This window comes from Protopterus annectens, chromosome 4.part0 (genome assembly GCF_019279795.1).
Source record: "Protopterus annectens isolate FY-2018-M chromosome 4.part0, PAN1.0, whole genome shotgun sequence".
NCBI lineage: Eukaryota > Metazoa > Chordata > Ceratodontiformes > Protopteridae > Protopterus > Protopterus annectens.
This window is the reverse complement of record NC_056733.1, coordinates 1,046,047,331-1,046,119,419: the sequence shown is the minus strand read 5'-3', so window position 1 is coordinate 1,046,119,419 and position 72,089 is coordinate 1,046,047,331.

Sequence of the window (72,089 nt, the reverse complement as noted above, 5' to 3'; positions counted from 1 at the left end):
TGAAGGAGAACAGGTGTTAATTTATTAGAGTGGTTGATTGAGTAGAGAAAAAGGAAGGTGAGTGGTGTGGAGAGTATAAATGTAGTGAAAGAGGGGGTGGGTGGGAATAGGGGTAGAGTAGGGGAGTGGAGTGATCCCCAGTGTAGGAAGGATGAATGAAGCTGTCTGGACCCGACCTGGAGATGCGGGACTACAAAATAATCAGTCTGCAAGTTGAATTCTTGTCCATTGTTGGTGTAAATAAAGTTTTCTAATTGTAAACTCACAACTTTTAAAAACTATCACTGTAACAGCAAATCCAGGACCATAAGCTATGGAATAACAGTTTTGGATAGGTGACCAATTTGTTGTGCAATATAATAGAGAGGCAGAGAGAGGCAGAACAGTTTCTAAGTAAGAGAGGATGTCTGTATAATATAATAGTTAGGGGAAGATTATTTGGGGTGGCTGGTGTTTGCTCCTGTGATGTATGACTGCTGCTAAATTATGTTACATAAAAAGTAAAATATTCCACATACAAAAGTTTGCACACTTATAGAATGTAGAATTATGTTTTCTCATGAATTGCAGGTGTTGCGCTTACTTAGACTGTGCGCTTTTTGGTTTTGAAGCATTTGAAAATGCGCTTAACACTGTGCAAACATGGTGCGCAAGGATGTGCACTACCAGGAAATGTGTCTGATCAATGGTCAGTACTATTAATTGAATGCATCCGGTGCATGTTTGTGGCTGTCTGTGCCCTGTCTGCTACCTGGGTGGTACATTCATCCAGTCTGTGCCCTGCTACGCACAAACAAGATGAGCTTAACCAAAACTATTTGTGCTAAGTGATGCATTGCACAAACAGTGGTCCCCAAAAGAAAAAAAATAATTAAAAAATGGAAAAATAGTCAAAATGAGGAAAAAGCAATCTATGACATACACGATAGAGAATGTCAGTACACATGAGATATTACTACATTGGTCTGGATCCCAACTCTTACTCCAATGTACCATCAGAGAACAGGATGGGGTACTTATCCATCTGTGTCACACAAACAGCTTTGTAGCAAAGAAATGGAGTAATTCCTCACACAACCAAGTGCAACTGAATGTACACTGATATCAAGGCATAACATGTTATTTGTAAATGTATTATATTTAATATAATCGGATGTAGTATAATTAGTTATCATACATGTTACGATTATTCCTTGCAAATATACAGCTCTGCCTTACCTGTGTTTCTTTATCATTCATCAGTTATCTGACCAGTACTCAGAGATATGTAGCATGTAAGCTAGTCTGTATCATTTACCTTAAAATTTGTAAGGATATTAATTAGAAATACTATGATATGCAGTTAACTTCAAATGAAGAGCAGGTTGGATGGCACAAACAAACACAGACTGTGTTTTTTGAGGGAGGGAGCAAAGGTGGGTTCCTGTTATGACACATGCAAGTGTACACTGCTCATTTGATGGGGGTGAACCCAGGCTGAAATACTGTTATGGCACAAACAAAGATATGTTGCTATTGTTACTCTCCTTGTTTTGTACCCTGCCTGCTTCACCTTGGTTGTGAAGTCAGAAACTGCAATGTGTCTCATTACTTTCTAACTTCTCTCTGTTTTGATTTCCCATTACAAATATATGGAGCTAAACTGAGTGCATGCAGTGATCATCAGTACTTTGGGGAGGTATCAATGTCTGAATCTTTGAGGCCTGAGGCCTACCACTTGCTAATTGACACATACAAGTCAAATAACTCTGCTGTCACATGTTACATTAATTTGTGTACAAATCTCCAACCTTTTACTTGCTTACTGTATCAAGTGATGAAATACAAAGACATAGCAGAATATTATTATACAATACAGTACATGTTCAGGACTTACCTTGTAAATGCAGCAGTTACCACAGTGTTAGTTTAGGGCTAACTGTGATGCAAACAGTATACAGCCAATACATAGGGAGGTGAAGGGTCTGGCTCTGAGTTGAGGCTAGCAGAGGTCACAGAGTGCCTGTATTGTGTCCCTGTCCACCCTATAAGCACTCTACAATGTCCATGTTGTGTATGTTGTGATAAGTTAAATGTGACCTGAAAAACTCTTCTCTGTCTTGGCGTAGGCCTGTTGGCAGCAGCAGGAGCATTGCCTGCAGCCTGTAGCACATACAAATGGAGTTAAGCAGCAGCAGCTACTAACATTCTGCCTGTGCAGACTTTCTTTGTCTGTACTCCACTACTTTTGAAATCCACAGGAAATACCAGCATGGAGTCTACATGGCTGCTTTATAACTTGTTGAATAGTTCCACCAGATTTCAGATTGGTTGATTAGTATGCAGTTCAGCTGCTTATGCTATAATTAGCATCTCTGAAACAGAGGCTAAGACAGATGAAATCCATTAATAATCTACTCCATTATAAAAAGGTAGCCAAACTGATGGTGAGAACACTTGCTACATGTCTGCAGAACTTCGGGAAAAAAAATCCAAAGATATCTTTCCAGAGGAGTATTGAATTCCAGCAGGTATGCTCCCATTCTTTACCTACATAATGCATATGCTGTAATATATTAATGAATACTGTGAAGCAAAGCATTTACACTGTTATCTATATGTATTAGTTACATGTGTGCTGATGGCATGGCCATGTTTGTCAAGCCATTTCAGAGATTTCAGATGATTGACAATACATGAAAATAGATTGCTGTGTGATACATATTTACAAATGTTTCAAGGACAGCTGCTTTGAAAGCATGTTTAGCATTTCAAAGATGTTTTATTAGCAAAATGGTTCATGTGCCTGTTCTTTTGTGGGTGGGGGAGCAAAGAAAATGTACTGTTAGGTCACTAACTAGAATGGACTGCTCTTTTGGGGGGAGCACAATTGAGTTACTGCTGTGGCACATACAAGGATACGTTTCTCTTGTTATTCTCCTTGTTTTGGGGGGCACAGTTGAGTTACTGCTATGACACATACAAGGATACGTTGCTCTTGTTACTCTCCTTGTTTTGGGGGGGCACAATTGAGTTACTGCTATGGCACATACAAGATACATTGCTCTTGTTACTCTCCTTGTTTTGGGGGGCACAGTTGAGTTATTGCTATGGCACATACAAGGATACATTGCTCTTGTTACTCTCCTTGTTTTGGGGGGGCACAGTTGAGTTACTGCTGTGGCACATACAAGGATACATTGCTCTTGTTACTCTCCTTGTTTTGGGGGTAGCACAGTTGAGTTACTGCTGTGGCACATACAAGGATACATTGCTCTTGTTACTCTCCTTGTTTTTGGGGGGGCACAGTTGAGTTACTGCTATGACACATACAAGGATACGTTGCTCTTGTTACTCTCCTTGTTTTGGGGGGCACAGTTGAGTTACTGCTGTGGCACATACAAGATACGTTGCTCTTGTTACTCTCCTTGTTTTGGGGGTAGCACAGTTGTGTTTGTGCTGTGGCACATACAAGGATGCATTGCTCTTGTTACTATCCTTGTTTTGGGGGGAGCACAGTTGAGTTACTGCTGTGGCACATACAAGATACGTTGCTCTTGTTACTCTCCTTGTTTTGGGAGGAGCATAGTTGAGTTACTGCTATGACACATCAAAGGATACGTTGTTCTTGTTACTATCCTTGTTTTGGGGGGAGCACAGTTGAGTTACTGCTGTGGCACATACAAGGATACGTTGCTCTTGTTACTCTCCATATTTTGGGGGGGCACAGTTGAGTTACTGCTGTGACACATACAAGGGTATGTTGCTCTTGTTACTCTCCATGTTTTGGGGGGGGCACAATTGAGTTACTGCTATGGCACATACAAGATACGTTGCTCTTGTTATTCTCCTTGTTTTGGGGGGCACAGTTGAGTTACTGCTATGACACATACAAGGGTATGTTGCTCTTGTTATTCTCCTTGTTTTGGGGGGCACAGTTGATTTACTGCTGTGGCACATACAAGGATACATTGCTCTTGTTTCTCTCCATGTTTTGGGGGGGCACAGTTGAGTTACTGCTGTGACACATACAAGGATACGTTTGTCTTGTTACTCTCCATGTTTTGGGGGGCACAGTTGAGTTACTGCTGTGGCGCATACAAGGATACGTTGCTCTTGTTACTCTCCATGTTTTTGGGGGGGCACAGTTGAGTTACTGCTATGACACATACAAGGATACGTTGCTCTAGTTACTCTCCTTGTTTTGGGGGGGCACAGTTGAGTTACTGCTGTGGCACATACAAGATACGTTGCTCTTGTCATTCTCCTTGTTATGGGGGGCACAGTTGAGTTACTGCTGTGGCACATACAAGGATACATTACTCTTGTTACTCTCCTTGTTTTGGGGGGCACAGTTGTGTTTCTGCTGTGGCACATACAAGGATATGTTGCTCTTGTTACTGTCCTTGTTTTGGGGGGGGGCACAGTTCAGTTACTGCTGTGACACATACAAGGATACATTGCTCTTGTTACTCTCCTTGTTTTGGGGGGCACAGTTGAGTTACTGCTGTGGCACATACAAGGTGCATTGCTCTTGTTACTCTCCTTGTTTTGGGGAGCACAGTTGAGTTACTGCTGTGACACATACAAGGATACGTTGCTCTTGTTACTCTCCTTGTTTTGGGGAGGCACAGTTGAGTTACTGCTGTGGCACTTACAAGATATGTTGCTCTTGTTACTCTCCTTGTTTTGGGGGGGCACAGTTGAGTTACTGCTGTGGCACATACAAGATGCATTGCTCTTGTTACTCTCCTTGTTTTGGGGGGGCACAGTTGAGTTACTGCTGTGACACATACAAGGATACGTTGCTCTTGTTACTCTCCTTGTTTTGGGAGGGCACAGTTGAGTTAATGCTGTGGCACATACAAGATATGTTGCTCTTGTTACTCTCCATGTTTTGCATCCTGCTTATCATTAGTATTTCACATCAGTAGAATGGTTCATGTTTTTCCAGTAGGTACTGCTGACTGCCTAACTTTACTGTTTTATCCAGTAACAGTTACTTTGTTGTTATGTGACATTTATGTATATTATCATTCTGTTGACTTTTAAGACAAAGAATGTCATTGAGGTGGAGACCACCCATCATTGAAGCTGAAAATAATATCATCATTGACATGCTTCATCAACATGAGGCATTTCTTCTGGGAAGGGGTCATCCCAGTATGCCAGAAAGGCTCAGTGTATAACATCAGACTGTTGCCTACATCAATTCTGTGCATGGCCACAGGTCGACATATGAGCAGGTGCACCACAGGGCCACTGACATGATTACCTCTGCACAGAGGCATACAGCTGCTGTTGCCCAAGACTAGAGGGTAACCGAGGGTGGGCCTGCTGCAGAACCACTTCTCACCCCCAATGAGGAATTCCTGGCAAATATCCTCCAACAATACAACTCATAACAGAGTGAATCACAGCACGTCATTGAATTAGGTGCCACTCCTTCTGAGTCCCAGGAGGAGCTTCCAGATAGGCTTTGTTATATGACCAGTTGAATACTGTTATATTGTAAAACAATTGAAATAAAAGTTACTTCTGTGTCACCTGTCTTTTTTTTTGGGGGGGGGGGATTGAAAATTGGTACAGTGATAAGCTCAGTTTGGAGTTGTCAGCCATGTTCTTGTTGAACGTACACTTAATGCAGATATAGAGAAGTACATGTGGTACCTCCTATCTGACTGTTAAATCTGATGATCTTGCCCTTACCTCTTACTTAACATATTTCAGGACCACCAGGTATCCAGCGATATATGCCTCCTACAGATGGTAAGCCAAACAAAGTTATTTCAGTACTGCAAATCAGTTTAAAGAAATATCATAATGTCTCATTTTTGGCCTGTTGTGTGCATTGCTGTACTGTTTGTAATAGTGGCAGCACTGTTAGTTGTTTACCATATATTGCACCATAGTAGTGCAGAGATTAATGTATGCCTCTATTTCTCCCTTTTTATCACAGGTGATCATGACAGTGGAAGTGTGGGCCCTGTGCCAGCTGATGTCATCATCTCATCAGACACTGATGATGATGGTGGCAAAACTGAGGCACAGTTGGGGGGGTGCAGAGGTTTAATCTGATGCAGAATTTGACATCCAGGTACCCCCTTAATTTTCACTGAACACAGCCAGTAGGGCTACGCCGACCCAGCCCACTGATCCCACAGATATTGAACAGGTGGAGGGCGAGGGCATTGAGCAGGGAAGTGTGGCTACTGCATCTTCACTGCCTGTTGAGTTTGGCTGTAGCCAAAGTGTTGGTGAGCTTCCACACAGGAAGGTTGATAAGGGTGCTCAGAGGGTGCCTGCTGTCCCACCCCACCTGTGCAGTTGTCTCTTCCTGGGCCACTCATCATATTTTTATGACCATAAGTAAAAAGAAAATCACACAAAACTGATAAAACAAATAAAAAGGAGGTTCATGGCCAATAAAGACCCCAAACGTTTAATGAATTGAATGTTTTCGTCAGTAATAAACCATTGACTTAATCAGAATAGAATCATAGTTTTACAAGCTTCTTTTTATATGAAAATAAAGTCACATGATCTACTTCAAATTATGTCAGTTAACTTCATTAATCATTTTGCACCATATTAAAATAAAATGCATCCCAAAGAAAGACAACAACACCTCTAGCCTACCGAAGTGGATGACACCATAACCATGTTCTGTCTCTAACACAAAACACGTTAGCCCATAGAAGTAATCAGTGCAAACAAAATACAACTGTAAATAATTATATTTACATTCACTTATACCCTCACATATTTTAATTAACAATGCAAATCAAGACTAAAGAATTAAAAATAATTGAATCAAATTTTTTTTTCTGTAATAAAGAAAATGCTTGTGCAAACTATATGTGAATATGTGTGCATGCATGTATAGACACACACACACACACACACACACACACACACACACACACACACACACACACACACACACATACACCCACACATGCATGCACTCCTCCCTCTCTCTCTCTCTATATATATATATATATATATATATATATATATATATATATATATATATATATATATATAAATTAAAAATAGGCACACACATATATTATATATATATATATATATATATATATATATATATATATATATATATATATATATATACATGTAAATATATAAATATACATGTAACTAAACATTTGATGTAGTTGTCACCACATGTAACTGTGTGAACCACTATGAATCCTAAACTCCCTTCTCTATTAAGAACAAACCCTTCAGTAAATATGTAAATTAATAATTACAGATTAATTTTAATTAATCCCTACCTGAGCACTAAAGGTGAAAATCAGCTTTTAACTTAACGACACTAGAAATATAAGTCACTTTATTGAGTCCGGGGAGGGGGGGGGGGTAGCATTGCATCTCAGTTGTCAAATTAATTCTTTATATTCTAGAAATAAATCAATGGGTCCACCTCTCGGCCTATTCTCAACTTGATCTATAGCTGTAAATTTAAAGCTATGACTAGGAAAGTCATTAATGTGTTTTGCCAGAGCATGATTCGTATTGCCTTTCTGTATATCATATGTGTGTTGGTAAATATGTTTCCTAAAACAATTAATGGTCTTACCAATATAATAGTGAAAACAGGCTTAGCAAATAGTTACATAAACTAAAGTCTTACTATGGTGGTCGAATTTGTGTTTTAAAAAAATTTTCCCAAACCCTTTGACATACACGGTCTCACCCTCAAGAATATAATGGCACTGTGGGCAATGCCCACATTTTTTCATTCTACTTTTTGAATTTACTTCTATATTTCTTTCCACCAAATTTTTGAAGCATAGGTCCTTTTTACAGACCAGCACTGTTTTTTCTCCCACCTTCTTTAGATGTTCATTGTCCACCCCACATATTGCCCAGTTCTTAGTGACAATATCCTTAATGTCATGGACCTGTAAATTGTAAGGTAGCACCATAGCATTGCTGAAATGTTTTGGGGAATTGCCCTCCGGGATGTTTATGTCATGTCCCGATCCAAGTTTCTGATCAGTTGATCCCAATAATGGGAAGAAGTGTCCTTCTTGTCTCTTCCTGGTTACCACCTCTAAAATTAGGTCAATAAAGGTGAATGGGTAACCTCTACTAACCAACATACCCCTCAAAATTTCACTTTTCTCCAAAAATACACTAATGTGACCCACCATAAGTGCCAAATGGACACATTGGCCTTAACAAGAGATCTTTGTTGGTATGTAGGGTGACAACTTTTAAAGTGTAACAAGGCATTGGAGTATGTCAGTTTCCTGTATAATGAAGACGTAAAAAGCTGATTGACTCTGTCCTTTTGTATGGAAATATCCAAAAAGTGAACTACATCATCATTAATCTTCATACTAAGTCTGAGGAATTGGGTACTGGAGTTTAGAAATATAAAGAACTCACTAAGCTGTTCTCGGGTACCCTCCCAAAAAATCAGGATGTCATTCAGGTAACACCCATAAAATCTACAAAACTGAAACAATTCAGAGTGAAAAATGGTGGTAATGTCCCATTGAGTCAAAACAATGTTTGCAAAAGTGGGGGCACAAACGGCCCCCATTGCCACACCCTTTCTTTGCCTAAACAACTGGTTATCAAAGGTTATGAAGTTATTTTCTAAGATAATCTCCATTAACACCCTAAACATTAAAATTCTCGAATGATCTAAACTGGAATGTTTGCAGAGAAAATCATAGAATATTTCCAAACCTTCAACATGGGGTGTCACTGTAAACAAGTCCTTGACATCAGTGGTGACAAAAATCAGTTAATCTGAATAAAATTCCCTCTTAATCTTCTTTAGACAATCCCATGAATCTTTTAGAATGTTTAAATTTAATCAAGGAGCCTTTTAGGTGGTAATCAACAAATTTTGCCATAGAAAATATTTTTGAGGCCTTGGTGTCAACAATGGGGCTGGGAGGGTGGTGTCGGTGATATTCTTATGAATGTTTGGTATGTCGAAAATTGTAGGTATCCGGGGACAAGCCTGACTGAGAAACTAAAATTCACTCATAGTGATCTGGTTATCTAATAACACGTCATTCAAAATGATGTCAATATGTCTATAGGCAATGTTTAGCTCATTAATAGAAACCTCCTCATAGGTGTCACTAAACAGCAAGAGTAGCATTTTACTAACATACAACTGATAATCCATAACAACAAGTCCACCACCCTTGTCGGGTTTCATTACCCTAATGGACTTGTTGTTGGCTATTTCAAACAATAATCTAGTTTCCTCCCCTGTCAAGTTCGATACATATTCCGCTCGCTTAACGAGCAACTGTCTGATGTCATTCATGCACATTGTTTCAAATAGATGCAAAACTGGATGTAGAGGTGGATTAAAAACACTGGGTTTTTTACATCCTACAACCTGACCCATTTGATCATCCCCATCAAAATACTAGGGAAAGTTCAGTTTTCTAACAAACAGTTTAAGGTCTAACAAAACCCTCTTAACATTTGCTGTTCGTGCTGGAACAAAAGTCAGGCAAAAAGGAAATAAATTAGCCCATCGTGAAGTAACACCATGACTACTTAAGTCGTATATTTTAAAATCCCTGTATTCTTTTCTCACAATTTGACACACATCAGCATCAAAGTCAATCACCATCTCGGCCCTCTGCCCTCCCTCTCCCTGCCCTCTCCCCTGGAATGCTCTCTTCTGAGTGGGGTAAAAATCCATATAAGTCCTATTGTTCATCAGGGCCATATTCAGATCCTGCTATCTCTGATTTATTAGTCTCTCTGATCTTCTCAGGGGTACCACTAAAGGGGCAGCATCACCATTGTTGTCATTGTATCGATCATCTGTAACATTAGGACCCCTCACATAAAACTCACGTTTAACTCTTCATTTTGTCTATTAAAGTCATTAACCTTTGGTATTTGATAAGCATTACCAGACTCATAGTCTACCCGGTCTATTTCAAGCTTTTACTTTTTTTGTTTTTAATATTGTCTATAGTTTTGTCAACATTAACAAAAACAGCTCTCTATTCATTAAGTTTGGAATTGAAACAAAGATCATTCTTAATGCAATCATTTAGTAAGTCAGTAGTTTCTTTTAAAGCATTCAATCTTTTGTCATTGTCTCTTACCAGTGCTTCGATAAGTTCACATCCATGGCAGTTAAATATAACCACTAGTTCCCTGTGCAAATCAGATCCATTGACCAATCCAGTGGGAAATTTCCAAGTACCTAATCCCTTCAAAATTGCTCTCTTTAAAGACATTCCCTTAAAATAACAATTTTCAACCTGCGATTTGCAAAGTTTTAATATTTCACTCTCCAAGGTTTTAAGTTGTTGATCTAAAGTACCATAATGGACACGGTCATTGGTAACCCTAAATTCACACTCATAGCCCTCAAAAAACCCATTCTGTAAAGGAGAAGTTATGATGAGGAACCGCCTCATTGGCGGACTTGATGTTGTCGTCTCCCCTTGCTGAGCCCCGAGCAATCGGCGACCTCACCTGTGTCTGGTTCAAATAAGATGGGGTCCACTGCCCTGGATTAATCAAAGAAAACTGTGTTTCCTGGGTAGAATGTAAAACCAGAGCTCTACTGGTTTCAAATCCCGTGGGTAATGGGTTCAAATTCCTCACAAAACTAGCCAATTGTTGTGTCAGCACTTCGATAAGAGCTGAAAGGTTCGCAATACACATAACTAGTTCCTGTGTGGAACCCGAAGTCAAAGCATCGGTCCGAGTGCCTTCCTCAATACTGCACATACTTAAAAGTAAAAAAAACACAAAACTAATAAACAAATAAAAAGGAGGCTCACGGATGATAAAGACTCCAAACGTTTAATGCATTTAGAGCTTTCGCCAGTAATAAACCATTGACTTCATCAGAATAAAATCAGTGTTATAAGCTTCCTTTTATATTAAAACAAAGTCACATGATCTACTTCAAATGATGTCAGTTAACTTCATTAATCATTTTGTACCTCATTAAAATAAAATGCATCCCAATGAAAGACAACACCACCACTAGCCTACCAAAGTGGATGACACACCATAACCATGTTTGGTCTCTTAACACACAATACATTAATCCATAGAAGTAATCAGTGTAAACAAAATACAACTGTAAATAATTATATTTACGTTCACTTTTACCCCCACATATTTTAATTAACAATGCAAATCAAGATTAAAGAATTAAAAATAATTGGTGGTTAAGAGAGGTTACCCTTTCACCTTTATTGACCCAATTTTAGAGGAGGTAACCAGGAAGAGACAAGAAGGACACCTCTTCCCATTATTGGGATCAACTGATCAGGAACTTGGATCGGGACATAATATAAACATCCCGGAGGGCAATTCCCCAAAACATTTCAACAATGCTATGATGCAACCTTACAATTTACAGGTCCATGACATTAAGGATATTGTCACTAAGAACTGGGCCATACATGGGGTCGACAATGAACATCTAAAGAAGGTGGGAGAAAAAAACAGTGCTAGTCCATAAAAAGGACCCATACTTCAAGAATTTGGTGGAAAGAAATATAGAAGTAAATTCAAAAGATAGAATGAAAAAATGTGGGCATTGCCCACAGTGCCATTATATTCTGGAGGGTGATACTGTGACCATGTAAGTCATAGGGTTTAGGAAATGTTTTTTAAAACACAAATTCAGCTGCCATAGTAAGGCTTTAGTTTATGTAGCTATTTGCCAAGTCTGTTGTCATTTTTATATTGGTAAGACCATTAATAGTTTTAGGAAACATATTTACTAACACACATATGATATAAAGAAAGGCAATACGAATATTGCTCTGGCAAAACACATTAATGACTTTCCTAGTCATAGCTTTAAATTTACAGCTATAGATCAAGTTGAGAATAGGCTGAGAGGTGGACCCATTGATTTATTTCTAGAATATAAGGAATTAATTTGGCAACTGAGATGCAACACTACCCACCACCCCTGGACTCAATTAAGTGACTTCTATTTCTAGTGTCTGTAAGTTAAAAGCTGATTTTAAGCTTTAGTGCCCAGGTGGGGATTAATTAAAATCAATATGTAGATAGGGTTCCTATCACGTCATTGAACTTTTACAAGTTTGAACCGCATATGGTCGAGACCATATGTTCAAATTAGTAAAAGTTTGAACGTGTGAATGGAAATCTCCATAGGCGGAGGTTTCCATTCACTTCAGTGTGGTGCAATCTCGGAGTTGATTTATTTAAGTAGCGGGGGGTGTCAGGGGTGCAGGGAGGCTTGCCCTTGATTACAACAGTTTATTTTGTTGTTCATTGTGTTTTTTTTTATTTTTAGGTAGTCGAAGTTATGTAACTTCGAAAATAATGGTTCAACCATTAGGTGTTCAAAGTTACGTAACTTCTAGTATGTGATATAGACCCTGTAAATATTCATTTACATATTTACTTATTTACTGAAGGGTTTGTTCTTAATAGAAAAGGGAGTTTAGGATTTATAGTGGTTCACACGGTTACATATGGTGACAACTACATCAAACTTTTAGTTACATGTATATATATATATTTATATATTTACGTGTGTGTGTGTGTGTGTGTGTATATATATATATATATATATATATGGTTCCTTGATGACTGATCGACATGCCACCGGCTCAGAAAGACTTGAAAGAAGACGACACAACAGAGAACATCGACAGGTGAAATCCGACCGACAAACAAACGACATGGAGCCGAAACAGGTAGCGTGTCGGTGTGTGTGTGTGTGAAGTAGATTTAGCATTAGGCGCAGATTTAGGAGTGTTGAGGTTTGAGGGATTTAGGGTTAGGGTGCAGAAGGTGAGTGTGTGTGGGTGTGCGAGTTGGTGTAGTGTAAGGGAAAAGGGTGCGATAGTAAAAGACCAAGTTGAAGCAGGCGGTTAAGTGAATTAGGGTTAGGGTGCAGGTAGGGTAAGTGTGCGATAGTATTGGACTGTAGGTTTAGTGGCGGGTTAGAGAGTGAGTTAGGGTTTAGGGTCTGGGTAGGGTAGTGTCAGGTAGTGCAGAGTATAGGGGTTTAGGTTTGTTTGTTTGATGTGTGGCATGTAGTTTGTGTATAATGTGTAGTAATTTTTGTGTTGTGTGTGTTTTGGTGTCGTGTTGTGAGTTGTCGGTTTTGTGGGTTTTTTCGGTTTGGTGTTTTTCGGTGTTGTCGTGTGTTGGTGTTTTGTGTGTCGTTTGTGTGTGTTTGTGTGTTGTCGGTGTTGTGTGTATATATATATATATGTGTGTGTGTGTGTGTGGTGTGTGTGTGTGTGTGTGTGTGTGTGTGTGTGTGTGTATATATATATATATATATATATATATATATATATATATATAGGGGTGTGTGTGTGTGAGTGTGTGTGTGTGTGTGTGTGTGTGTGTGTGTGTGTGTGTGTGTGTGTGTGTGTGTGTGTGTGTGTGTGTGTATACATGCACACATTCACATATAGTTTGCACAACGATTTTCTTTATTCCAGAAAAAAAAATAATTTGATTCAATTATTTTTAATCCTTTAGTCTTGATTTGCATTGTTAATTAAAATATGTGGGGGTATAAGTGAATGTAAATATAATTATTTACAGCTGTATTTTGTTTGCACTGATTACTTCTATGGGTTAATGTAGTTTATGTTTGAGACAGAACATGGTTATGGTGCGTCATCCACTTCGGTAGGCTAGTAGTGCTGTTGTCTTTCATTGGGATGCATTTTATTTTAATGAGGTGCAAAATCATTGACATCATTTGAAGTAAATCATGTGACTTCATTTAAATATAAATGGAAGCTTGTAACACCGTGATTTTATTCTAATGAAGTCAATGGTTTATTACCAATGAAAGTGCAAAATTCATTAAATGTTTGGAGTCTTTATCGGTCGTGAGCCTCCTTTTTATTTGTGTTTATTTGTTTTATATGTTTATGACCATCATGGAGGCACAGGCATGTTCAGAAAGGTGCACCAGACAAATGGTCAGGGTTGTGGATGTGACAAAAGCTGACATGTGTGATTGCCTCTACTGTGTCACCAATTCACTGGATTGGATGAATGATACATTGTAACGAGGGGTGTCTGTGACAGTCCGAGGGGTGTCTGTCATGGAATGAGCAGTGTCTGTGACCGATCTGCTGGGATGGAAACAAAGTCCTTGTGGCGTAGATCAACCATAACATTTGCTGATAGCCAACATGGCCATGTCTGATCACACTCCCATTGTGGTAGCACTTCCGCTGGTCCGTTGGTGAATGTGCGGTCCACACTCAGATGTGGCAAGATATGGAGTCATGGTCCTGGGTGTTCCCATGAATGGGAGCATGTCCAGCAGACATCAGTTACTTTCAGGTAGCAGCACTATATCTGAACTTGGGCATGGAGTTGCCACTGCAGCTACTAGCAGAGACAGTTCTCATGGTCAGGGGTGACAATGATGAACTGCTACCCCCACCATGCATGGCACACACCTGTCCAACATACCAGGACATAGATCTAGCACTGAGCCTGGCTGAGTTCATGCAGACTCTCACACACTGCTTTCACATGGAGGACCCGTGCAGACACACACACAACATTTACATTGGCTCAGCCTGCCTGCTTCCCTTTCTTACTCACACACTCACCAAACTTTTGTGTCAATCTAGGCCTCCTGCCCCCAACACAATACCCTGTGCAAGTAATGACAAATGTGCCATATCCCTGTTTACTCTTTTTTGGATTCAGGGATACAAAAACTTTGTGTATGATGCACATGGTGCATAGCTAGATTAGTGCCTAGTATATCTGCATTTGTGTTGTTGAACTGATAATTGTACCCGTCACTTATATTTGCCTTGCCAAATTATACAGTGGATAGCATCATCATGTCAGTACTTTCTAGTGTATTTTCTTGTAAGGGTTGTGAAGTCAGGAACTGCAATGTGTCTAATTACTTTCAAACTTTTCTCTTTAAAGTTTTCCATCACATGCATACGGTGCACATCATAAGACACTCCATCACATGCTGATCTCAGGATTGTATGACATCACTGAAGTCAAACTCATCAGAACAGTAATATGGTATAATTCTCTCATTTGCATGAACCTCACCAGATACATGCAGCAGCTTGACAGACCACAGGACTTTCTCATCAAGATAACACAGGGCCTACTAACCATGACATGATGTATGTGGCCAGATTACAAGACATGTCACTGTCATCTGTCTGGTATCGCATTAAATTGCAACTGTTATTCTAATTCTTTTACATTTGGTTTAAGCGCATGGGCTTCAGGCCAGTTGTTTTACATTAAGAAGGTTTGTAGTCTTCACTCTTGTGGGAGGAGATGGTAGCCTCTGCCTTTCTGAGCTGGGAATTGCTGGTTGAATGCTTATTGTGCCTGTTGTTATAATTGTCTTTGTTATGGTTTAAGCACTTGGGCTCCAAACCAGCTATTTTAGATTAGGAAGGTTTGTGGTCTAGATTCTTGTGGTAGAAAAGGACCCTTCTAAGTTGGGAATTGCTGGTTGAAGGCTTATTGTGTCTGTTATTCTGAAAGTTTCTCAGTTCTGGTTTAAGCATTTGGATTCCAGACCACTTATTTCAAACTAGGAAGGTTTGTGGTCTGCACTCTTGTTGGAGTATTCTACTGCACTGCTGATTGAGTTAAACATTTTTTTTCTTTGTTTGTTTTGTTTTTTGTTTTTCTTTTTTTTGCTGTTGTGATTGTGATTTTCAGCACTTTGAATTTCTAGTACTTCTGCATTTTTATAGCATGGGCTAGATTCAGGCTTGTTGAATCTAGACAGTTTGGTATCATTTGAGCACTAAAACCAGCCATCTTACATTAAAAACACCTCCCCACATACACACCGTTGAGGCAGAAGTGTGCAGCCAAGGACCCATCTGAGTTAGGAATTGCTGGAATAAGTCTCAGTTTTAGCATTTCCCTTTGTTTACTTTTTTTTAAATAATTTAACTTTGCTTGTATTCTAGTGTCATGTTTGGGCAGGTTTGCACTCAGTTTACGAAAGCTGCTCAGATTGCACTGCTGCTCTGTGAGCAACTCAGTCGTGCATTGTGAAGCATTGACACAGTTTTCTATCCCTAGCCCTCCATAGAATAGCCACTTTTTGTTAGTCTTACAGCAAAACCTGGTCCATCTAGCTCATTTCCCACTAATTACTACAGTAAATAGCTGCCATAATGGACAGAGAGTTTCCCACCATTTGTCCAGCTAGCCTGATTGACATGGGCATCCTGAGGCAAAGTAGTAATTGCCTCATGTATACTGACAACCAGTTACTTCTAAAACAAACAAATACAACATAAGAGTTGTATCTATACTATGAATTTGGAATCAATTATCTCACAAAACAACAAACCAGATATCAAACAAGTTGTCAGCACACACACTTCACCTCTTGCACATAAGCTCACAACACATAAAACCTCATTTTTTATTTTTATTTATTTTATTTTTATTTTACATTTGTTGACCGGGATAGTCTGACTGAATCCATATCCATTTTCAGAGGAGGCCTGGGGAGAAAAGCTCCAAGGTAAACAGATACAATAAAAACAATGAAGTCATAATTACAGATATGGTGTTTACAAAGAATATATAGGCAAACATGAATAGACAAGTTCACAGGTTAAAAGTTACCCTTGGTTACAGTCAGGGGAAAATTATCAGTAGCTAGATTAATAGATTATTCACATTCATGATGATATTTAGCCAGGCTTGTTGCAGTGGCAAAGTCAGTTCAGTGCCAGATGTTGTTTGAGTTTGGTTTTATGGTTGGTTTTGTGCGGAGGTACTCACTAGAAGCCTACCTAAAGATCAGAACCCCCTAAGCGCAAACCTACTCCACACACACTGCAGACCCAACAGAATTCACTACACATAATAATGCACACAACAGTGTCTCAGCCAATAAGCCCCTAAGGCAAAACATCTCAAAACAAAATGTCTTGGTCATAAATGGCAACAACTAAATCTTAAGTTGAGTTTCGACCACATGTGGCTAATGAATGATTTCTTTTTCGAGCATGAAGCTTTTCTTGCTTTTGAAATTGAGCAGCTTGAAGATAAATTGACAAATTCCTCAGACTTCCCATCAGTAAGCACTAAATATAATGTTTTGCTTGAGAAGATGAAGAGTATGGAAGAGAAACTTATTTTACAAAAACAAACAAAAGATAATAAGGGACTGTAATGATTTAAGATGAATAACATCTTTCATTGGCCAAGAACGAATGTTCAGGCAATGACATCTGTATGAGCTGGTGGTTCAGCTGGTAATGTAACAGTTGAATGTGTACCATGGCTTTTATTGCTAGTGCTAACTCCGAATCTAACAGTGAATTAAATGTTATAAATGCATCTACATTACAAAATTTACCTAGATGTAGCAATGCTGTCTTGGAGTTAGATAGCTTTATAAGAGAACAACCAGGTTCATCTGTCGAAGCTCAAAGAACGCCATAAACAATTGAATTAAATGTTGGCAATGATGTAGTAGAAACATTAAATACTAATGAGCAGAAAGTTGTACTTTTTTAGTAGCTCCATACTTCCAACTACAGCAGCCTGTTCATGGCAGGCAGTATTCAAGGGGACGGAGCAAGGTTCAGAATCTGGAAGCAGGCAGGGGAACCTCGAAGTCAGCGTCCTGCAACAAGGTAGGACCGATTACGTGGAGCAGGAAGCAGCTAAGGACTTAATGTATATGGACAGTAACATAGTAAATTTATCAAGTTATGTTTTGAATAATGCTAAAATTGCAGTTTTAAGTAAAGGTATGTCCTTTGTACTGTATTGGCATGTCAATATAACAGACCTACTTACAGAATTATGTCTGTTTACTAGAAATATTGATCTAAAATTATTCTATAAAAATGCTTGTGAGAATGAAACAAATATTTTGAAGTGTTCATGTACATTTGTTACTATTAGTTCACCTACTGTTAAAGCTTTCTATTCTATGTGTGAATAGGAAATCTATGATCTATATTTTAAAAATGATGAAAATTGTAGATATGTTAATATATCTCCTAATGAAAGGGAAGTCTTATGCAATCTTATGCAAAATTAAACGTTTGTTATAAAACAAGCTGATAAGGGTGGGAAAATTGTATTAATTGATGTCGATAAATATGATGAGTTGATGTTTAAATTATTGTCGCAAGATGAAACTTTTAAGAAAGTTGATAAGGTTTTTACGATGAATGTGATCTCTAAGGTTAAGTCATTTCTGTATGATTTGTTGATGGATGGTTCAATCTTACCAGAAGTATATAACTATTTGTATATGTCAGATCCAGCGGTACCCATAATTTATGGTTTACCTAAGATCCATAAGGATCTATGTAATCCTCCCATGAGGCCCATAGTGTCAGGCAGTAAATGGATAACTGCTGCCCTGTCAAAATATTTGTAACAACAATTGGCACCTTTATTGCCTATGAGAATAAGTTATATTAAGGACACAAATGCATTTCTTAAGAATTTAAAGTTGTGGTTAGATGTTCATAATAATAATGGGATATTCATGGTGACTATGGACATTAAGTCCCTATTCACCGTTATACCCAATGAATTTGGCTTAGAAGCACTTAAGGAATTTTACATAAGCATACGTCCTTTATTGGTAATAAAATAGAACTTTTATGCTCTATGATGGATGTAGTATTGAATAACAATGTCTTTATGTACAATGGAACTTATTATCATCAGTGTATGGGAGTGGCCATGGGGACACCTGTGGCTAATACTTATGCAAATTTAGCATTGGCTAACTGAGAAGAGCATACTATGTATGACTCCAATGGTACTTATATGAATGAAAATCTAGAAGTGTTTTGTAGATGATGTGTTTTTGCTATGGAGGAATGATGTTCACTCACCACAAGTTTTCACTGATTATTTACAGACTAGTACCGATTTTTTTAAATTTGATATTAATCATTCTTATAAATCCATCCATTTTTTTTTGGATATGGAAGTATGGTTGTTTTGAGACAAGGATATATAAAGAAGATGTGCAGGCCACAAGGTATGTACATTACAGTAGTATACATCCTAGGCATATGTATAAAGGGGTATTGAAAAGCCAGTTTAAAAGGGCAAGTCGTTTAAATACTGATGAAAATAATTTTCTTAAAGAAATGGACGGTATGGCTAATGATTCTAAGAGCAGAGAGTATACTGATAATATTATTAATACTGCTAAAAACTTAGTTATTGATAAGAGGTGACATTCAGCCAAATCTTTCATGCATTCATCTAGTGTTAGACAGAGAATGTAACCCATGTTACAAATAGATATAATATGGGATATTGTTTGAAATATAATGGTTATACTACTATGGTTAAGAAGACAGTAGGTAAGAATCTGTCCATACTCCATTCTAATCCAGAAGTTGCTAGTCTTGTGGGTGACAGACCTAAATTTAGTTATAAGAATGAAAAGAATTCAAAGCAGATGCTTTGTAATAAGGATGTAAGGAAAAATAGTAAATTAAGGATAACATTTCATAAAATTGGAACTGTCCCATTAAAATTGTGCATTTTGTAGTGACATCAATGTAGATACTAAGTTTACGCATCCTATCACAAAGAAAAAAATTATTATAAAGGCTTCAGGTACATGTTATACTACAAATCTTGTTTATATTGCTAACTGTGTAGAATGCGATAGCTTCTACATAGGCACACATCTATCGGAAATACATAGATGCGTGGAAACAAATGTATTGTATAAGCATATATCAGATAAAGGTAATTCTCATAAGTTTAAGTTTAGAATTTTACAGATTGTATATGTAAGTGAAAGGGGTTGTAGGATTGCTAATGTCACTGAAACAGCTGAATATAAATGGATCAATTTTTTTTAGATCTGATGTTTTACCTGCTTTGAATTCTATGAATAGTATCAAACCAATTTTGAAAGCTAAACGTGACATTTTGTAAAATAATTGTATTATGTTTTATACATTTAAAAAAAAAAAGTGTTTTTACTTGTTGCTGAGGTTAGTGTCACGAGTTGCTTGTTACTGTTTATTGGCAGGCTTTATATTTAAAAATGGTAGTTTGTAAAGTGTTTTTATGCATTGAAAAAAAGCCTGTGTCTTGAAAGCTTTGCTTATTATTAAAACCTTGGGAACGTTGAAGTTTGGTCTTATTTTACTGTTCTTGGATTTGTGTTGGACCATTGAGTTTTTAAGCTGTAAGAAGAAGTGTTATTTCTGCCTTGGTCATAAGTTACTCAATAGTGAGACACACAGATGTCCCACTCACTAGGGTGGACAAGGAGAAGGTCACGGTCAGCTGTCTGTCAGGTGCCAGCATCCATCAGATCATGCACACACTGAAGTCTCTCAACAACAAGTACTGTTATGACTCTGTCATAGTCCATGCTGGAGTGAATGACTTGAGATGTACCTCACTGAAGTATATGAAGAGGGAGGCACAATTGATCTCTCAGATTATGTGTCCCAGGCAGGTATGTCCGTAGCCCTAAGCGATATATCATCTTCACCCAGGATGATGCCTCAATATAAATAAAACATGATTGACTTCAACAATTGGCTTAGCTTCTGGTATCAATCAAGGGGATCCAGTATCTGTCAGCCTGGGAAGATATTGTCGACAGACTACACTGCTTTGCCAGAGATGGTCTTCACCTGTTGCCTCCTGGCTTTCAGTTACTGGCAAACATACTTGCCTCCCCCATAGTGTCTTTTTCGACAATGTCAGAACAGTAACCCGACATTAAAAACATCCACTAGAGGCAAACTCAAGGTTATGCTGCTTAAGGCAAGGAGTCTAAACCAGAAACTGTATTTGCTGGAGGCACTCCTTATCTTTAAAGATGCCCATGCCTGTGCAGTCACAAAGTCATGGTTCAAGACCGCAGGCAGCACCCCCTGCCATGCAAGGCTACAATGCCTTGCACATGTTCAGACCTCAAAAGGAGCATGAAAGAACCAAAGGCAGAAGTGTACATATCTTCATTAAAGACAAATACACTTCAAGACTGGTCAAACAGTACGACTCCCTAGAGCTACTCCATGTCCAACTGACTGTAGATAAAACCCCCTTCCATATCATTGTTAGCTACAGGTCCCCCACCATGAACCATGAGAACCATTCTGCCTACTCACTATACAGCCAAACATCTTGGCCACGTGTGATTTCAACTATCCTCTTATTGATTGAGGGTCATATAAGCACAAACATGCTTGCCCTAAGGTTCCTGGACTTTGTTAATATAAATGCTCTGTAACAGATAGTCTGCACCCCCACAAGAGGCTCAGATATCCTAGACTTAGTACACACCATCATAGGAGGTCTGTGCGCTAAACCCTGTGTGTTGCCCTCCCTAGTAAGGTCTGATCAGAATTCAGTCTTGTTCGAATTAACAATCATCCCTGTCCCCCAAGAGCAAAAAGGATAAAACGTTTCTCCAAAGCCATGTATAGCCTCCTAAGTGATGCCATAAATAGTTGCAAACCCCCTGCTACCACTCTCAATGACTGCTATACAGAGATGCACACAAATGGCCTGTATAAATGCCTATACAAATGTATAGACTCAGCTGAACCTGAACAGAGAAAAAAACAGGTCCTCACAGAAAAGCAAGCCACCCTGGTGATCGTGAAGCATAAATAGATTATACAACAAGTGGAAGAAACTAATGTCTAAGAAGAAGAGGGAACTGACTCAGCAGTGGAAGGACACCCTCCACAGCTTGAACAAGCACATTAGCTATCTTGTAAAGTTCTCTAAAGCCAATTATAAAACTAAACTACCATCCCAAGCTTGAGATAATCAGAAACTATTCTTTAGCTATGTCAGAAAGCTACAAGGGAAGGGCCAGCTTTGTGCCAAACTAGTAATGGATGGTACAACTCATACTGACCCTGAGGACATTGCCAACCTGCCAGCAGACAGATTTGGGGCAAACTTCACCCCCCTATCCCCATCAGACATACCCCAAAGCATACCTGTCAGCAGTCTTCTACCTAGTATCTCAAAAAAGTGAGTCAGAGCTGCACTCTCTGTTGTCAAAAAGCACAGCATCTATTTGCCAGACAACATCCCAGGCTACCTACTAAATGGCCTAAAACAGGACCTAGTGGAACTACTTGCCACTTTCTTCAACCACATTCTAAGTTTGTCCCAGTAGAGTGGAAAACAGCAACAATAATTCCCTTACACAAAAGGGGTCTATCAACCGACTCAGGAAACTAAAGGCCCATAAGCTTAAACAGCCTTATCTGTAAGGCCATGGAGAAAATCATCATGGACCTTATCAGCAAAGACATAAGTGACCTTCAAACTGTTAACTCTACACAATTTAGACTCATTAAAGGTAGGTAATGCTTATTAAACCTGGTGGACTTCTTTGAGAATGTTATCAAAGCCCTGGATGAAGGCAAAACAATACATAAAGCCTATCTTGACTTAGTCAAGGCTTTTGACACAATTGCCCACTCAGGCATCACTGAGAAACTCACACAGCTGGGTATAAAAAAGAAATATGGACATGGGAAAGAAAGAGAGATTTGATATGGTGCAATATTTATGCAAAAGAGAATGATAAGAAGGCAGCCTCAAAGATATTTGAAGAGAAATACAGGCAAAGGCATCCGGATATGGGAAATTTCACAATAAAAAAAAAATAATATCACAAAGATGAAATGTAGAAAAGAAGATCAGTAAAGTAGAAATTAAAAAAAAACAGAAGTTGAAGTTATGGAGTGCCTGCAAGGTGAAGGAATTGATGTAAAAGGTCTAACACAGGTTACATCACAGCAGGATGACGTGCGTCTCCAAAGCAGGGAGAAACAGGAAGATCAGGAAACATTTGAAAAAGAAATATGGACACGGGAAAGAAAAACAGATTTAATATGGTGTAATATTTATGCAAAGGAGAAAGAGCTAACCAATACAAAAAGAGCAGCACCAAAGTTATATGAAGAGAAATACAGGCAAAGGAATCTGGATATGCAAAACTTTACAATACAAAAATAAGAAGACAGAGAAAAAGTAAAAGAAAGAAGATTAATAAAGGAGAAGTTGAAGAAATAGAAACTGAGGTCATGGAGTACCTGCAAAGTGAGGGATTTAGTGTAGAAAATCTAATTCAGAAAGCACCATAACAGGATAGAGTAATGGATATCCAAATTAAGGGGAAGCCAGTGGAACAGGAAGTAACTGGTCAGGTGCCATATCAAGATATTTTGGAACCTTCCACAGGAAACCAGTATAAACATTCACTTGAAGCTAGACAGCAAGGGAAGGAACAGGAAACTGTGGAAACTCTGATGCAGTCAATGCTGAGAACTGATAGGCCAGTGAGTTCCCATATGACAGAGCAACAGATGACACCGGATGAAATTGAAGAGAATATGCCACAGGAAGATGCTATATAATTTTCTATAGAATGACCACAGGAAATGGAAAACAAGGGATGTGTCCTCAGTTTGGAAGAAAATGAGCTAAGAGAAGAATTGCTTGATTTAATAGACATGGACAGATATATCATGATCAATGAAAGAAATAGACTGCAGAAGGTCAATAAAATCCAGAAAGTCAGAAGTCTAATAAAACAAATGAACACAGTAATTAGGACTGTTCATAGAGATCCATGTGATATAATGGAAGAAAACAGGATATATTACTGTGCAGCAAAATTAATAACTGATTAAGTTCTACCACAAGAACACAGGGCAGTGAGGGAAAGGAAAGGGAGAAATTGAATACCATCATGGAAGTATTGAATAGAGAAAACTACAAAGCAATTAAGATAAGAAGTGTCACTGTTAGAAGACTGTAGAAGAGGGAATAGATCAACTAAAATATTAAGAAAGATAGATGTGATAAAAGCAATGCACAATATTAGAACAGACCAGGATCTGTCATGCGCTATTGCAAATAAACTAAAAATCTCAGCACAGGTGGAAAATCTTCGAAGATACAAAGATAAATATAAAGGAAAAGTGCAAAATAAGCAATTTATTGATGACCCAAAAAGGTTTTATAAAGAACTGGGAAACAAGGTAAAAGGAATTGAAAGACCACCAAAAAAAGAATAAATAGTTACATTTTTGGAGAAATATCTATGAAGATCCTGTGGAACTTAACAAAGATGCTAAATGGATAGAAGAAGTAAAAGAAAGAATAATAAGTTTAAGGGTACAGGATATGAAATGGGATGAAGTAACAGCCAAAGAGATTGAAATAAAGTTAAGAAAAGCCTCTAATTGGAAAACCGCAGGCCCAGATGCAGTACCTAACTTCTGGTTAAAAGTATTAACATCTTTGGACAAAGATTTAGCCATGAGTAAGAACTATTTATATGCACACCCAGAACAGACACTAACCTGGCTAACAACAGGAAAAACAATGCTCCTACTTAAGAGTGAACCCGCAAGCTACCCTAAAAATTATAGACCAATAACTTGCCTTTCGACAACGTATGAACTATACATGGGAATTGATGCCAACAGAGTTTATAGTCATTTAGAAGAAAACTCAATTATGGAAGTAGAACAAAAGGGCAATAAAAGAAAGTCATATGGAACAAAAGATCATTTGTTGTTAAATAAAGTTATAGTGGAGAACTGTAAAAGGGAAAGAATGTAAGTATGGCATGGATTAACTACAAAAAAGCATTTGATAGTATCCCTTATTCATGGATAAAAGAGTGCTTAAAAATGTATAAGATACACCCCACACTGATTGACTACATTACAGTAGCCATGAAACATGGCAGACCACTTTGCAATTAAACCATGATAAAGGAAAATTGTTATACCAGGAATAAAAATTTAAAGGGGGGTATTTCAAGGTGACTCTTTGTCACTGTTACTATTCTGCCTTGCCCTTAATCCATTAAGCTGTTTACTCAACAGCCTGGGCCATGGCTATAATTTGGCTCCTAGAAAACAACAAAGTGTAAAGACTTTTCACCTTCTCTTTGCCAATGATTTAAAACTGTACAGCTCATCAGATGAGGAACTGAAAGCACAACTGCAAGTTCTCAAACCTTTTTCAGATGATATAAGAATGTGAGTTGGTCTTGATAAATGTGCAAAAGCAACCTTTAAAGCAGGAAAACTGCAATGCCAGGGAAATATCAGTTTGGGACAAGACTGTGATATAAAAGAACTTGAGCAAGAAGGAGTGTATAAATATTTGGGAACTGATGAAGGATCAACAGTAAAACACAAACAAATATGAATAAAACTTAGCAAGGAATACTTCAGAAGACTTAATCCTGAAAACAGCACTGACATCTAGGAACAACAACCAAGCTATAAACCAATTTTCCCTTCCTGTTCTCACTTACAGTTTTGGAGTGACTGACTAGCCCCAAAACGTGTTAGATAGAGTAGATAGGAAAACAAGAAGGATGTTTCATGCTTACCAAATGATTTATAAAAATCAGTGCATACCAAGATTATATATTCCTCATTCCGAAGGAGGGATGGGCCTCTTTGAAATTGATTATATGTATAGATATGCAATAGTGGGACTCCACACATATCTGCTGACCTCACAAGACCCAAACGTAGTGAATGTTTTGAAACATGAGGAGAATAAATCCAAGATGACTTCTCTGCTTAATCTAGCAGAAGCTTATCGGCGTCAAGCAGGAATGAAAATCAAACCAGAAGTAGATAAAAATCAGGCAGCAAGTGAATGTGCCAAAAAACAAAAGAAAGAATATAAGGTGAACAATCAGATGGGAAGGCAAGAAATGTGGAAAAAGCATAAATATATTTGCGAGTATAGAAAACTTCTGGAAGAACCTCATGTTGATCAGGAGTGAACACAGGAATGGTTAAGGAGAGGTGAATTCAAACTAAGAGATGAAAGGTTAATATTGGTGGCCCAGGATAGTGGGCTACATACACGTTGGTTTATAAAGTCCATTGAACATGTGGGAGAAACAGACAAATGTAGGTTTTGTAAAACCAAATTGGAAACAGTTGCACACCTCGTTGCTGGTTGTGACATATTAATGACAGAAGAACTGTATACTGAAAGGCATAATAATATGGCGAGACTGTTGCACTGGGGATTGTGCAAACATTATGGTACTGAAGTGGCAAAAAATACTGGAAAGATGAGCCACAAAGCAACATAGAAAATGAAGAAGTCTATATCACATGGGATCATCCATTACCAACAGTTCAAAAGATAGATGGTAGGAAACCAAATATAGTGATCCAAGAAAAGAAGACAAGAGTAGCATTGATCATTGAAATCGCCACACCCATTGACTACAGTGTCCTGCACACAGAGACACACAAAGTTATAAAATATCAGGCTCTGCAAGCAGAAATGACAGCAATGTGGAATAAAGTTACCCAGACAGTTCCAATAGTAGTAGGAGCAATGGGTCTTATAAAAAAATTACAATCATATTTAGATATGTTACCAATACATGTAACTCCATATGAACTGCAGAAGGAGTCATTACTGGGCACATTGTGGGTGCTGAAGAGCACTACTGGCTGACATTAAAGATTGAAATAATACTCATTTCATGAACTTTAATCGTACTTTAACTTAGGAATGGGGTCCATTCCTGTCATGATATTAGAAACCCAAAAGGCTTGGAGAAATAAAAAAAACTGGGAATTAACCCATAAGTCACTAGATGGGTAGCCAACTATATTACCAACAGAACACATACAGTCTAAAAATGGAAATTCTGCCAATACCAGCAGACCAGTTACCACTGGTATACCACAAGGGGGATCACTACTAAATCCCGAATGTTCACAATCTCGAAGACCGGAATCCCGAGACGAGAATCCCGAATGCCGGTAATATCGAACGTTCACAATCCCGAATATGGTAATACCGACTGCCTGAAATACTGAAAATCAGTACATTGACATCATCACCATAAAAACGTTATGAAATACTTTTGCTGCCATTAAAATTCAGCATCCCAGACAACAAAATGTGTAAATTTAAACATAAACACACACCAGACTTGCGGTTTTCAGTATATGTAACACCAGCAGTAGAAAGCATATAAATCCAGCATTTTAGAACATATAAATTAAGAATTTGACACTTCCAGAAGTAGGCATCACATGACTCTACCATATTTTAATAAATACAGTTTCTACTTTGACAAACGTAATCCCATTCATAACTTAAGATCCCTAATTTTAAAAACCCATTAACGTTGCAAGTGCTCATTAAAACATGTTAAACACTGTTTGACTTTGTAAATGATTTTCAGCACCCACACTATTGCATGGACAAATACCATGCACGTATACTCCTTTTGATCATGTAGCAGCAAGTGAAAATGATTGTCTAGCAATACGTTTACGGTGCTTAGGAGTTGAAGGATACTCAGTGGCCAGTCTGTCATGCAATACATCCACACAGTAATATTTCCTAGCCAAAGCTGAAATCTAATTAAATGTGTACCACTTTTTTATAGTAGGGAGCTATCACAGGTAGTTCGTATGGATTATGTTTTGTGGATGTGTGAAGTAATTGACAGTATACTACTCCTTTTATATCAGGGGACTGTTACAGATTACTTCCTGTGTGTTTAACTTTCTGGATGTTTTACATCGAGATTATGAGTTTCGGGAATGTGTATTTTCGGTATTGCCAGCATTCGAGATTCTCGTCTCGGGATGCCGGTCTTCGAGATTGTGAACATTCAGGATTTAGTAGTGATCCCACCACAAGGATCTGTCCTGGACCCCTTACTGTTTAGAATCTATTTCTCAGAAGTCCAGGAAAAAAATAAATGGACTGTGGCTTACCATGTTCACTGATGACTGCAAACTGAGTGCAATCACTGAGTCCCCCAACAATGCTGACATGCTACAAAAAGGGCTTACATGGGTAAATGATTGGTGACAAAGTCACAGACTCAAACTAAATGCAAAATAATGTATCATCTCTTTTGGCAAAGGCAAATGGGGGAAGTCCCTGCAAATTACAATATTAACAGTACCCACTTTAGCTCAAACCATGCGGTGAGAGATTTGGAAAAACAGGTTGATAGCAACACAATGTATCCACAGTGGTAAGGAAGTCCTTCTATGTTGCACATCTCATAAGTAAGGGCATTACATCCATAGCTAAGGATGTTATAACTCTGCTGTACTCATCCCTCATCAGAAAACTAATACAGTGCAATGCTCCCTTCAGTATGTACCTCACCAGACACCTACAGCAGCTGGAGAGACCTCAGAGATTTCTCACCAAGGAAATTCAGGACCTGCAACACATGACTTCCATAGCCAGACTGAAGATTCTCTCATTGTACTCTGTATCTTATAGGCTGCTGAAAGGTGACTTGTGCCTGACCTACAGAGCAGTCTCAGACCTTGCACTTTTGGAAATGCTGCACATCCACAAGTCACATGGGACACGATTCACTCACTCTAGATATTTTAACCTAACCTATGACATTAACAGGACATGCTGGAGAGACAAATTTGTCTGTCAGAGATTGCCACTACTCTGGAACAAACTCCCACGTCACGTAAAACAGAGCTTCTTAATGACACTATTTAAGCATAACTGAGACAGCTGGATGGGCCATCATAAATTTACTTCCGATTTGTCACCTATGTCCCTCTTAGATATGAGTAGTCAGTGCTAATCATAGACTCATGCTGCAAATATAGTCCATACAACTTGGTCAATTAGGAAACAAGGGTATAACATGGCTAGGCTCTAGGGCCAATAGCCTAGTAACCCCCTATGGACCTTTGAACCTAATGTGATGTCTGCCGAGCTCCAGGCCAGTTTCTGAGCCTGCCCTGGTGAGATGACTGCATATACAATAATCTGAGCTAGCCGATGACATCAGCATTGTCTGTTGAGCATATGATGATAACAGTGTCCCCCATGCTGGTGTAAGAGGCTCTCTGGAATGTCAAGTGACAGCTCACACACACACACACACACACACACACACACACACACACACACACACACACACACACACACACACAGCTGACTGCAGTGAGAATAGAACCCCTACATATCTAAGTACACAGACTACAAAATACAGTACTGTACACAAGCACCACAGCACAAGTCTGACTTTTACATATTGCAGGTCAATTTATTATGGATGATATCAGCAGTGCATGTTGAAGAGAAGAAGGTGGGAGGCCTGCCTGATATTTATGTGTAGACAGCTGCAGGTATCAAGATACTGGCAAGCCATGCCATTGGGGACGTAACTGTACGATAGCAAGTTAACTCTGCTGAGTAGAGAGAAATGCACACACCAGGTTGACTGTAGTAAGAAAATAACCCCTACCTACATATGTACACAGACTAGAACATAATATTCTTACACAAGTACCATAGCACAAGACTGACTTTGACATGTCTGCAGGTCAACTTATAGTGGATGGCATCAGCAGTGCATGTTGGAAGAAGAAGGTAGGAGGCCTGCCTGATATGCATGTGTAGGCAGGTGCAAGTATTAAAATACTGTCAGTTTATGCAATTGAGGTGGTAACTGCAGGATACACACTTGCTCTTCTGGCTAGACACACACACACACACACACACACACACACACACACACACACTGGCTTCAGGTCAACTTATATTACATGACATCAGCAGGCCATGAGGGAGACAAGGAGCTTAGAGGCCTGCATAGCTACATAGATTCATAAGTTCATATGATGCCAGTAGCCTAACAGCACTAGGGAGTGTGAAGAAGCCTAGCTGTGTAGAAACACAAGTACCCTTATTGAGCATAGTTGGATGTTTGAGTTTAGCAGAGGAAGGTTGTCAGCACCACCGAGTGGCCCTGTCCATGAGGGAGCACGCAATATTATATATTATACTTAGTAATGTGGCTGATACATGTGAGTAAAAAAATACTCAGCCCCCAGGGATGTATTGCTTGGGGGAGGGGGGCAACACATGTATGTATTGTGAATATATTATGTATACTTAGAATGTGCCTTGAATTTGCAATGTTTCCTTATGTACTTTTATGTCATACAAAGGAAATGGACAATAAATATACAGAAATATAATATAATAGAAAAAAGGAATAATTAATAGATCATATAAAATATTTGATGATAACTATAAGAATCAGTCAGAGGACGTTACAAAGGACTGGGAAGAAAGTTTGAAATTCAGAAGGAAATTATGGGAGAATATATGTATGTATCCCAAATATGCAACAAAATCTAGAAGATTTAGGATTTTTGCCTGGAAATGTTTACATAGATATTTTTATACCCCAAGTAGACTCCAGAGAATTTTTCCTCATGCAGACAGCAAATATTGGAGGTGTGAAGGGGAAGAAAGAGGTAATTGGGAGCATATTTTCTGGGACTGTGGTGACTTGGCGGACTTTAAGGATTCCCTGCAGGATGCACTGTTGGAGATGCTGGGTGGACAGATTGGTCTGATGAGGAATATAATTTTTCCGAGCTATGAGACAGAGTCAGAATTGCCTAGACATGGTAAGGCTTTGTTTTGTCTAATAATGGCAGCTACAAAAAAAGCAATTACTAGAAAATCGAAATCAAAATCTAAACCAACTATACTGGAAGTAGTGAATACAGTAACAGAGACAAAACAACTAGAACTGTGTAGGAAGAAACTATATATGAAAAAAGGATATTGTGGGAACAATACATACAAGGGAGGAATGAGGTTTAAAAGGCAACAGGACTTAAATGAGCTATGTAATGTCTGAGTGAGTAAGATTGAGTAGATTATAAGTGATGTATAATGTATGCAACTGGGAGTGTGTCAGTATGGTTTGATGTAAAATGCTTGCACCTAGGATTGTGTTGGTGTGGTTTGTTTTAATTTATATAAATGTATGCTTGCCTATATAGTAAGTGATGGTTTAAAAAAATGTCTCTTGTTTAAAAAGGCAGGAATTAAATGATTTAAATTATATTGCTTAGGTTATATGATATATAGCAATATAAGTGAAGTACTATGTTTATGTTAATATAGTTTGATTACATTTATATGAAAGTAAATGTGCCTTTGTCACAAGTGATAATTCAATAAAGGGGTTTGAAAAAAAAATAACAAATAGCAAGCGTGATATATACAGTTCCATAGACCAGTGAGCAGTGGATTTCTGCAATTTCTTGTATAGGCAGTTGTATATGTCCTTTTTGCAAGGACTATAGTACTCAGTATACCCACAGTCATACATTCGATCATAAATGTCATAATACATACTATACTGAATATAGTGCACTTGAACCCAGGACTGTGTGTATGTCAGTAGTACACTTACACCTGTTGCCACAAGAATTTTGAGGAAATAGTTGTGTTACACTTCATTGTTGTAAACAAAGTTTGCACACTCTGTCCTAGAACCCAGTTCTATCTGTCCTCCAGGCCAGGTTTTCATGATGGCCAAGGGCATTCATTGAATCTATCTGGTTACTATTTTTAACCATTTGCTTCATGGGTGTTCTGGCGGTTCGCGAAAACTAGAGAAGCACAGGCATTACCTGCTTCCGCTGTATGCAATATGTGGTGCATCACACAACAAGTGCAATGAAAAAACTGAGGAATAAGAAAGAAAACCTTAATAATGGGCACATATAAGTAAAATAAGTGTACACTGTCACATGTTAAGATAATTGTTGTACAAATCCACCACTATTTACTTCATTACTGACCAAGTTAAGGTATACAAGGCTATGCCATAATATGGTTAAAGAATACATTCTAGGTTCAGGACTTACCTTGCAAATGCAGCAGTTGAGACAATTTTATTTCAAGCATAGAATCTCTTTGTCTCTACTCCCATGATATTGAAGTATGCAGGAAGAAGCAGAATGTAGGCTACATGGCTGATTTATAGCTTGTTAAATCACTCCACCATACTGAAAATCACCTGCTTATGCTGTAAGTTGCACCTATGAAAAACATCTGCTGCTGCTTTACTGAATATATCAACTCCATTGGTGCTCATTAGTGCACGATGCGCACCTACGAGCTACTGCGTGCACCGACACCTAAATAAGGTAAACAAGGATAATCTTGTTATTACTTTTATCTGTTCCTGTGATATTGTGCAAACATGCAGCTCCAAAAGTGGAGGAAAGGCTGTAGACCTTGTACTAGAGCATAGGTTCATAGAGGTTTATAGGTTCATAGATTAGTACTAGGCTAACTGCCTTTGTGGGCCATTTTAAGCCTAGCCAGTTATCCCATGTGAGAATCAAATCCCGTACCTTGTGTCTGCAAGGTAAACACCTTAACCATTACACCAACCTCCCAGGACATTCTATACTCTAGACCTCCACACAGATGCAGCCATAAGAATAGTCATGTGACATACCTGTCATTCATTCCTCCATTTCCCGTGGCTGTGCTAAGTGATGCATTGCACAAACAAGAATGAAAATTAAAAAATAAATTCGAACTTAAAGTTGACAGAGACGATACAGCTTAACAAACAATAAAGAGGATGAAACAGGACTTGTGACTCGTGCACTGCTTATATGCACTTTTACACTTCACAGACCTACATGTACCCCTCTGAAGTGTAACCTGACACACACCCCGATGCCATAATTCACTCTTGCCATACATTCAATGCAAACACTGTGGGAAGTGCCTACATGAAGTGAACATCCCTACATGGTTACAAGTTTTTGGGATTCAGCAATTCTAATGAGCTGACCTCATTTGCATATTCTCCATGCTGACAGCCTTGAAGCTACATGGGTGGTAACCATGTAGGCAGGAAAACTGAAGGGGAGCCCAATGTTGTACACTCAAGGAAGGGGAATTACTGAGGTATATATCTGCAGTGAGGAATGCAGGTTTTGAATACTATGTCTCATGGGGTTTACACTTTTAGGTGTCTACATTAGTTCCGAGCACATTGTTAATTTCAGGGTGGGGTGTAAAGCTGCATTTATGTCATGCCACCTAAAAATGAATTGTTAGTATTGTTTTCTAGCATCCAACATGTCTAATAATGTTATAATGTGTGTGGGGTTACATGTTAGGGTCTGTTCTGTATAAATCTATTGACATTTACTTGTTCTTGTTTCTGTTTAGACTCCTTTCCGTGGCTGTTTACGGAAAACTTCCAAATACATGGCCAACACAAGCATGGAGTCTACACGGTTGCTTTACTGCTTGTTGAGTTGCTCCACTGTGTTGATTTGCTTCATTAGCATACAATTAAGCTACTTATGCTGTAATTTGCATGCCATGGAGGTTTCTGTGTTTGCATGTCAGTGCCCCACTAAGCAGAGTTTATTGAATCTAAAACTCTTCACAGCTGTGTGCGTATTACACCGCAATGTGAACATGGTCAAAAATGATCATGTAGGCTTTATTGAATCCCCCCAAATATCTTTATTATATAGGATGGTGGAGAATTGGCATTTAAAGATTATGTAAAATATTTGAATTAAACAAGTGGATTTTTGGAATTCACATTTCAATGGGCAAACATTTTTAGATATAACTTTAAAACTGAATAATAATAATAATCAGAAAATTATAAATTATAAAAGATTTAATAAACCACAGTCTGATACTATGTATCTGCATAGATGTTCAACATTTATATCACTGCTGCAGTAGTCTAAGCTATTTGAGTTACATCCTTGACTAGGATATCACCACTTTAGGACATATTCCATGTATCCAAACTGTCAGTGGCTTGAACAGAGCCATATAGAAGCAATTTGAGTGCCAAAAACATCAGAACTTTCTTGCCGCAGAAGTGATTCATCACTGGGGGCTTCATGAAAGTGATGGTCAGCCAGTGATCCTTTCAAGTCTGGGCAGAGAAGTACTCTTCTGTTGAAAATCATCCACCACATTTATTATCTGGACAAAAATTATGCTTTTTGTGAATAATACATTTTTATGTTAGATAATGCTTCTTACTGAACTGTCATAGTGACTGAAGGGATTTTTACTTATGTTGTGCTTCTGTTCAAAACTGTAAAAATTTGTTTTGTTTACTTCTTCTATATTTTTGGGTAGTGTAAGAATGTGTTGGGGGTCAGAAGTCTGTGCTTCTAGGGACTGTCACAAACCCTTTTTCTTCAGAGCATTCTTTCTTACAGCAGATGGTTTAATGACTCACTCAGGCTTTGTTACCAGCTTGTGAGACTTACCTCCCAGCTTGAGCAGAGAGCAATTGTCACTATCTGTGGTCCTTGCTTCTCTTGTCCAAAATAAGAAGAAAGATGTTAAGGAATCCGTAGGTGCCTGACTATGATGTGACCAAAAATGGCTCCTTAACTGGGAGGTTGAAATTTTGTTGTTCTATGGCTACCCTCACAGGGCATAGGAGGAACACTATTGATGGGCCTAGAGGTGGGAGCAGATGAGGTGTATTGTTTTGCCGAGGTAAGGTGCCTGATTCTCGCTCTAGTGTTCCTGTCATGGATTGGTCCTTTACCTGGGTCTCCAAAGAAGAAAAAGCAGAAAATTAAAAATGTTTCTTTTCCTTTATCTTTAACTATGGAACTGAAGATTTGCTGGAATTTGCTAAGGAACTATTCCTGCATTTAATATGTTAAATCCTTACTGGCTCTAACAAAAAAAGAAAAAGACTTCCCTCACAGTCTGACAATGGTCTTGAGTCAGATGAGCAGGAAGTGGTTACATGACTCTCCAGTTAATTCTCCTCAAGCTGAACATTCTGATTTTAATGAAAGTTTTTTTCTTTCAAATTTTCCTCCAGAAGAATTATATTTTTCTGAGACTATTAATAAAATAAGAAATGTATTTCAGTGAGAACAGAATGAAATCCCTATATCCCAGCAAAAGCATTATGAGTTTTTATGACTGGATTTTCATCACCTGCAGTTGTTCCTCCTATGTTGTCTGCCTTACAGAGTGATTTCTTAACAGCTTGTATTATGCCAACAGTCAGCCCCCTGCCTCTGAAAAGTCTGAGAGGCTATAAAAAGTACCTCAGATACACAAATTCTTGTTTTCTAAGCCCAAACTGGATCCTACGGTGATATCTTTAGCTAAGCCTTCTAATGCTAAACATATTGTGAATGATAATCCAATTCCCTTTGACAAGGATGGGAAATCTTTTGACAGATTTGGGAAGAACATTTAGGCTTCTGCTACCTTAACTTTCAACATTTTAACACAACTGGAACCTGAGACTTACCTGCCAGGGGCAAAGATGGCAGTGGAAATCCTTTCCCTCGTTAAAGGGGGTTCTTCCTCATCCTGCAAACCAGAGATTTATTTATTTATTTTACATTTGTTTACCAGGAAAGTCCAACTGGACAAAATGTCCTTTTTCAGTGGAGTCCTGGGGAGAAAAACTCCACATTTATAAATAATAGTCAGATAATATACAAGGTACAGATACAAATATTGATTCAATCTCAGATATAAGTACAAAATGAAAATATATGTTGTACATTTCACTGATACAATCATATAGTCTAGATAGGATACAAAGAATAGCAGTGCTGTGATCATAGGTAGACAACAAGCAGGTTAAGTATACATATGCTTAGTAGGGGTGTACGATTCAAACACAAACATAACAGGCTGTGTTCCTTTAGCTGCCTTAAGACATCTATTTCCTAACCAGGGTTTGTGCAGCAGAAGGTCCATAATTCTGATAGGTGTGATTTGAGAATTTTTCTTAAAGTTGGAAACGTTAGTAGTTGTTCTGATATTTAAGAAGAAGGTTACCACCCGCACTACACCTCAAGCAGCACATAGTCCTTCTAAACCCACACCACCAACACCCTCACATAGCAACACTAAACCCTCATATGCGGAGGCCCTTAACAGTAACCTGCCCAAGCAACAAGGACCTCTGAAGCTGAAACACAAACAAACACCGATCACAACCAAAGTGTCACATAGCTCACAACACCAGTGCGCCACCCAACAACAATCCTTAAGGCAAGACAACGTACCCAACACTTTAGTCATAGGTGACTCTATAGTCAGGCACACAGATGGCACACTCACCAGGCTGAACAAGGAGAAAATTACAGTCAGCTGCCTGTCGGGTGCCAGGATCCGCCACATAATGCATACACTCAAGTCACTCCACAACAAATACAAATATGACTCTGTAATTGTCCATGTTGGAGTGAATGACTTAAGACGTACCTCCCTGGACTACATGAAAAGAAACATGGAAGAGCTCTCGGAACATGTGGCCCAGGCAGGTATGACCCTAGTCCTGAGTAGCATCCTGCCTTTGCCCAGAATGATACCATAGTATAAGGACAAAATGAATGACTTCAACAATTGGCTCAGCTTCTGGTGTCATTCAAAGGGGATCCAGTATCTGTCTGCCTGGGGCGACATGATCGACAGACCACGATGCTTTGCCAGAGATGGTCTGCACCTGTTGCCGCTGGATTTCAGGTTGCTGGCTAAGGCTCTTTATACCCCTATAGTGCCTTTTTTAGGCAAAGTTCAAAGGACAAAACCACCACCATAACAGATACAAGCATGCAAAATCTGAAGGTAATGCTACTCAATGCTAGAAGTCTAAACTTCAAAATGCACTCTCTCGAGGCACTCCTAAAAATGAAGAACATTGATATCTGTGCAGTAACTGATACCTGGTTTAAGGCTGCAGAGAGCAACCCTGTAATACCAGGCTACAACTCTTACCACACTTTTCGGCCACCAAACCAGAACCGAAACACTAAAGGTGAAGGAGTGTCCATATTCAACAAGGATATTCACACCACCAGGCTAGTTGCCCAACACAATGTGTCTGAAATTCTCCAGGTGCAACTAACACTAGGTAAGATTGCAATCCAAATTGTAGCTTGCTACAGATCCCCCACCATGCCCCAAGATTCTCACTACACCTTTCTAAACATATTGGAAAATATTAACATACAACCAAACACCCTAATACTGGGTGATTTCAACTATCCTGTCATTAACTGGTAAAACTACTCATGTACCAGCAGCTTTTCCCAACGGTTCTTGGAATTCATAAATTCCAATGCCCTGGATCAACTAATCCTTAGTCCCACCAGGGTCTCCAATATCCTAGACCTGGTCATTACCAACATGGGAAATCATTGCTCCACACCTATGGTCACACCCTCATTAGTCAGGTCTGACCATAAGCTAATCACCCTTGACATCCACATCACTCCCCTACCCCCCCAGTAAGGAAACCTCTGTAAAAAAAATTCTCCAAAGCCAACTTCATGCTACTCAAGTCAAAAGTGACAAACTTCATGATACCCATGCAGACGGGAACTGAAAGTTTGACTGCTGAATCCTACACTAAGGCAGTGTACGAGCACATCCACTCGTGCATAAATCATGCCATCCCAAATAGAAGCAAGATGCTCTCCTCCAAAAAAAGAAACCCAATCTGGTGGTCCCCTGCCATAAACAAACTTTACAACAAAAGGAAAAACTGTTGCAGAAAAGAGGAAAATCCCAGGATTCAAAAAACTCCCCTACCAGCCTCAGTAATAAGCTGAGATTCCTCATAAAATCCTCCAAAGCTAGGTACGAAAATAAAATTGCCAAAGATTCTAAAGACAACCACAAGGTATTCTATAACTATGTCAAGAATCTAAATAGCAATGCTCAGATCTGCTCTGAGCTACAAAAGAATGACATTAAATATACTGATCCCAAGGATATTGCCAATATCCTGGCAGATCGATTCAGTGCCAACTTCACCTGCCTCTCACCCCCTAAAGGGCCCATCTCAATACCAAAAGATTGTCAAATTCCGGTAATAACGGCCACACAGGTAAAAAACGCACTCTCCAAAGCTAAAAATACAGCATCCATGGGACCAGACGACATCCCAGGGTGTGTACTACATGAACTACAAAATGAATTGGCACCTTACCTAAGTGTCATGTTTAATCATAGCTTCACCTCAGGCTTCATGCCCACTGAGTGGAACACAGCTACAGTTATCCCACTCCACGAGGGATGATCCACCTTGGATCCTAGGAACAACCGCCTCATCAGTCTGATGAGCCTGATCTGCAAGGCCATGGAATGTATTATCATGGAACTTATAAACAAAGACATTGGCAACCTTCAAACACTGGACCCCACACAATTTGGGTTTGTGAAGGGACAATCTTTTCTCCCGAACCTGATTGACTTCTTCATATCAGTCTCCAGAGCTGTGGACGAGGATAAAGCGGTCCATACAGCCTATCTGGACCTTGCCAAGGCCTTCAACACCATCCCCCACTCTGGATTCATATATAAACTTACTAAGCTGGGCATTAATCCCTACGTCACTTGATGGGTTGCCAACTAGCGTACTGACTAACCCACAATGTAAAAGTAGCCGACTCCAAATCTAGCTCCAGACAAATGACAAGTGGAGTACATCAGGGTTCAGTCCTAGGAAAGCTTTTGTTTGGCATCTACTTCTCTGAAGTACAGGCCAACACTAAGGGACTCTGGCTAATAAAGTTTGCAGATGACTGCAAACTGGGAGCCATTATTGAATCTCCAAATGATGTGAATATTCTACAAAAGGGCTTTACAGAAACAGATTCTTGGTGCCAGAGCCATGGGCTCATGCTCAATGCCAAGAAATGTATAGTTATCCCCTTTGGGAAAAACATGTATCCATAAATTACCACATAGGTGGCAGTATACTAAACACCGAAAGTGTGATAACAGACTTAGGGACACAGGTGGACAGTGGTCTCACCTTCGATAATCACATCACCACAACAGTCAGGAAATCCTTCTATGTGGCACACCTCATCACTAAGGGCTTTTCATCTAGAAAAAAGGAGGTCATTGTCTCACTGTACTCATCCCTCATTAGACTCATTATAGAATACAATGCCCTGTTTGGTATGTACCTCTCAAGACATCTTCAACAACTGGAAAGGCCGCAGAAATACCTCACTTAAAGAATCGCAGGCCTAAAGCAGATGCCCTATGCTGACCATCTAAAAAATCTCCAGCTATACTCTGTCGTATATCATCTACTCAGAGGCGATCTCTGCTTAATATACAAGCCCATGTCAAACCCAGAGCTGTTGGACATGCTACACTTAAAGAAATCCCAATCCCCCAGAGTCACACGCTCCAGGGATGTAAACCTTGTCATTGCAATGAATAAAACATGCTGGAGGGATGGGTACCTGACCCACAGACTCCCCAGACTCTGGAACAGACTGCCCATACATGTCAAACAGAGCGCCTCTTTGGCTGTCTTCAAAAGGAACCTTGATGATTGGATGGGAGATAGGAAATTCAACCCGGGAATCACGTCAGTCACTCTGCTAGACAGGGGTCCAGGGAAGTAAATATTGTGGGAAGAAATAGCCCGGGAATTATTATGGCTATGCTTGTATAGGCCCTAGGGCCGATAGCCTAGTACCAACCTATGAACCTATAATGGCAGGGAATTCCAAGTTTTGGCTATGCAGCTGGAGTAAAGGGAAACTCCAGCTGCACTGTTAAGTTTGGATATATTTAGGAATGATTTGTTATTGGAACACAATGCCCTGTTATTTGAGTAGTGTATTAGTAGATTTTGAAGTACTGGTATTTTTTCTGGCTGATTTAGTATTCAATGGGTGAAGGTCAGTTGATTATAAGCCAGTAGATTTGGTAGTTCAAGCCAGAATAGTTGTTTTAAAGCCAAACAAGGACAGGATCTGAAATTTGTTACTGTGGAAAACTTTGCAATTTTATTATAGCAAGTTTCAAGTTTTGCTAGGTCAGATTTCTTAATGTTTGTAAGGATTTGTGAGGCATATAGAAACGTAGAGATAAGATATCCCTGTTTCCTCTTATTCTAAAGCTAATGTTGACTCAGGGATAATAGAACTTGTACCCTCAGCTCAAATGTACAAATGCTTTTATTCATGAATTTCTCTAGTGCCAAAGAAAGAGGGGACATGGAGACCACTGTCATACCTCTTATTTCCAAGTCTTTTTTGTCAAGATTCAAAATTCAAAATGTTATCATTTCAAACCCTCATATGCCTGCAGTTTCCTGGTAACATTGGATATAAAAGATACCAATCATCACTTTTTATTTTCCAAGGAATTCAGATTTTTTTAAATCTTCTGTGTCAAGCTCATGTTATCAGTTCTGTGCCTTTTTCTTTGATATAGCTACTGCACTGAGGGTATTTATAAATTGTCTAGCTCCAGTAATTGCTTACTGCAGTTTTCAAGGTGCTCACATCTTTCCATATTTGGACAATTACATTGCATCTGCTGACACTTTTTCCAGTTGTCAGGATTAACTCGTGTCCTGAAACTCCTGCTCAGTCTGGGGTTTGAAGTGAACTTGTAAAAAGTGTCTCTTATCTTTTACCACGCACTTGCTTTTCTAAGATGTCTTCTAAATTCACACTTGGGAAGAGCTTTTCTTCCAATGGACAAGGTACTGCTGTACAAGGAAATCTTGGACTTCTCTAGCCAGTCTAAGGCTTCTGTCAGGGAATTTCTCAAGATGCTGGATTTCATGGCTTCTCCGATCACCATGATTCTCTTTGCCCGACTTCACATAATTCAGTGATACCTGAGAGCAATCATGACTCAGCATCAACATCCCTTACCTTTCCGATTACAGGTCTGGGGAGGGGTTGTCAAAAGCAAGATTCTTTGGTGGGTGCATCAGTTATTTCTCAACCCAGTCTGCTTCTCTGTCTATTTCTTCAGTCCCCCCCTTTCTGTCTGTCACAACAGATGCTTCAGACTTTGTTTGGGGAGTGTTCTCAAAAGGGGATAAAAGTGCATGTGGTCTGTGAAACGCCAAAGACATACAAAAAGCACATAAATGTCAAAATGATGCTAGCAGCAATCTATGACTTAAAGGTTTTAAGTTGTCCCTGGTCCCCAGAGCCTCTATAGGATATCACAGACAATATTATAGTGATGTGGTACATAAACAAACAGGGAGGTGTCAGATGTTATCCACTTTGTAGACTTGCTATGATTGCCTTGAGGTAGCAATTCAGTTCATTCTGACTCTTCAGGATACAAACATCTTTTCAGGGAAAAACAGAATTGAACCAGCTGTGGGGAATCACCTCCAATAGATATGTTTGCCTCCTTTTAAAACAGACAGTTAAAGAAATTCTTCTCCAGGATTCCTTGCAAACAGGCTTGGAAGACACACATCTTTTCATTCCTATGGACAGGAATGCTCCTGTATGCATTTCCACTCTTTTCACTGGTACACATACTCGTCCTAACGATTCTAATGAACTCTCCAAAGACAGGGGTTGTGTGTCCCTTTTGGCCTAGACAGCAGTTGTTCTCTCTTATTTTGAAAATGGCTAAAAGCAAGTACTACTAACTCCCCAAAGACTGGACTTACAAGCAAGGGGATGCTTTATACACCACAAATGAAAACACTTCAGTTGACTGCCTGGATAATAGAGTTTTGATACCTTTTAGGCAATTTTTTTTTCTGAGGACATGCAGCAGGTGTTAAAGAAGGCAAAAATGCTACTAGAAAATCATAAACAAGCACATGGAAATGATTTTCTAGTCATTGCCATTCTAAGAACCAGGATCCTTTCATGGCCTAGTAGCCTGTAGTCTAGATTACTTGTGTGAGTTATTATCCTATGGCCTTTCCTATTCTTCTATAAAGATTCACCTTTCAGCCATTTCTGCTTGTCTGCCCTTGAACTAGGTCATCAGGGTGATTTGAGGTTCTAACATGGAGGACAGTGCTGCTCTAACTTCTGCAAGAAGGGTATCTAATCTATAAGTGCTTATGATGACTCAACCCCACTTCGTTTTCCATAATGACAGGGATTTCCTAGAGACCTAATCTTTCTTTTATGCCTAAAGTAGTTTCAGTTTATCTTAAATCAGACTAAATCTCCCTGTATTCTTTCCAGAAGCTAACAACAAGGGGGGAGGGAAATATTACGTACTCTGGACATCCAGAGGCAGTTCAGATACTACTTGGACAGAACTAAATCCTTCAGGAAAGCTGATCAGCTGCTTGTCTCATATGAAGGTAAGAAAAAAAAGGACAGCAAGTAATAAATAAGACAGTTTTAAGATGGTTGTCTCATGCTATAGTTTCTGTTATGCTCACTACTCAGGCTATGGCTTCATCTGTGGCTTTTTGGACACATTCTAGAGGTAATTCCTTGGTCCTTTTTATATACTTTTATAAAGCATTACAAACTGGATTCCTTTTCTGGGTCCAGAATAAGATTTACTGTGACCATTCTCCAGTGGCTCCTGGATTCTCAAATTCCTTCCTCCTCCCTATGTTCCGAAGTTAGCCACCCCACCCCACCCCCACCCCACCCCAGCCACCTTGCTTAGTTCTTTGCCTGTATTACTAGGTGTGGATATATGTCCTTGTGTATATAGTTACAGCCTAGTGATCTCCTATGAACTATTATCTGTGTGTGTCCCTTTCCTAGTATTTTTACTTTCAAGCCTGCAACCTCTCTTTTTAGAATTAAAAAAAGGTCTGAAGGTTTTGGTGGCCACACTGCCTTTTATATGGCTCTACTTGAGCCACTAGCAGTTTGGGTGCATGGAAGGTCCCCTAAACCTTTAAAATCTGGCCAGTGGTTATATACTAGGTGAGGATATAGCCCATATAGTTAAATTTACTGCAGCAGTAATCATTCAAATATCTACTGTTATCATAAGTTTACTTACACAGCTATACTTTCCAGTCACCATACTATCTGTATTGAGAGAAGCGTTGCTAAAGGACAGGAGATAAGAATTTCTAAGCTATCTAGTTCAGGTGTAGACTTCAAACATTAATCAAAGGTATTACACTATTTATAGAGAAAGGGTTTGGTAGCATGTTTACAGAAAACATCTTGATAAAAGTAGAACCATCTATAGAAAATAATTATAGGTCCTTACTGCAGAGGTTCATAATTAAAGACAAGTTGACAAGAAAAGGAATAAAAACAAAAATTACTTTGGTATGTCTTACTACGTACAGCTGGACATGTCAAGTACAAAATAAAACAAATAATTAAGGAGAACTGAAAGCAATAGTTCAGGCTAATCCTAATTTAGTTAAGTCAGTCACAAATAGATCAGCTTTCATTCATAAACAAGTAATAGTTTGAAAGACTTATTAGACCATGGTACATCTGTAGTCTTAGGAAAAACACAAAAAAGCCAGCAAGATGGTTTCACCATTTAATTAAAGGCAAAGAACGGACAAACATGTCCTGTATCAAATCCTCATACTAGTTTCGGCACCAGCCTTCATCAGTGAGAAAAGATTTAGCAGAAATGCACTGCCAACGTCAGTATAAATACTATAATTCACCAATAGGAGAAAAGACATTCTCATAAGGCTCCTCATTCACATTAAAGCAATATGGCACCCCTAATTCTGATGCCAATAACCATGCATATGTCATTGTAACTATTAACTCATGCTAGATCAAATGATCTAAAGCAGACATGTTTGTCCGTTCTTTGCCTTTAATTAAATGGTGAAACCATCTTGCTGGCTTTTTTGTGTTTTTCCTAAGGTTGGTTGGCCGGGCAGCCGTACGTGCGAGGGTTTGTGTTTGCTACAGTTTCATTTTCCTTGCTGTTGGCGTTTCGTTTCACCGTTGGTAGGAGAGGACTCCTTCCCTGAGGCCATATCTTTTGGATATTGTCAACGTCAGTTGGTTTAAACTATTTTTTGCTTTTTATCGAAGCTATGTTGGGACTTATATACCATGTGGACATTTCTATAAGGTACTCCTTTGAATCACATCGTATTTGAATTATATCCTGGACATTGAGCGATTAACAGCGATTCAAGAGGTACTGCTATGTGTTTTTGGCTACAAGTATCTTGGTCATCCTTTTGAGACAAGTTAGGGACTGCCGGTCTGGTAATTTTTTTGTTTTATTTTGGGCTTTGTTCGTGGCCCAAGACTCAGTTTCCGCCATCTTTAAAAAACTTTTTCAAACGGGATTATAAAAGCCATTTGCCACAATCAGCGGATATTCTCACATGAGGACAGGTTAGAAGAAGTAGCAATATATATCAAACTTTCTTATTTTAGGCTGAAGGCCGTGGACTTTGTCTACACGATTAGCCATTTGGGATTATTTGTTATACGGAACGAGCATGATGTACTGGCCAACGTTATGTACATTCTCTTTGTAGAATTTTGAACATTACATTCTGATTTTTTCATCCCACGGACATTACACGACTACAGTTATTAGTCGTTAGTACAACTTAATATATATTTCAGTATATTGCATTTATACAATGTTTTGTGTACTTCTAGCTTGATGTTTGGGTCATGTTGTGTGGTGGTATGATTTTGTAACATATTCAGATTATGACCGGATCCAACACTTTATTTTGTCCTTATATTGGTCTATGTTAAAAACATTTGGCTGGGTCAAATTATACTATATATTGCTGTTCAAACACCTTCTAGGCAGTCCTTATTTCTATCGGACTATCAGAGCCACTTGATTTTGTCATTTAGCTTTCATATATATATTTATTCTACGGTGGTTCCTTGTACAGTTCCTCTTTTTGTTACAAAATACATATACGGGGATATTTTGGCATGATTAGGATTAAAGTTTGTATGTATATTAATGGCACTTGGTCTATTACTTTAAATATATATTTTTATAACACTTTAGGTCCACAGGATTACTTATAGGCATCAATTGTGTTCAACAACTTGACAGATGCCTATTTGATTCATATTTGTGAGAATAATAATTTTTCTATTTTGGGGCTCAGTGATTCTAGCCTCATAAACAGTGGTTTAGTTTATGGACCTAGCGGTTTATAACATTCAGGTTTCCCCTTTTTTGTTATGTACTGAGATTGTTATAGAACCTGTTCTAGTGGATCCAGGATTTATGATATATCCTGGAATCCGTATACTACTTATGTCAGGGGTATGAAACTGTTTGACTTTATATCGAGCTGTTCTAAGTTAATACATTATCTAAGTTTACAGTCTTTGGTATGCAATATGACTACATTCAACCTTATTCATGTGGTTATTACAGTTATGTATGTTTCTGATTGAAATGTAACAATATTATTGGTGCTATATCTGAAGTGGAATTTGTGTTTAGATTAGGGCACTGTCCAAATTCTAGATTTCCACATTATTCATGTTACCTGTATGAATCCTTTTTTGGGAAGGACAATATATGTTTTTGAGTAAGATTTGGGTAATCACAATCTTATTATAGCTATATTGATTCATTCAGGTCACTTTATGGTTGAACATTTTTTCAATGATATTTCTATATATTTCTCATGTTGTTTGTATGGCACATTTTGGTTTTCCCAACATTGTTCAGATGACAACTTTAAATTTGGTTCAAAATTTGGTCATTGCAAGTATTATATTTATGACCGCTTTTCACATTTTGTATACTAGAGACTAATAACCAAACTGTCTTAACATGGCTTATTTGTCAATCTTTTTTTGTACTTAGAATTAGGACACTCACAACATCATATGTATACCCTTCTATACACTTTTTGGATATACATGCTATATGTTTGATATTAGTAACTAAATTATCTCCCTTTTTTTGACTCCTCATCCAATATATTGGGTGTATACTGATTTGCAACTGACCCTGATAATATCCTAAAAACAGTGACTCCCCTATATAATTTCTCTGTGTGCTTTTCTGGTCCTGCCACTGCGAGTATTATTGTATAGATTATCAGACTTCCAATAGTTGGCCTCTTGAACAACCATTTTGATATCATGGATTTGGATAAGATCTTGGAGGGAATGTGTGCTGATAGGGAAGACTTGGCAATTTTTGGCCTTAACCAAGCCCCAAGCAGCAACCCCACTCAACCTGCGATAAACCTAATAGACAATTGTGAGGTCTCTTTTCGGAATTTAGAAAAGGGCCTTAAAGGATTGAGAGCCAATATTTGGCATCTTCGGCTTTTCAAAGCCTATCTTCACAAAAACATAGCACCTAGAGGACTACGCATAAAATTGCACCCACTTGTAAGCAGATCTGAAGAGAGGCTTACGGATGAATGGGATGCAGCACTTAGAGCAGGTTCAATGGTTTTTGTAAAAATCCTGGCGTCATATTATGAAAGAACAATAGAATTATGCCTCACAGAAGTTCAGGATTTAGCAAATACGTGCAAAAAATATGAATCTAGTCCTAACTATTCTGAACATTTAGACAAGTTGTCAAAGGAGCTTACTTCTTATGACAAAATCATAAGAGATAGAAAAATAAAGAAATTTAATCGAGATAGTAATGACTATGAAAAAGGACATCCATTTCAAGTTCAACGATCTGTGAGGTTTCAGGACAACTTCCCTAATATGAGCAAGGGCAGGACCAGAAAGAGGCCCAGATCCATATTAAAAAATAGGGATCACTTTCAAACCAGTACCTCAGGGGAGGAGTCATCCAATACTGACGGTGAATATACCAACACTGTCAACTCTCCACTCAAGAAGAGAACCAATAACCAATACCCTTTAGACATGGTAGGAAATCCAGAGGGGGGAGGAAACATAGAAACAAACATATCTACGGATTCCATGACGGGACTCATTCAGGCACTACTGAAATAAATACACAAGTTTTTGAAAATGTTTTGAACTTATCAGACCATGTACTTACATCAGAACAGAAACAAGTCCTTAATAAAGGGTTAAATTTTGTTCCAAGCTTTTTTTGTGACGAATATCAAACTTCATTAGATGTCATTGATTTTTGTCGTAGACTCAACCATAAAATATTTTTTTCTGAACAGGATAGTTCCAATGCTCAAAGATCAACTGAGTTCACTTTTCACAAATCCACTTTTCAGCCGCCTATGAATAAAAATGTAGCCATTTTCCAACAGGCAGTGTTAAAGGATTTACATTTCCCCCTTTTCGAAGCTGCCACCAGTAGGGATAATATTACTTCTTCTGAAAGGGTGGCCCTATCAGAACTTAGGAGTAACCACAAGATAGCTATACTTCAAGCTGACAAGGGGGGTGCAGTGGTGATTTTGAACATGGATTTCTATGTAAATGAGGGTTTACGACAACTATCTGACAGACATTGCTACATGAAAATGGAGATTGATCCTACCATGCAATTTAAAAAAGAGATTGATTTGTTCTTACAATCTGCATTGGATGAGGGTATAATCACGTCCAAAACAGTTCAACATTTAAAGGTTAAAGATCCAGACAGACAAATTTTGTATTTATTGCCGAAAATACATAAATCACTTACACATCCACCAGGTAGGCCCATTGTCTCGGGTCATGGTTCCCTCACTGAACCATTGTCTGCTTTTCTTACTAAATTTCTTAAACCATTATTGCCCCTGGTAGGAGCAAGAATTCAGGATACCACACAATTTTTGCAAATCATTCAGGACTGTCAACTTGAGCCCCATTGGATAATGTGTACGCTGGATGTAAAATCCCTCTACACCAGCATTCCGCATTGGGCTGGGCTTCAGGCTGTTGAATATTGGCTAGGTAAGGCAGAATTGTATTCTCCAGGTTTCAATACCTTGCTTATCTGTCTAACAGAACATGTCTTGACCAAAAATGTGTTCTATTTCCAAGGTGATTGTTACTGGCAACTTCAAGGTACGGCCATGGGGGCTTCTTTTGCCCCGATCTATGCTGATCTTTTCATGGCCTACCTTGAAGAATGCATGATTTACAATCCTTTACACAATTTATACCTTGTTGAAATGGACATATGGAGGAGGTATTTGGACGATTGTTGGATGGTGTGGCGTGCGGATACTGATTATCTTCAGGAATTTTTGGAACATTTGAACAACAATATATGGGGGATTGAATTTTCTATCACATTTCATAGAGAGATGATTACTTTTTTGGATGTCACGGTATATCGTAATAGTGACAACACACTTCATACTAAAATTCATCGTAAATACCCCCAGTTCAACACCTTGTTACATGCTAATAGCATGCACCCACGTCACACCATCCGGAACATCCCTAAATCACAATATCTTAGAATTCGGAGAATCAATTCTTGTCAACAGGACTACACAGCAGCCAAAGCCGATTTACAAATCAGATTCTTGGATAGGGGCTATAGTTTTTCTGATATTGATTCTGCAAGGATTTATTCGGATAAACAGGAAAGAAAGACACTGCTGGAATATAGGGAAAAGAATCCCGATAATAATAGCCCCAAGATAAGATTGATCAGTACATTAGGCAAAAATCAACAAACAGTTAGGCAAGCGGTCAATCAAAATTGGAATATTCTATTAGCAAATGATTTTTTGAGGGGAATCTTAGACAATCAGTGCTCATTTTCCTTTAGACGTGGTAAAACGTTGGGTACCCTGTTTTCCCATTATAAACACAGAGAAAGCGGGGCAGCTTCATATAAACAACTTACAATCATGGGAGATGAGTTAGTGGGGACATTCAGATGTGGACACTGTATATCTTGTGTTCAAGTTAATCAGCTTAAACAATTCACGAGCTCAAATACCAGCAAAGTGTATGACATAAAAGTGTTTGGTAACTGTTCTACCAGCTGGGTTATATATCTGGCTACATGCCAATGTAAGTCATTTTACGTTGGCAAGACATCACGTTCACTACGTATTAGAATTGGGGAACACCGTAGTGATATTAGGAATCACAAAACTACCAATGCATTATATTTACATACAGTCAAACATCCCAGTGCCAGGTTTATGTTTGTTATTATAGACAAAATTACAGGTAATAGACAAAACCAAATAGGATGGCAGGGTATTTTAAGCCATAAAGAAAGATACTGGATCACACATTTGGGAGCACTTTTTCCTCCTGGTCTCAATGACCATTTATAATGTATATGATTACCTTGTTTTATCTGATTGTTCAATAATATTTTGGATTATATTGCACATTATGTTGATCATTACTATTTGTATATCTGCTTTAGATCATTTGATCTAGCATGAGTTAATAGTTACAATGACATATGCATGGTTATTGGCATCAGAATTAGGGGTGCCATATTGCTTTAATGTGAATGAGGATCCTTATGAGAATGTCTTTTTTCCTATTGGTGAATTACAGTATTTATACTGACGTTGGCAGTGCATTTCTGCATAATTTTTTCTCACTGATGAAGGCTGGTGCCGAAACTAGTATGAGGATTTGATACAGGACATGTTTGTCCGTTCTTTGCCTTTAATTAAATGGTGAAACCATCTTGCTGGCTTTTTTGTGTTTTTCCTAAGGTTGGTTGGCCGGGCAGCCGTACGTGCGAGGGTTTGTGTTTGCTACATCTGTAGTCTTGCCAGAAATGAAGATAAAAGTTTGTACTTGTGGTTTCTGTGAAGCATATAGGTATATTAACACAGGCAACAGTATTTGATTCGATGGAACAAATAGAAGTTTTGAGCCAAAATGAGGACAGGTAACCATTTGAAATGGTGGGGTATATTCCCAAAACACAGAGAATAAATGGCCAAAAATGGACTCACATATACTATGCCCAAGATGACCATTTCCAGGAATATTGCCTTTCTCCAAGGTATGGCAGTCTTGGAGTTGATATAAGTTCTGGGTGTGTGGGAAATTTCCCTCCACAATGGGGCTGCAGGTGAAGTTTAATGGAGACGAGCAATCTTCAAGCTTTACTCTTTTCCCATAGTTTTGGTCTTTTTTTATTTTTTATTTTATTTTATTTTTTTTTTATGGCTTGTCGGCACTCGACATTTTGAGTGCCAACATTCCAGTAGGGAGCCAGATTTACATGCAATTCAGAAACATTAGTTTGTGCCAATATTTGCCAAATATACTAAGCATTCTACATGAGAAAGATTATGACAAAGTTAGCAGACAGAATTTTTGGAGCATGTTTATGTAATTAAAAAATAAGCAATTCTTTAATGCACATTATAAATATGAAACAAATATGTTTTAAAAAGGTTTACCTGTTTTGTGACTGATAATGTGGAAGAAACAACTGCTTGGGTAATGTAAGTTCTATGTTAGAAAAGAAGGAATTAAGCTGGCAAAATAAATTGAATTAATTGCTTTAATGCTGCCTGATATTAATAAAATGTTACATATTAAATGTTTGTTAAAACTGAATGAAGTTTGAATCTGTATGTTTTTAAGAAAGCATTGTGTTATAAGGAAATTATTTTTGGTTGAATGATTAGAGAATGAGGCCATTTTTAAATAGATATTATGCATACCTCTCAACAGTTCACATTTTTGCTTCATATTTCAATCTGTTCCTCATAAAAGTTATGGTTATCTGACAAAACTAGTGAGGATTGAGGTGACCATAAATAGTGATATTCATTTGAGTTTCAGACTTCATATCCTTGAGAAAGTACATGCTAACACAAATCCCGGAATTCAAGGAAATGTTTAAGTTTATAAGAATAATATTTAAAATCTGTCCCTATTTCTGGGCCTTTGTCCCCCACATTACTTTAGACTATGCACAGATTTCTTGTCGTAAGAAGTTAAGAGGTATGATAGTGAGTTAGATTATTAGGTCCGTACTAGAGTGTTGGCCCAGTGAACCATTTGTAGTCCAGCTAATAATCCCACCACTTTCTATAAGAGCTAGATGGGCCAGACCAGGGGTATACTTACAATTGCCCATTCAGTTATCCACGTTATGATTGAAAATGGGCACATGGAGCTACTCTGCTTAAGGGAGTCTATTCCATAAAAAAGACATCCTCTTTAAAAGATCTCTATCCCACTAGCAGGTTCTTTTCATGTTTTGATGGTAGTTTAGGTATCCTGAGCAGATGTTTAGGATGGTATTAATTTTAGGAATATAGGGCTAGATCTTTCAAGGTTCTATACACAAAGCAGAGATTCCTACTCACTAGACGGTAGGAAACAGAAAAGAGTGACAGGACATTAAGGCAGTCAGAGTAACTCAAAAAGGGCATGCCCTTGAATTTACTATTATTATTATATTATTATTATTATTTTTATTATTATTATTATTATTATTTGCAAGGAAAAGTTGCTGTCACTTGAGCTGGGTCATATAACTACTCAAGTACACACTAAAGGGATCATTATATTCTATTACTGTCTGATAAATCAGAAGTAGGGGGGAACAATCACCTCCCTGGATTTAGAAAAAATGCCCTTATTCATCCGTCTGGCTATATAAAATAGTGGTCACATGGTGGTTAAAGGAGACTTCAGACAGGTACCCAAGTCTCTAATGATAAATCCAGTTTTTAGGTGGTTCTCACCTATGTGATAGGAGAAGGAGCACCTAGGTTTGCCAAATGACACAATGCCACATTTTTTAGCATTCAGTTTGAGGCCATGGTCCAAGCACCACTTGTTAGCATGACTTAGACACTCCTGGAGAATATATTTATGACAGCTCCATCTTTGTAGTCATCAGCAAACATCATCAGCCACATGCCTTTGGCATCTGTTTAACATCAGAGAAATATATACCAAAGAGGAGTGATCCTGGGACCGATCCCTGGGAGGCAACACCACCAGTAACTACTCTTTTATTTTTTAGTGTGTATGCAATGCTAACAGACTGGGTTCTGTTGGTGAGCCATTTTGCTATCCAGTGGGTAACATAAGGGTTTACATCTAAATGTACTAGTTTATCAGTGATGCCAAAGTATGTAATGATATTGAAGGATTTGGTCATGTCCAGTTAACTAATTTATCTTAGTCTAATGCCATACAGATTTGTTTAAAAAGTCAATCAAGTTTAAGAAGCAGGATCTGCCTTTAATAAACCCAAATTAGTTAGGGTCCAGGGTTTGAAGACTGCCTATACCTTACCTACAGATTAAGACTGCTAAGGCTGATTGGTTGCCCAGGTCAGTCATGAATCCTTCTTTGGAGATTGATATGGCTACAACAGCTCTCCATATTTTGGGCACAAATCCAGTGGACAGGGTGAGACTGAACAGATGCAATAAGAGGTCAGCCAGGCAATATCTGGTGCCGCCAAGAAGACACCCTTGTATATTGCCAGCATCCCTGCAGCTAGTGTATTTAGTCTTTGAGACAGTGATTATGACTTGCTCAGAAATTAGTTTTAGGGATGACATAGGCATTCTTAAATGCAACAAGTAATTTAGAGGAGATAGGGGGATAAAATTTGAATTTGTCAACTAATAGATTGCCAATATCCTCATAGGTCCAGTATGTGAGCTGAGCATTGCTGGTTAGTTTTTCTTAGACTCCTGACAGAGCTGAAGAAGGCTTTATGATTATCCTTAGCATGTGTGGCGATTTGCGTCCAGTACTTGCTTTTGGACAAATTTAATTTTGCTTCTAAGTTCTTCGTTGATTATTATGAGCTCTTCTCTAGTGGAAAGGGTGTTAAGTTTGCATGTATAGCTTAATACTGGAGCTCCATCAAATGGGCTTGTTCTTAAACTTAGCACTATATTTATACCTTATGGGGACGGAGGCTTCAATGCTAGCTTGCAGGTCAGCATTGAATTTATCTGTGTAAATTGCTGCATGTGAAGCAGGGTCCTTTAGGTGAGTAGGAGGTTTGAATTTCATCAGGTCATCCGTCATGCAGAATAGCTTTGCTTTGGAGTAATCTCTATAGATGGAGGGATTTCAAGGCGACTCACCCCTAGAGTAAATGTTACTGCACAATGGTCAGATTTGACCATTTTGTACAATGGGCTCAAAGCATAGGGGGTGTAGTTGTGAGTATAAGGTCTAATATTATTGAGCCCCTCATTGGTACTTGAACTAGTTGGTTCAAGGAGTGGACAGTAATAAATTCCGAAAACCTCTGTGCATACCTGTTTGCAGTGGTGTAGGATTCCCAGTTAATGGAGAGATAGCTATCATTCAAGACAACAGTGTCTGTTTTTTATGGTGGGGGACATCAGTTTATTAAGATATACCTCATCATCTGTCAGTGTCATAGACAGAGTGCAGTAATTGTCTAATATGTAGTACCCTGTCATGTTTATCATAAGTTTGTGGAGGAGTTCTAGGCCATTGCCTTACATTATGAGTTTAGAGATGAAATGATTTCCTAGGATCACAGATATGCCCCTACCAGCTACATTGTCCAATTTGGCATTGTGTCTTTAGGAGTGGACGGCATTAAAACTCTGCATTGCATGGACGTTTTCACTGTTCTGATACCATGTTTCAGTAACTATGCATATGTCAATATTTTCAAGGGCTAGGAAAGCTTATAAAACATGCAACTTTTTCTTTAGTATTCTAGTATTTATTGATGCTACTTTTATGTGGTTTTGATTGTGGTTAGCTAGTGGGTAATTGTATGGAAACCATATGACCATGAGAGCAGAGATGCAGATCATCCCTAGCAAAGCACCCTGGATTGCCAGCCATCTCATCCAAGGCTGATGTATATTGGTCCACCTACAATGAGGCCAGTAGTTAAGCCTATAATTAAGGTCATATTATCATTGGTTTGTGTTGCTGCGTAATTCTTGCTGCTTAATACTGGTTTCATTGCCATTCCAGGCATATATTCTGAGACCTCCATCATGTCCCTGTTGATGTGATCCAAGGAGATGCATCTCATGTCATTCACACTCATAGGTTCATAGGTTCTCAAGTGTTTTACTAGGCTAATGACTGCAAGGCTTTTTTTAACCCTAGCCATGCATCCCAAATCTCTGGTAATGGCTTTAGTTCTGGTACCCTTGATAAGTGTAAGAAGGGCTTGGGAAGTGAAACATTTACAAGCAGGGGCCTGGGAGATGAAGTATTTAAAGGCTGCCTCTGTTCATTAGAGACATTGCTGCCAAACCAGGAATGATTTTTTTTCCTCATCCAATTGTCCAAGTTACACTTGAATTATGTTAGTGAGGAACATAAAAGTGGAGTCTGTTCCAGAAAAGAGGTAGTCTCTGGGGATACATACCTATCTCTCCAGCATGTCCTATTTATATCACAGGCTAGGTTTAAGACTTTGTAATTGGTAATTCTGGTGCTGTTTTCTTTGCAGATATGCAGAAGCTCCATCAGAATGGTGTCTGACAATGCCCTGTATGGCAGGCATAGATCTCCCTTTAACAGCCTGTATGAGACCAAATATAGGGATAGAGCCTTAAGGTGGTCTGCACAGGACATGTTACTTATGCCCTGCATTCTTTTAGTGAGGAATCTCTGTGGACATTCCAATTGTTGGATATGCCTGGTTAAGTACATACCCAATGGGGCATTGTACTCAATGATAGGTCTGATGAATGCCGAATACAGTAGAACAATGACTTCTTTGTACCTAGATGCCATGCCTTTGTTTATAAGTTGCACAAAACAGAATGATTTCCTCACTACTGTAGGCAGTTGATGGTCAAAGGCTAGATTACTATCTATGTGTATCTCCAAGTCCCTGACTACTGGGTCAGCTCTTAGGGGTACATTGTCAGTTACCAGAGGTAAGAGGTGAGTTGTTTGTTTAGTTTGATGATAGTGCTTCCAGCTTGCTTGGTGCTGCACCTCCTAATTTTTACCATGATTTTCTTCTGTTATATAGCCTATTGATGTTGTGATTATACGATGGTGGCTTGTTTTTTTTAGTTTGTTCTCTACTTCTCCCTGGTGGATACAGCTGCCTCTATGCAGCTATTAACATGCTTGTATAGTGTTTCTGTGAACAATTCTTCATAGGCAGCAGTGGTGTCAGGGTTTATGGGAGCTTGACATTTTGTCAGATTATCACTTAATAGTAGGAAGTTAGCATTAGAGTAGTTCCTGAATATTCCAGGGTTGCCTGTGGTTCCAGGTTTTATTTTTACTCTAAAGGAGACCATTTTGTGTTCTGACCTTACCTTAGAAGACATTACACCAGGGGATGCGCAGCATTCTCCCATATTAGTGAGGACCAGATCCCTTGTTGGTGTAATGACAGTCTGTTCCATGGAGTTTGTGTTTACAAAATCCAGGAATCTCTGAGTCTAAACATTTGGTGTTGTATATGATTCCCAGTTAATAATGAGGTAATTAAGGTCACCCATAAATATGGTATTGGGTCGGATGGAGAGTGTTTCCAATAAGTTTAAATACATGGTATGGGTTTCCTGGGTTATAGAGGGAGACGTATAACTTGCAAGGAAATGGCATTGGATTTAAGCATGGAGCAGCTCAGCTGCATCATCTTTCTGACCAGCCTTGAGGTATATTTATTTTTTATGCAAATCAAGACACCTTTAGCCCCTGTCCAGGTAGTAGCTGCTCTAAATGTGTGGAAGGCATTATAACCTTGCACTGTCAGTGTGCTGTCCATGGCATTAAACCATGTCTGAGTGACTGCACAGATATCAGCATTCTCTAGTGTGAAGAGAGCTTCTACAGAGTCAAGTTTGTTGTTTAGACTCCTAGCACTGAGCAGTAATATCTTTAGATTTACTTGGTTTTAATTTGCTATGTCAGAAGTACTTTCAGTTTGGCATTGCCTAAAAAGGCACTATGAGGGAAAACAATGTTTTAGCTAATATAAAAATTAAAAATACTTCAAACTAAGAAAGAAACCATCACGCAATCGAACTGGCATTTAGTGCTTTTGTTCCTTTACTCTAAGAGCTGCAGTGTGTACTAAGCAGTTAGATGTGAAAGAGAGGGTAACTTAAGCTTTAGCTATCTAAGTGGACAGCCACTAATTTTAAAAGAGGAAGATAGATTTGAAGGGGGTAGGCACTTTGTTTTCTGGTTTTATGGAATACAGTGAGGTGGCCAATAAATTTAAATAGTTGAAATGGAGTGATTTCACAAAATGATAATATTCTGCTTACTCGCAATAGCCAATGAAAAAGGATAGGGAAGGAGATATGTGGTCCAATTAACATAAGGGGCAGGTAACTAGAAAGACAATTGAGTTTAAAAACACAACAGCACCAGGGTGGCAGGCTGGGGAAAATGTAATTTGTGTGTGACTCACAATAGACACAGCTGTGGTCTCTTTCATATTTTAAATATGTAATTAAAAGCAGAATACAAGTAAAACAGTGTAAAGAAAATGAAATCACAATATACAAAATAGAAAAAAGATAATAACACAACACAAAATACAAGAAAGCAAAAACAAATTAACCTTTCCCTCACAGCAAGTAGTGGCAGAGTCTGGGTAAGCTTTTCTAGTAAAGCCATGGAATGTGAATAATTATCAAGTCATATTTGTTCTTGGTTGGTAGGGACTTTAGGACTTCAGGGCTTTAGTGACTCTGGATATCCTGGCATCTGAGAGGTAGGTAATAATTCCTCATTCTTTGCTCAGCTTGGTGAGTGTAGCATCTATGTATCTAACTATGGAGTCATCAACAACCAGGACATTGTCACATGAACTAGCTTGGTCTTGCTGCCTAAGAGCTTTTGTGTACTAGTTATATGACCCCAGTAATGTCTGTATTTTCTATAGTGTCAGAGTGAGTTGTACATTGGATACAAGCTTCTCATATTGGATTGTGTGCAGGAGGTAAAGTGTAGGGTTTAGGCTGATACCTAATTTTTAGAATCCTAGGTGATTTTGATAAAAAAAAAATTAATGGCATCGGCATAAAATAGGTTATATTTTGTAATCTGTAGATGTTGCAGTGTGGGTGGGGGTAAGTCACTGTTAAGATCATTGCATGTTGTTGACTGGCAGAGAGCTGCCTACAGTTGAGTTAAGTATTTGCAGTTCACTCAGACAGCCTTTTGGGTTTAGTAGTTATTTATCATTGAGTCTGAAGCAGTTCATACACTTCCTCAAGACTCCATGTGCTATAAGGCTAGCAGTGTGTGTGGGGGGGTGATGCTTAATTATGACCAGTGCTGCTATATTTAAGGTAAGTGAGGGTCAAAGTTCAGTTTACTGCAAACATGAATGGTAATCCATTGTTTGAGTTAATCAAACCAAATGCTACACAGGAAAGGTTATTACACAGAATCGGATTGCATAATAATTCATGGGATAAATTACTCTCTTCACATGATATCCAGCCTATCTTTTGATTGCTATGTATTATTTTTAATTATACTAAGCACACTGATAAATTTGATACATGTATAAATGATAAGATTCTGAAGACAAGGTTAATTTACAAGGTTTAACATCTGGCAAGTGTATCATATTAGACATTGTAGGTTTGAAATGATATTTGATAATTTGGGGGAATCTACAGCTTTTTTGAGAAGTATACAACATGAATGCAAGCTATTTTGGTACTTCAAATGAATTCTCTATTTCATAGGCCCTTCTCACTATTAGGACTCACTGCTGTGCACTATAGGCCCTTCTCACTACTAGGACTCACTGCTGTGCACTATAGGCCCTTCTTACTACTAGGACTCACTGCTGTGCACTATAGGCCCTTCTCACTACTAGGACTCACTACTAGGACTCACTGCTGTGCACTATAGGCCCTTCTCACTACTAGGACTCACTGCTGTGCACTATAGGCCCTTCTCACTACTAGGACTCACTGCTGTGCACGACTCACTGCTGTGCACTATAGGCCCTTCTCACTACTAGGACTCACTGCTGTGCACTATAGGCCGGACTCACTGCTGTGCACTATAGGACCTTCTCACTACTAGGACTCACTGCTGTGCACTATAGGCCCTTCTCACTATTAGGACTCACTGCTGTGCACTATAGGCCCTTCTCACTACTAGGACTCACTGCTGTGCACTATAGGCCCTTCTCACTACTAGGACTCACTGCTGTGCACTATAGGCCCTTCTCACTATTAGGACTCACTGCTGTGCACTATAGGACCTTCTCACTACTAGGACTCACTGCTGTGCACTCTTGGTAGTGAGGCTCAGAATGTCACATGCAAATGCAGTAGTTGATGGGAGACATCTATGTAAATAACCTCTGCACTATACTGCCCAGTTACATTACTAGTGTAGGTTGGGATTTTAAGCTAGCTAAACTAAACTATTGTAGCCAGGGCAGGAATCAAAAGACATTAAGTGTACAGTGCAGTCTTGTGGCATACTTAAATGGATTTTATATGTATTTTCTAAACTAAAGCATAGGTAGACTGATACTAATCTCCACACAAAGTAATAGAATGTAGTGTGTAATGCCTTTTTATGGTGAAAATCTGTGCAGTGTGAATCATAGTTCATTCTGCACACATAGCTGGTGGAGTTAAGTCATGATGAGTGTGAATGAAATGAACAAGTGGGTGTGTGTCAGTGTGTCATTATGTGCAAGAGCACTGTGATATTGTATGAGTGGGTCTGTGAATGTCCTTGTGTAAATCTGCATTGTGAATGCCAGTAAATTAGAGAGTGTGTGTGTGTGTGTGTGTGTGTGTGTGTGTGTGTGTGTGTGTGTGTGTGTGTGTGTGTGTGTGTGTGTGTGTGTGTGTGTCTGTGTGTGCCCTGAAACAAGGGTTCAGTGTCTGCGTCTGTTTCTTTGGTACCGTTTCTACCACAAAGGTGGTTGGTGCTTAGCTGAAGAGAGCAATGTATATTTTTTGCATCCTATTCAGAACAACAGAGAATGAGAAAGACAAAGCTCACAAGTTTATAGATTTCTAAGTTTACTCTACCCAGTTACTTGAACATTTACAATTGTTTTAATATAAAAACAAATTTTAGGGTGGAATACAAGATAATTGTTGGGTATGTTATTATTTTTGTGGGCATACATACATACATACAAATATTTCATACATGGACAATAATGCCCTTCTCCCTTGCCAATAAACCAAATCAAGTCATCCCCATAGTAAGTGTTTGAGTTGTTCTTAAAATAACTAATGTAGTGCTTGCTTTACTATAACTTACTATAACTTGATAGTCTATTCCAAGTGTCAGCTGCTTTGTCAGAAAATCAATTAACAGATCACTCATTCCAGTATAATCTCTCTTTATAATTTCTCCAAGTATTTTGGGTTTCTAATACCATGATGGAAATGAACCCCATTCCTAAGTCAAAGTATGATTAAAGTTCATGAAATTAACATTGTTTTAGTCTTTGATGTTAGCCAGAAGTGCTCTTCTCAGAACCCGCAATGTACCCAGTAATGACTCCTTCTGCAATTCTTATGAACTTACATGAATCTGTAACATATCTAAGTATGATTTTCTGCAATTTGTATGGAGTTACATAGGTTTATAGATTCATAGGCGCATACTAGCTAAGGCCCTGGAGCCTTTACAAACCTAACCCATAGAAGTGTCCTGGCATTGTGCCACCCAACGTTAGTTCGCAGTGCCTCTGTCAAGCAGAGCCACTGGAGTGATCCCCGGGCTGAACTTTTTATTTCCCATCTACTCATCAAGATTTCTCATGAAGAGGGCCAGTGAAGAGATCTGCTTGACATGTATAGTATGGGCAGTCTCTGGGTTATGAACCTGTCCCTCCAGAATGTCTGTTTATTGTGGTAATGAGGTTGAGGTCTCTGGAGCGTGTGGTGCGGAAGGACTGGGATTTCTTTAGATGTAGAATTTCTAACAGAGCTGGGTCAGACATGGCTTTGTAATTCAAGCAGAGATAGCCACTTAGTAGACAATATGAGACAGAGAATAGCCGGAGTTTTTTGAGTCTGTCCATGTAGAACATGTGTTTAAGGCCTAGGATCCTCTTTGTGAGGTACTTTTGTGGCCTTTCCAGCTGTTGCATGTGTCTAGTGAGGTACATGCCAAATGGGGCATTATATTCAATGACTGGCCTAATGAAGGAAGAGTAGAGAGAGATGATGACCTCTTTCTTCCTGGATGTAAAACCCTTGGTAATGAAGTGTGCCACATAGAAGAGCATTCTGATCATGGTGACACTGTGGTGGTCGAAGGAGAGGTTGCTGTCAACCTGTGTCCCCAGATCTCTTATAATGCCTTCAGTGTTCAGTGGGCTCCCATTGATATGGTAATTAGTGTGAACTGAGTTTTTCCCAAAGGGGATGACAATGCATTTTTTTGGCATTAACCTTAAGGCCATGGTCTCAACACCAGTCATTGGTCTCAGTGAGGCCTTGCTGTAGGATGTCTACATCACTTGGGGAGTTAATAATGGCTCCCAGCTTGCAGTCATCTGTGAACTTGGTCAGCCAGATTACCTCCATGTTGGCCTAGACTTCTGAGCAGTAGATGCCAAACAGGAGAGGACCCAGGACCAATCCCTGTGGGACTCCACTTGTGACTGGTCAGCAGTCTAACATGGAGTCTGCTACTTTCACACTGTGCGTTCCATCTGTTAGCCAGTTTGCAACCCACCTAGTGATACAGGGGTTGATGCCTAGTTTGGTGAGTTTATCAATAATTCCTGAGTGGAGAATGGTATCAAAGGCCTTAGCCAGATTGAGGTAGGCTGTATGAAATGCCTTGCCCCGATCCACAGCTTTGGTGGCTGACTCAAAGAAGTCAACCAGGTTGAGCAGGCATGATCTACTTTCACAAAACCAAATTGAGTGGGATCTAGAGTTTGGAGATTCCCTATATCCTTGTTAATTAGATCCATGATGATGCACTCCATAGCCTTACATATCAGACTCATCAGGCTAATGGGGAGATAATTCTCAGGGTCTGTAGTCACTCCCCCTTTATGGAGAGGGATAACTGCAGCAGTGCGCTATTCAGAAGGGACAAAGCCTGAGGTGAGGCTGTGATTGATAAGAGCACACAGATGTGGTGCCAGTTCACTTTGTCATTCATGTAGAACACATCCTGGAATATTATTGGCTCCCATGGAAGCTGTATTCTTGGCCTTGGACAATGCAGCTTTAACCTGTGCTGCAGTAATGCAGGGTGCCTGGTATTCCTCCGGTATTGTGATGGTTCCTTTGGGGGAGTGAGAGGGGTAAAGTCTGAATCTGAAAGCCAGTATATTGGCAATATCTGTTGGCTCAGTATAGGAGGTACCATTGTGCAGTAACTCAGAGCAAACCTGGGTATTGCTATGGAGATTCTTGATATAACTATATAAGGCTTTGTGGTTGTTTTTAGTGTCTGCCGCAATTCTGCCTTCATAGCTGGCTTTAGAGATTCTGACGAGGGATCTCAACTTTTTGTTGTGGCTAATAAGGGAGTTTTTCCAGTCCTTGGACTTCACCTTTTTCTGCAACAGTTTCTTCCTTCTATTGTAGAGTTTATTAATAGCACGGGACTACCAGATTGGCTTCCTTTTTTGGAGGAGGGCATCTTGGTTCTGTTGGGTATGGCTAGTTTCATGCATTTATGTACGTGTTCATACAGTGCATTGGTGTATGATTTGGCAGTCATGCTTCTATTTTCCTTTGACATGGGTGCTGTGAAGTTAGCCACCTCTGTTTTTAGGAGCCCAAAGTCAGCTTTGGAGAAGTTTTTCATGGTGGTTACCTTTACGGGAGTGTGGGTGAGATGTGGATTTCCATGGTGATTAATTTGTGGTCGGACCTATCCAGGGTGGAATTGACTATTGGTGTAGAGCAACGTTTGCCCATGTTTGTAATAACCAGGTCAAGGATGTTGCTTCCTCTAGTGGGATAAGAATGAGCTGGTCCAAGGGATTGGAACTGATGAATTCCAGGAAGCGTTGGGGCAGTGCATTGGTGCATGAGTAGTTTTCCCAGTTGATGGAGGGGTAGTTGAAGTCACCTAGTATGAGAGTGTTGGGTTGGACCCTAATAGTGTCCAAGGTGCTTAGGAACATGGAGTGAGATTCTTGGGACATGGTTGGGAACCTATAGCAGGCTATGACCTGAATTGCCATCTTACCCAATGTTAGTTGTACCTGAAGTATCTCAAATGTGTTATGCTGGGCTACTAGTCTGGAGGTGTGCATATACTTTATGAATATGGAGACGCCACTGCCTTTGAAGCTTCAGTCCATATTCTGGGGCCGAAAGGTGTGAAATGAGTAATAGCCTGGTAGTGCAGGGGTGCTTTCTGCTACTTTAAACCAGGTCTCCATTACAGCACAAATGTCGATGTTCTGCATTTTGAGGAGTGCTTCAAGCAAGTGCATCTTGAGATTTAGACTTCTAGCATTGAGCAGCATGACCCAGAGATTGCATTTATTTATAGCTGTTACAGTGGTAATTTGCTCTTTGGAACATCACCTAAAAAAGGCACTATAGGGGTGGCAAGAGCCTTAGCCAGTATCCAGAAACCTAGGGGTGACAGATGCAGGCCATCTCTGGCAATGCATCGAGGTCTGTCACACATGTCATCCCAAGCAGACAGATACTGGATCCCCTTAGAATGACACCAGAAACTTAACCAATTGTTGAAGTCAGTCATTTTCTACTTGTACTGCAGTATCATTCTGGGCAATGGTAGGGTTCAGGGCTAAGGTCATACCTGCCTGGGCCACATAATTCTAGAGCTCCTCCATGTCTCTTTTCATATAGTCCAGGGAGGTACATCTCAGGTCATTCACACCCACATGGACAGTGACAGAGTCCTACTTGTACTTGTTGTGGAGTGACCTGAGTGCATGTGTTGGATTCTGGCATCTGATAGATAGCTGACTGTTACCTTCTCCTTATTCAACTTAGTGAGTGGGACATCAGTGTGCTCACTATTGAGTAGTGTATTGGACAAGCTGTTTTGCCTTAAGGGCTTTGGTTGAGGGGTGTACTGTGTAGGTGAGCTACGTGTCTTGTGGTTTGTGCTGTGTTGTGGTGGTTGAGTGCATTTCTGCCTTGGAGGTCTCTGCTGTTTGGGTAGATTTCTACTGACAGCCTCCATGAAGGTGGGTGTGTGGTTTGTGTTTTTATGTGAGAGTTGTGATGGTGGGTGTTCAGGAGGATTATGTGTTGCATGTGGTGTGGTGCAGGTGTTGACCTTCTCCTCCTGACCCAGTTATTCCGGTATTGGCTTGAGAGTTCATGGCTTCCAGTTTGGATATATATGTGCATCTTTCACAAGTCTGAGAGTTGGGAGGTAAGAGGAGAGGGTTGTCTGTGTACATGATGCAGTTGCTACACTGCCTCAGAATGCCCAAGTTCATCAGGTTAATAGGAGAAAGCACAGGGAACTGACCTTTGGACATGCCAGGAGGGATGGTCATTATTACTAAGTATGGAAGCTGTTTCCTTATATAGTCCTTTTACAGAAAAAGTGTCACTCAAGGTGTCTGAGTCTGTACAGAGCACTGCCAAACACTTGCGGGGAAACTAATACATAGACCCTGAAAATTTAAGGATGACGTATTTAGGCAGATGTTCTGAAGTTAGAAAGAAATAAAGCAGTAGTTACTGAAAAATAAATAATTAACTTGTCAAGAATGATGGAAAGAGGGGAGTCGCATGAATGGCTACTACCTGGCTACTACTAATGCTGGTCTCAGCACTGCTTCACTCTGTTGGGATACAATACTCCTTTGTTTCTTCTCTCATCAGAAGCAAAATGTTAGCACAAATCGCAAGAATAGAAGCAGGCCACAGCCTGTTTGGTGATTCACAGTCTTGTCCCAGATGATGCAAGGGTCTGCAGGCCTGTAGCCTTTTTCTGGTAGATGCCACATGTAGCAGCCAGACCAATCAAGTATGTTAAGCACAGATACTCACTCTCCAACCAGAAAGAGTCGGGAATCAATGCACTCTGCTCCTACTCTCACCAGGATCAGAATATAAGTACAGATTCCAGGCTGTCACCTATAAAGTAGTTATTAAGCTTTCTGGTGATCAGCAGAATCCAGGAAATAATGTAACTGCACTCCTTCTCTCACCAGGAGAAAACAGAAGCACTAATCCCAAGATGACTACTGAGAGACAGAATGTGGGCTCTCCAATAGCTGGTGGTCTTGCAATAGATGCTTAAAGGTAAGATGAAAAAATGGTTTATCCTAAACACTGCAGTGTGCACTAGAGGAGTTAGATGTGAAAGTAGGTAACAGGTTTTACCTATCTAAAAAGTTACATTTTAGTGGAGAGTCACTATTTTTAAACCAGCAAGCTAAATTTAAAGGGGTGGTCACTTTTGTATTCTGGTACTATGGAATACAGTAGGATGGCCAATAAATTTAAATAGTTGAAGGGGAGTGATTTCATAAAATGATAATTTTGTGTTTACTCCCACCAGCCAATAAAGGCAGAGAGGAAATTAGATATATGATCAAATTAACATAAGGAGCAGATAACTAGAAAGACAGTGGTGTTTAAGAACATAACAGTAATCAGGTGGCAGGGTGGGAAGAAATTTCTGTCTGACTCACAAGAGACAGAGCTGTGGTCTCTTTTCAAGTTTTAATATGCAGCTAAAAGCAGAATACAAGTAAAACACAGTGTAAAGAAAACAAATCACAGTATACAAAATAGAAAAATGCAGTAAAGTAATACAAAATACAAGTAAAAAGCAAACTAACCTTTCCCTCACTGCAAACTGTAGCAGAGTCTGGGTGAGCCTTTCCAGAAGCAGATATGTATCAGTAACATACTTAAGTATGACTGTAAATTCTTTTTATAAGACCCGTTGTTCCTACAATTACTGGAACTCTCTGGGCATCTTTCTTCTATATTGCCCTCGTTTCTGCCTGTAAATCTTGGTATTTTATGACTCTGTGTCTCTCTGTACATAAGACACTATAATCACTAGGTATAGCAATTTCAGTGGTCAATGCTACTTTTGTCTTCTTTTCATGGACTATGATATCTGCTTTTCTCGCGTCTATTTTTTGAACTGATCGTAATGGGTGATCCCATGTGATATAAACTTCATAATTTTGTATAATGCTTTGTGGCTCATGTTTCCAATGTTTTCATCTACTTCAGTGTTAATGTGTTTGCACAATCCCCAGTGCAACAGTCTTGCCACATTATTATACCTTTCAGTATATAGTCCTTCTGCCATTAGTATATCACAACCAGCAACAAGATGTTTGACTGTTTCCAATTCTGTTTTACAAAACCTACATTTGTCTGTTTCTCCTACATGTTCAATGGACTATGTAAACCAACTTAATCCACTATCCTGGGCCAAAAAAACAAGAGAGAACACAAACTTCTGAAAAATAAAAACAAAAATATGGTGCTCAGGAAAACAAAGAACTATTTTAATGCAATAAAAATAAATGACCAAACAAGCATTCAAAAGGTTACAATAAGTGCTTTTGTCCATTTAAAGAAATAAAGTTCACCAGATAATTGTTATTAGTTCATTAAAAAATGAATATAGTACACTCAGTAATGATTGGTCCTTACAGCTAGTTTAACAATCTACAACTGGTATATTAAAAATGCAGCATCCAATAGTGGTCATAAATTTCAGCCCTCCATCTTATTGGTCAAATGAGTCAAAAGAAAAATTTGTCAGCCAATAAACAAGCATTGTACATACACTTTCTTGTTAGTGTATACAGCATCACAAAAGAAAATCAGTTCACTTCAAAATCATCGCTCACATTTACGGACATTCAATATATTTATTTATTTTACATTTGTTTACTGGGAAAGTCTGACTGGGCACAGCTCCATTTTCAGTGAAGGCCCGGTGAGAAAAGCTTCAGGAAAAATGCATAAGATTATACAAAAATACATAAACTACATAAAATATATATAAAATACATAAAATAATCAGGACGAAATCAGTGAACTCATTGGCAATGGATATCTAGTTATAACATGGTAAATATCAAACAATACATAGTAATAAAAGACAAGACAGTTTAGAACATAATTCCATATAGTATATGGTAAACATTATTATAAATTATTTACTTAATGATAATGATACGATCAAAAATCACACTTAGATGGGACATGCATCAGAAAAGTAATGCAGAGTTGATTAGCAAGCATAATGTTTAGGTTTGAAATGAAGTCAGGGTTTCTGGTTGGTTGGATGGGCAGAAACTGGATTTGTGGATCTGGCAAGAAACAGATGGGTTAGTTCTGAAAATAGAGAAGGAAGTTGTAAGGTATATTGGGTTGAGATGGGAACAGATTGTTGAGTGGTAGTTTATTCTGGGGAGTCACAGGAGCAAAATCAGGTATTCATATAGTGTGCCTTGAGGAGTTTTTTAAATTGAGTGGTGGAAGAATTGGAAGTTAGGTGACTAGGTAGGGTATTCCATGCTTTTGAGATGGAGTCGCTGAAGAGAGATTTCCCAGCTTCATTATTATGTTTGATTACTTCTAGGTGGTTCTGGGTACTAGATCTTAAGGTTCTTGTAGTAGAATAAGGTGTAATTAGCTACTGGAGTGCCAGGGTTTTCACTGGGTAGTTTGTGTGCTAAAGACAATTGAAGCAGTTCTAGCCAGTTTAGTTGTTTAAGAGCTACACAGTGATGGGTTCTGTATGGGGTCTCCGTAGCAAATCTATCAATCTTGTTGTAACAAGATATCTAATTTGTTTAGGTTGGTTTTGCGGAAGTTGGTTAGTACTGGGGATGCATAGAGGAGGGTAGACAACAGATGAGTCCTGGCTATAGTGACTTTAGTGTGACTAGTAAGAAATGACTTGTTCCGATAGAGGAGTCCTAGTTTTTTTATGAACTTTCTTGATATTTTGGGCTATATAAATGTGAAATGTATAATATAATAATGTATATGCATGATATAATATATATGTAAATATAATATATAAATATAATAATATATATGTATAATATAATAATGTATATATTATAATAATGATATATGAATATAGTAAGATAAAAAACATAATTCTAATAAAATCAACCTTAGCTCCATTTTGACTACAATAAAACCGAGAAAAAGGAGGTACAAATAAACATAAATGGATCAAACTCCTAACTAGTTTTCCCAAAAAAAAAAGCAAACCAATAGAATTCCGCATCTATACCTCTCTTTAATTCTATCCATTAACCAAACATTAATAACAGACAGGCATTAATATTATCCCTACCCATGGCATATTCAATTCATTAAATAAAAACTTAGTCACTGATGAGCCATATCTAACAGGGACCAGGGAGAAGAATTCAATTAAATGTAAATACAGTGCATTCATGACTGGTCTTCCAGAATACAGCAACCCAACAGAATCATGCTTTCAAACCACACTTACCAAATATGCTTTAAAATTAATATTAAAATTAACCCTACTCTCAAACTATCCATTGGTTAAATAAAAACCAAATCAGCAACAGGCACCGACTAACTACTCACAATTATATTGCTAGCTACTTATTATTAGGGTTATCTCATTCGTCCCCACATGGAAACTTAACCAATCCACTTATTCTGCAAGATGAAAAGACTTCATCAAATGGTGATTATTAAATACTAGAAAAATCTTAATCTTTAAATAATTACCTATTTGGAATATTATTGTATAGAAAAACGTTTACCATTCGAGTGATTTAAGCTTTAAAAGGCAAGATATAGAAAATTGTTCATTTAGACCAGGCAAACCCTGAAATTCAGCCTAACTTGCCATATTAATTCATTCTTTTCCAATAACAGTGCTTGCAGACCCCCTCTCACATTCGTGCAGACAGAATCTATTGCCATATAACAAAAGTAATGTTCAGGAAGATCAATAATGTGTTTCGCTAATGCACTATTCAGGCAGTTTCTTTTAACATTATATTCATGCTCATATATCCTAGTTTTAACTTTACAGTCCTTCTTGTCCACATAAAAAGTGGTATATTTATGGCAAAAGGCAATGTAAACCACTGCCTTAGTTTTGCAATTGAACTTAGCCCTAATCTGGAACTTGGGCTTTCTTATTTCAAAGAAGGTACCCTTCTTTATTTTACTACAATAACAGCAAAGCCAATTTCTTTTCATCTTGCTTTTCTTATTTTTAACACTCGTATACCTTTCCAGAATATTCTTTAAATTTGAAGTTCAATGGTAGACAATATCTGGCCCTCACCCAAGGGGTTAATAATAGCACCATCCTTGACCAACAGTGGCCACTTTTTAGTTAAAATAGCCTTTAGTAAATGAGATTCACTATTATAAGTAGTTACAAAGGTAGCTTTTTCCTTAAAAAGCCACCTTAGATTGAGGCAAACCATGCACTATTGAAGTCTTCAGGTTGACAACATTATTAAATCGAGTAGAAAGTTTGTTCACTCCTCTATTTTAAAATATGTTTAAAATAAAGTGACTTCAATGACTAACTCATTTAATAAAGCAATAGGATAACCCCTCTTAATAAACATATCAACTAATTTAGCACATTCCTCTATAAAATGTGTATCCAAGGAATTCATCCTAGAAGCTCTTGCCAGTTGTCCTTTTACAGCTGAAAGCTTCTGATGCGTAGGGTGGGCACTACTGTAATGCAGAAAGCTATTGGAAATGGTCACTTTCCTAAAATGTCTGGAGATATACCTACCATTAGTTCAATCCTTACTGAATGACACATCAAGATATGCTATATTTTCATTGTTTGTTTCAAAAGTAAATTTCAAGAAATGTATAGTATTATTGATATAATTTGTAATCCTTTTGACTTTACCATTCCATAATATAAATATGTTGTCAAGATATCTAATGTACATGCAAAAATTATCTTTAAATTCATTTTTAAAAAGAAAGTGATGCTCTCAAAATGCCATCACCATGTTAACAAAACCTACATCACATAGTGAGCCCATGGCTACTCCTAATTTCAGCAAATAATAAGTGCCATCAAAAAATAAATAGTTGTTAGTGAAAACAAGTTCAAGTAATTTAGCATACAGGTTAATTTCAATTTGAGGGGTCCCTTTCATTTGTAAACATACCATTACCCATTCTATTCCTAAATCCTGTGGAATAACTGTGTAAAAATCCCTGACATCAGTAGTTAAAAAGGTATTATCAGGGTCATAATCAATTCTATTAATCAACATAAAAAAATTCCAAGAAGATTTACAAATTTGCTTTTCATCCTTTAAATATTTCTTGAGTTGTGAATCTAAAAATTTAGAGCATAGAGCCATAATTGAATTATGTCCAACAACTACAGGTCTCATAGAAGGATTTTTAATATCCTTATGCAATTTAGGCACACCAAAAATAACTGGTGTTAACAGGTAAGGAATATTAAAATAATTATATGTCAGTATCTATCCGATGGTAAATAAATAAATAAATTGTTTAACTGTTAATGGATTTTAAGATAGGCCCCATTAATCTCATTCAAAGGTAACACTTCATATGCACCAGACTTCAATAATTCATACATTGTAGAATTATAGTCAAATACATCCATAATTGCAACTCTGCCCCTCCCCCCTTATTCAGCTTCATAAATCTAACATTCTACATTCCTCTTATTTTTAGTTAGGTAAAAAAAGAAATCCCTTCTGGTTTTAAAGTTGTTTCCAAAAGATTTTCTTATATCCAATTCACATACCTTCTCATATAATTATAAAGCTGGATGGAGGGGTTGGTCATAAGTACTACAACTACGCAAATTCTCATGATTCTGTGTACTTGCACCAAAAATACTTATAAAGTTCAGCTTTCCCAAATATAGTTTTAAATCAATTAACGTTGTTGTCAGGTCCAACCTGGATGTAGGAACAAATGTCAAACCCTTAGATAGGATGTCAACTATCTTAAAATCAATTGGAGTTGAGGAAAGATTATAGATTTTAAAATCCTTTTGTTCATTATAAATAATTTAACATGTGTTATCATCATAAGTTGGAAAGAAATTGTCTAGCATATGGGAATAAAAGTTCTAGTTTCTGTATCTCTGCCATGATTATTTTTTGAAGTGAGGTGCATTCCACTGAGATGGTCTCCATTGCCTCCGCCCTGAAGGTGTGTGAAAATCCTGGTACCTTGTCTGGTTGTATGAACCCACCAGGTTGTTTCGCCCCCTAAGTCTCTCGGAACATCTCAAAGGAGAAAAAGTCTCCTCATTAAATAGAACCCTATGGTGGTAATCACCTTTGTGTCCCAAGTCATGATCATTATCAATTTGCTGTGAGTCTTGGCTCGATTCTATACAAGTCCCACTGTTAGAGGAAGTATTCCATGACTGGGAAGGTGGTGGCCTCAGGTAGCCCCTCCCATTGGCATATTGTGAAACATCCCTTGTTATTTTTTCAATTTAACATCCTTTAAAATATCATATGCTGTTCAGTGCTTTTAAAAATGTACATATGATCAAATTGGAACTGTTTATATGGGGTGTCTGACTTAATACTATTGCCTAGATCTGTAAAATCCTTTGCTAAAATCTTGATTAACTTTGTATTATGCTTAATCAACAGTTCCAAGAATTCAATCTCATGCTTATTGAATAGATTAATAAGATCATGGTGAAGAGGGAAATTTTCCACTAAACCAGTCAGATAATGTCACAACCTCAGACCCTTTGGAATAATGTTATTTTTAATGCATTCTCTGAAATATGCATTCTCAAGTTATAATTTCTTATATTTCATTAGATTTTGGTCAGAATTGTTCAGTTTCTCATTAATGGTGTTATTTAAAGGGACTCTATTAATATTAAAGTCGGCGCTTATTGGTGATTTAGTTTTTATTTAACCAATTGATAGTCTGAGGGTAGCGTTAATTTTAATTTTAAATTTAAAGTGTATTTGGTAAGTGTGGTTTGGAAGCGTGAGTCTGTTGGCTTGCTATATTCTGGAAGATGAATCATGAATGCACTTCATTTACATTCATTTGAATTCTTCTTCCTGGTCCCTGTTAGATGGTACCCATTGGTGACTTGGTTCTTATTCAATCAATTGGATATGCGAAGGGTAGGGATAATATTAATGCAGATTTGTTATTAATGTTTGCTAAATGGATGTAAGTAAAGAGAGGTCTGGAGGCGTGATTTTATTGATTTGATTTTTTGGGGGAAAACCAGTTAGGAATGTGCTACATTTATGTTTATTTTTGCCTCCTTTTCTTGATTTTATTGTAGTTAAAATGGTGCTAAGGTTGATTTTATTAGAACTGTGTTTTTTTATCTTACTATATTGAATGTACTTAAATGTGATTAATGATTTTGGAGTGAACTGATTTTGCTTGATGTTCAGTGACAGTTGTGATACCATATACACTAACAAGAAAATGTATATATAATGTTCATTTATTGGTTGACAATTTTTTCTTTTAACCCATTTGACCAATAAGATGGAGTGTTGAACTTTATGAGCACTATTGGATGGCACATTTTTAACAAACCAGTCGCAGAATGTTTGGCTAGCTGTAAGAACCAATCATTATTGAGTGTACTATATTTAGGTTTTTAATGAACTAATAACAATTACCCGGTGAAGTTCATTTCTTTAAATTTATTTATTTTATTATTTATTTGACATTTATTTACCGGCATGGTCTGACTGGGTCTTCAGCAGAGGCCCGGGGAGAAAAGCTCCACATACAGTATAATACAAATACAGTACAATGCAATACAATACAAACGACATTAGAAATACTATACAAAATAAGTTGAAAGAACATAAACTATTTTACAAGATGTTACAATATATACTTCACATCTAGACAATTCCTTACAGTTAAAACATGATATACAGTAATAGTCACTCAAACCATATACATAGTCTATAAGTAGATAGTGTCCAAAAATACTATGTTGGTAGTGCACTGTATGACATTGACTTTTCTAGTACATGAAAAAATAGGATGTGGGTTTCAGTTAGGAAAATAATAGCCAGAAAGTTAGAGATGCAGAAAGATAGTGAGAGAGTTAATAAGAAAAGAGGCATTGCAACCTGAGCAATAGCTTAAGGATATGGTATAGAAACAGAGAAGGAGTTAGGAGAGCCTCAAGATCTTGCAGACTGTATGAGAGTGAAATGTGACAGAAGAGGAGGATTAGGCTAGTGTGAAAGAAGAAGAAGAGCTGAATATTAGGCAGGGTTTATACAGGGTCAGAGCCATGCATTTTTGAGATGATTTTTTTTTAACGAGGCTTTGAAATGGGTTAGGGCAGGCATGCACACGTGTGTGTGTGTGTGTGTGTGTGTGTGTGTGTGTGTGTGTAACAAACATATGCTAGCTTCAGTGCCATTTTGAGAGTGCAGCCATAGAGTGAGCATGTATATGTGCAACAGTTTGTTTATAAATTTATCTAAGTCAAAATTATTAAGCCTCAGTCTTGATGTGTTTGTACATAATAAAGCTGCTTGTACAGAACCCACAAAGGCTCATCGATTTTATCCTGACTGGACGAGCAACATGTGTGTTTTGAGGTAACCAAGAGATTCTTGTCTTCTGAAAGTAGGAATCGATTTGGTGTGTAAGGTGTGACTAGGTTGGTTAGTGCAGGGCAGGCAGTAGGCTTGAAAATAGGGTTGTACAAGGTGGATAGCTGAATAAACGCAGGTTGGTTGGTGAG